The 72,089-nt window shown below is 41.1% G+C and overlaps 1 protein-coding gene across 1 annotated transcript; it reads left to right on the top strand.

The window, feature by feature from the left end:
- The first annotated feature begins 29,419 nt into the window (after nt 1-29,419).
- Nucleotides 29,420-63,685, top strand: UGCG (UDP-glucose ceramide glucosyltransferase). The gene is made up of 9 exons (XM_079789851.1): nt 29,420-29,915; nt 46,701-46,842; nt 52,567-52,669; nt 53,626-53,727; nt 55,079-55,191; nt 57,073-57,251; nt 58,541-58,627; nt 59,108-59,297; nt 61,001-63,685. Exons 1-9 carry the CDS (start codon nt 29,818-29,820, stop codon nt 61,169-61,171), a joined length of 1,185 nt encoding a protein of 394 aa, XP_079645977.1. The 5' UTR covers nt 29,420-29,817; the 3' UTR covers nt 61,172-63,685.
- Nucleotides 63,686-72,089: the final 8,404 nt, after the last annotated feature.

Genomic DNA, 72,089 nt, shown 5'->3' with positions numbered 1-72,089 from the left:
TCCTGAGGGGCAATCAGGGCAGCAGCTGCTGCTGGCACCGCTGACATCGCCAGCCCTGCTCACATCTTCCAGCCCTAATTACTCTGTGCCTTCAGCGGGTGCAAGCAGGGGCTGGCACCATCAGCATGTGGGAGCAGCAGCGGCAGGAGCGGGGCTGCTGGCAGATGGGACTGGGCTGCGGTGGGAGGGGCTGGGCGGGGGCACGGAGGATGGGCTGAGACCCACCCCTGTGCCCATCGCAGCCTGGTGGCCCACAGTTCCTTTCAAGGTGCACGAATTCGTGCACTGGGCCCCTAGTATTTTTATAATTGTGTTCACAGCAGCATTATTCACAATAGCCAAAAGGTGGAAACAACCTAACTGTCCATCCACAAATGAATACGTACTTTAAGTAAAACGTGGCATATTTATATGACAGACCCAGAAAAGCATTGAAATCAGGTGAAGCAACACCATGGCTGGCATCAGGACCAGATGCAATGATCAGCCACCCCCTACTCTACTGCTAACCAATCAGTAGAAAACATGACCCCAACTCCCTTAGTCACCATAATTAATGATTTTCCCCCTGAATAATTCATCCCCTGGAAGCCATCAGGAGCCAGGTCTTTGAGCACTAGCTCACCAGTGGCTCCGAGTGTGGACCACTTTTGTAATAAATTCTGACTCTGATGCAAGCTCCTGTTTGTGATGAATGCAGGCAAATGGGACCCCTTTTACCTGATAACAAGTTTGGGATGATAAAAACATTGTGGAAATGGATAGTGGTGATAGTCGTACACCAATGTGAATATGAACAAAAGTGCCACTGAATTATACACTTAAAAATGGTTTAAATGGACATTTTTATGTGATGATATTTACATAATTTTTAAAACCAAGGGGGGAAATGCCCATGTCCACGGTAAGAAGACATAAATGACTGAAAGACAGGCCAGCGGACCTGGAGAGGTGAAGATAAGGAGGCTGTAGAGTGACTTGTGAAGTTTGATGACTGGTGACCCAAGGACACACAGACATTTCAGCATGGTTATGGTGGAAATAGGCAACCAAAACAAGAGAAGTGAATTGTTCCTCTCAGCAGAAGCCACCTAGGTAAGCCACCTAATGGTATTTCCCACCTGGAAGGATCTGTGCAGCCCGAACAAATTATTGAGAGTATATGGCTTGAGAGGAGCCATAGCTCCATGGGATTTCTGAGACTTTTTTTTTTTTTTTTTTTTGGTATTAGCTTTGACACAGGAGTTTGGGTCCTACCATTGTTAATAACAACCACATATTCTCATATAAGCTAACATTGAGGTCAATGAATATTGGGTCCTTTGTGTTTTAAGTGGTATATATAAACTTGTTTCCCTGCCAAGGGGCAGCAGTCAACAAATCAGTAGGATTTTTAGCTGCATGTTCAGAAAACTTATTAATGGCACTGCAAAGATTTTGATCAGGGTTTTTATGTTCAGCCAGAATGCCTCTCTTCTCCACAGATAAACTTCCCATAAAGAATAAGTATCTCTTTGAGGGGAATTGGAAGACTAGATGACAGGTATGAGAAAAACTTACTTTTCTCTGTACCTCTCAAATTTGGGGCATGGATTTTCTTTTTTATTCAAAGAGTCTATGGAAACCCACCAGCTTTAATCTCTAATTCTTAAGTTCATAACATGACTAATGTTTAAGGCTCTCTTTATGGGCTTCCGGAACCTAAACCCAAAGATCCTGTTGACAGTGTTACAGAGAAGGCACCCAATAAATATTTGCCGACATTGGTGTTGTCAATGTTGATAATGATTATGATAGTGCCAATGATGAGATGAGCAAGAACTCTTTTTGTCAGTACACAAGCCAAAGCACTGCAGCTTTGTGAGGCGTCTGCACTGATTTGCATAGAATGGCATGTCAACAATGCAATTGCCCAATTTTCTCAGGGCTGGGCACTACCCTTGACATGACTTCTACTTGCTATAAAGAGTCTCTCTCCTGTACTTTCTCAGCATATTATCCTGCCCCCAAAGGGGGTTTTCCAGCTATCTCATCATCAGGTCTGGCAGCACTGACTAGGAATGCCCTCCACCCAGTGGTTGATGCTGTGGTTGAGAGTGACCCAGGCATTTCAGGAGGAACCTACCCTTCAGGAAGCCATAAGTGCTCACTATTTGAGCAAAGCATCATGCATAGAAAGCATATTATTAAGTGGTGTGTTCTTATCTTTTAGGTGCCAAACACATCCACTAAAGCATTGTCTGGCAATTACACACCTGCAGACTGGAGGTGGGAGGAGAGACATATAGAGATCATTGCCACCTAGACATGCAATTTAGCGCAATTAATCATACATCAGCTGTCTGAATACTTATGGCCCACGGCTGATCCTGGTAGTCTATCCTTCATCATCATACTGACATGATCTTTGTCCAGAGGATTCTCCATCCCTTCTCCTCCCTCCCTTCTTCTCTTCCTTCTTCCCTTTCTCTTCTTTATCTCACCAGACATCCTTTGAACTATATGTACCACACACTGCTTCAGTAAAAAAGGTGCTAAGAATCATATGCCACCTTTAAATTTAGGAAAGTCTGAAAGACCCCAACATCAGGAGCTGAAGTGGGTTTATGTCAGACTCTGACTCAGGGATAAGTGGAACAAACGCCAATTAAAATTGAGCCATTCCCACCAGGGTTGCATCTGCCTGAGTAACGCCCTCTCCTACACCCACACCTGATTTGGTTGGTATGATTCTGTGGGCAATTATAAGTACAATGGATGGAAGTATCAGGGCTCTTTGAAGGAGGAACAGAAGGGGTCACTGCACAGTATGGTTGTGCAAGTTGGTCTATGCAAAGAGTGCCTGCTGGAGGTGAGTCAGGGCAAAAATGTGGCCCATGCATCCGGCCGGCATGGCTCAGTGGTTGAGCACTGACTTATGAATCAGGAGGTCACAGTTCAATTCCAGTCAGGGCACATGCACTGGTTGTGGGCTTGCTCTCCAGTAGGGGGAGTACAGGAGACAGCTGATCGATGATTCTCATCATTCATGTTTCTTTCTGTCCCCCTTCCTTCCACTCTGAAATCTATATATATTTTAAAATCTGGCCCATGCTCTGCTCACTAGGCCAGAGGGGTTAGGAGTGCAGAGGACAGGCACCTTTTTCTCATTTCCACAAAGGTACTATATGTTTTAAGAAGTAGATCTGTGTTCTCTGATTGTAATTTCTGATGGGCAGGTCAGGGAGTTATAAATCAGAGTTGGAACACAGGTTGGTGTGGAGAGGCACAGTCTTCAGAATGGACATCACCATCCACATGAGGTCCCCTGCGTTGAAGCAACCCAGGGCCAGGGTTTCTCTGAAGATCCTAATACATTTCTGATTTAGGATTTAATTTTTTTTTTTAAATATACTTTATTGACTCCCCACAGAGAGGAAGGGAGAGAGAGTCAGAAACATCGATGAGAGAGAAACATCGACCAGCCGCCTCCCGCACACCCCCCACCGGGGATGCGCCCGCAACCAATGCACATGCCCTTGACCGGAATCAAACCTGGGACCCTTCAGTCCACAGGCCGACGCTCTATCCACTGAGCCAAACCGGCCTCGGCTGATTTAGGATTTAGACTTCATAATGGGTCTTCTGGTTTCTAGTCACTCCTCATATTAGTGTTTAACTTCCAAGTAAATACTTCTCCTGAACATAACGATATTATCTCCCTCACTGACATTTTTATATGGGAAACTTCTAGAGAATCCCCAGAAATATGCAATTGAACTTGAACACTGAGGAACGAAAGAGGTGCGGCTTAGAACTGCCAATTTCTCAGGGCCCTTATTGTCACCGAGAAAACCTGCCTGCAAGAAAGATCTAGGTTTCAGTTGTAGCTTTCATCCTAACTCTCTGCCTGTTCTTGAATAAGTCCTTACCTCTATTTGGTCGGTACAATGCAAGGATTGGGTCATTATTGTTCTGTCAGGCTGTGGTTATACTCACTTTGGCATAAAAGCGACTTGGCAGTAAGCCTTGGTTGGTAGCCTTGTAGAGCCTGCATCTGGGACAGGAGGGAAAAATACAGTTGGGAGGCTCAAACCCTGTGCCTCTCTCCCTATTCAGTTCATGCCAAGTGAATCAAGGATATAATTGTCCTTGGCATAATAAACATTGCTATACTTACTTCATCTCAGCTTCTCCTGTTGTTCATTAAGCCCTTCTGGAAGTTGCCAGCCCTCCCACCCGTACATGAGTATGCAGGATGCTACACTAAAAAAAAAAAAAAAACAGGAGCTTTGAAGTCAAGGTTCCACCCCTATTAGTTATGTGATTGATTTCCCGGTTTCCTAATCTGTAAAGTGGAGATAATGTGTATGTAATGGAGTTGCTATGAGGATTAAATGAGATTTTATCTAAAAAGCACGCAGCACAGGACCTGGCAGATCCAGTATAACTTTCTTTCCTCTTCTTCCCCTCTACCCTTCCTGCCCCCACCAGTGCACACATGTCAGTAAAGACTATTACAGTTGTGCACCTCGGAGGAGTGGACTGACTGACTAATGACACAAGTTCAAGCATGAAACAAGTACACACTTGACTATTTGTGGCTTGAAATTGCACCCCTGCTATTGTTTCATTATGAGTTTCATCTGAAGAGATGTCTCATTAGAATGATAAAAACATGTATTTTCCTCTCTGAAATGATGGATGCCTCCAGCTATGCGGGATGTGTTAATCCTCCGTGTGTGTATGAGAGAGGTTAGCATCCAATGGATCCAATTGAATGGCATTAGGAAATTTCCTTAAGCTTCAACCTCACAGCTCCCTAAGTTGACTGTCTTCCACTATCCATCCATGATTTGAAGACCCATCGTGTTGTCCCTGATACCCAGCCACTGCTTGAAGAATTTTACCCCCTCACTTAGGCAGCCCATACTACCTGTGGAGAGTTCTCTTTTAATGAAATACACCATCTGCAACAACCACATACTGTTCCTATCTGTGTAAAACAAGCGAGTTAGTATAAGGTACTGGTCAAGAGCAAGAGCTCCATATTTGATTTTGAAGACTGACTTTTCTACTTATTAGCTTTGTGACTTTGGGTATAGTTAAATTCCCAGTTTCCTTATATAAAAAACGGGGCTAATGGGGCCAACCTGATAAGTTTGTTAAGATGATTAAATGAGCCAATATATATAAAGTGTCTGATACATAAGTTCTCATAAATGTATATTATTAGTAGTAATGATAATGATATCTTCTCGACATGATAAATTGTCATATCCTAGAACAGTGGTCGGCAAACCACGGCTCGCGAGCCACATGCGGCTCTTTGGCCCCTTGAGTGTTCTAATGCCACTTCTTCAAAATAGACTCACCCAGGCCAAAAACCGACTTCTGCGCATGGGCCACGAAGTTTCAATCGCATTGTACATGTGCGCCCGCACGTGGTATTTTGTGGAAGAGCCACACTCAAGAGGCCAAAGAGCTGCATGTGGCTCACGAGCCGCGGTTTGCCAACCACTGTCCTAGAACAAAGCTGAAAATGGCTCAGTTAACTGCATGGTAGGTGGGGAGGAGCCAGTACCTAGAACTTGAACCTTTGTTTCAGAGATATACCCAGCTGCATGTCCCAGAAACCTTGAGCCAGACCATTGTAACAGGAAGGAAAGACCATAGACAGCAGATGGAAGGTATTCAATGTGATAGTGAAGATATTCTGCTTATTGGGGGCAATGGTAAGATATGTACACATATAATACCTTAATAAAAAAATTGAAGAAAAAAAAAAAGATATTCTCCTTATTGCTCTCCTGCCTGATCATATAAGAGCTCAAGTCCCTCTCTCTGCCAGGTGGGACACCTAAGCTCAGTAAGATCAGAATGGCTATGAATTCCTGATCAGCAGTCATCTTTGCATTGTTGGTTTGATGGTCAGGACCTGACCATCCCCTGGACCTTCTAGACCATGGCCTTTATTTCAGTCTGCTGCTGTGAACAGTATACGCAACTTGTGCCAGTGACCAAATACTTGGACTACCTGATTGACAGAACTTCTTGTGGGCAGAGGAGGAAGCAAAAGAGTTGCTCTTGGCTCTAACCTCATGCCTAAATCCTAACAGTGTGCTTGCTTTTGGTGCTGAAGGTCTGAGTACTTAGAAAGGACACAGTGGAGAATCTGTTGGTAAGGGTTTCTCTGGCTTTTGGTAACCCTGCCATGGAAAGAAAGGAAGGAAGGGAGGGAGGGAAGGAAAGGAAGAGAGGGAAGGAAAGAAAGGAAGGAAGGAAAGGGAAGGAGGGAGGGAGAGAGGGAAGAAGGAAGGAAGGGAGGGAGGGATGGAAGAGTCCTAGCTGGTTTGGCTCAGTAGATAGAGCATCAGCTTACAGACAGAAGGGTCTCAGATTGAGTCCAGTCAGGGGCACAGGCCTGGGTTTCAGGCTCGATCCCCAGTAGGAGGCATGCAGGAAGAAGTCAATCAATGATTCTCATCATTGATGTTTCTATCTCTTCTCTTCCTTCCTCTCTGAAATCAATAAAATTATATTTAAAAATTATATATTTAAAAGAAAGAAAAGGCAGGAACCAGGATGTATTAGGATTACTAAGGCATCTTGGCAGTCAGAGTGTGCAGTAACTACCCATTCAAGTTGATCATTCTCAACTTGCTGGACCAGCCAAGGAAATATGGGATATGAACTCAGAGAAATGAATAACTTCATCAGAATCTAAGAGGATGCCTGGAAGGCAGCATTGTACAATGACTCAGACTATCTGAATACTTCAGTTTCTGTACTTGAAGACATTAATATGTAAAAGTGCAGAGAATGAGAGACAAAAACTGGATTGGTGGGGAAAAGTTCCCTGGAGGAAGTGATCCACATATTCTACTACCACTTCCAAGACCAGGTTCCCACTTTCCCCTCACTCCCACCCCTAGACCATGATAACTAAAGTCCTCTACATCTATGACCTCTTCTGTCAACTGACATAGGTTCTCCCCTAAGGACACCACTTCCTCTACTGGCTTTCCATCCTCCATCCTCCACAAGGCCCAGCAGAGAGAGCAGCATTCTTACATCCCAATGTAATTTAGACTATTACTCCTGTACACACTAGTTAAAATTTTTTTCTCTGTTGAATTTTTGGCCACTAGTTATATTAGCTCCCTTCATTGACTCAAACTACTATCTCCTGGTCACATCCCCACATTTACCTCCAGTTCCAAAATCACCATGAATGACCACAATATCCATCTGGGTGATCTATTCAACAACTTCTTGACCATTCAGCCCCATGACCACTATGTCAGCCCCATTTATAGACAAGTCTTGGATCTTGTCAACTGCTCCAAACTACTCTACTCCCACAACCTTAAACTCTAGTATCCTACCTTCTGGCTTCAGTCTACCATTTCTCTCAATCTTGCTCCTTCTAGACCATTTTATTCCAGCCTATTTGTCTCTCCCAATCCAACCTAAATTCTTAGATCTTCAGATCAATTACTGTGTTGACAAAACTATCTGTTCTTTTGTCCTCTTAACCTTTTATCTAACCCTCCTGGAAAATTAGATGGGCCTTCCATGATACATCACTGATCTTCTCTCTCTTCTATTCCCCATAACAATTATTTCAAACTTCTCTGTTCTCTTCAAATTCTCTACCCTTTCTGTGACCCACCTTACCTCTTCACTCTTACAATATGACCTCATTTAATACCTTAGAAAGAAAATAAAAAGTATTAAAAAGTACCTTAAATTTCTGTTCCTCATCTCCATTATGTGAAATTACCTTCATCAGTCCATATCCTTCCTCTTTCCTCTGGTCTAAAGCAAATTCTCTGATCTAAAGCTGTGTTCTGAATTTTGTCCCTCTCTGCCTCCTCATGTGCCCTACTCCATCAGTTCACTCTCTGGTATTAATATCCCCCTTTCTGCCTGGATCTCAGAAGCTTCTGTACCAGATAGGTCCCTGTTCACTAGGCCTTTGCCTTACCTGGGAAATATCCTCTTTGAGCATTTCTTCAAGGTCACCACTGATAGAAGTAAGAAAGTCAGAAAAGGGGAAGTATTTTTAGGAATAAGATTAGAAATTGGAACTTCAGTTTTTAAAATATAGAGTTTGATGGTCCATTCCAGTAGAAATGTAAAGTAGGAGGTTTGGAGATGCAGACATATATCTTTAGGAAAGAGAGCAAGCTTAGACATCCAAGTTCTTCTTTAATCTGACACATCAAAGGCATATGACTATATGTTAACTTGGATGGGGCAGGGGTGACCTTGAGTATTTCTTCTCCTAGTGCTTTTAAGTTTGGGCATATTAACACCTTTAATTTAAATGTATTTCAGTGGTATTGAAAACCCAGATGCTATAACTCTGAATTTTATCTCAATCTCCAGAAAATTTCTCAGGTCTGTGACTGAGTAAAAAATGACCGTGTCACTCTGGGTCTTTACTAGGAATTCTTATATTTTGGTGTAACTAAAAAATCACTTAGGGACAGTGTGCAGCCATGTTTATCAAAAGAAAGGCTCCCATAGTCAAAGGGGATTATGCTGCAGATATTTCAACCTTCCCTTTTGAGTTCTACCTCTTAACAAAGCATATGCTACATTCAGAGTAGAAAGAAGCAGAGGCTGAGAAATGCTGATGAACACTTGGGTAGCATGCCTTTGGCCTCTGGTTGAAACTACTCCTCAGAAGTTTATCATATTCCAAATTCCCTCTGGTAAAGTTGAGCTTTATTTTTCTGATTGATCATTGCTTTGCCAGTCTCAATTACCTCATTACATTTTAAATTATTTTATGTTTCTTTGAACTACTACCATCACCCTTTTTTTTTTTCATGGTAACACACAGGTTTATAAATAACATCACAAAGTAAAGTTGAACATTCACCAGAAATCTGAAGATTTCCTTGAACTAACAGGATGATATTAATCAATGTGCTTGAATATCTACATTGTAGCTCTGCCAAATGGCCATCTATCTTCTCTTTGAATCATGGATCCTTTTTCAGAGTTCAGATAGAAGAAATATGTAAATTAAAAGATAAACTAGAATGATAAGATTAGAAGTGTCTTTTAAAGGTCACCTACTCTTTTCAGGCACTATACTATACAAGCCATCACATAGCATGGAATTTTATATTTAAATATAACTTATTCCTGTCTCCTTTCCTTTCTTCTATGCTTTCTTCTTCCTAGTCCTCCTCTTTACAAATTTACTGAGTACTCACAAGGTGCCAGGTCCTATGTTAAATATTGAGGATTTAGTGAGTTCCTGCCTTTAGACTGTCTCAGAGAGGAAAGAGAGACTATGTTACTACATCCAGGAACCCAGGTGGGGCATCTATATTCCTCAACTCAACTGAGTCAGGATATATTTCTAGGGAGGTAATGCTTGAACTCGTCCTTTAAGGATTAGTTGCAATTAGCCAAGGAGAAAGGGAGGCAGGGACATTTCAAACAGAAGAGTTGTCATGAAACACCATGGAAGAGTGAGAGACATAGTAATGGTCATTATAAATGGGTGACCCGACTGAGCAAAATGTGTAAATGTGGGTAAAGGAGAGTCCTGGGCATCTGTTTTGATCATGGCATTTCAGTAAAAATAAAATTAGCCCTTACTTTTAACCCTCTTAGTAGAATTCAGAAAAAGCTGACAAGAATAAAATCTGATTCTGTATCATTTAATCAGAAGTGCCTTAGTATCAAATACAGGAAAGGGAAACTAAAAGGAATTTTTTCATCTCTTCAACTTCCTTTTAATAGTTACTCTTTCTATATGCCCAAGGCAATGGTTGCTAATTGGAGAAATCAAGGAAATAATTTCTCAATTATTCTCAGCTGATTTTCCTGGCAGTATTTCATCAAAATAAGAAGGATGTTCATTCTGTTGGGTTTTTTTTAAGATAGAGGAGCATGACTGCTTGTATCAAAGAGAATCCAAACTTTAAAGAGTTCCAAGTCAATTTGGATTAGCCCCAGGAAATACTGATTTTTATCTGATGTGGCCCAGTAAGTCCAATGATTTTATCACAAGAGAGGTTCTTTAGCCTCATTATGCATTCAGAGGCAGGAAGTACTAAATCTTAAAGTAAGGTCACATGACTTTTAAAACTGCCGTCTCTTTCTATCTCTCTGTCTTGATTTCTCATCTATTCTTCCTTTTGATCCCATCCTTCCTCTTTGCCCATTTCTTTTTTTGTCTCCTTTTATTTTTCCTTTTTAATTTATGTCTTATGTCTACCAGTATCTCTTTGGGCATTTAAATTTTCTTCTAGTGATATTTGGGTTTCTAACCATTTTCCTAAAAAAAAAAAATACTTGAAATAATTCTTCAGACTGCTTACTTCTCAAGGAATGTCAAATTAGTTTCTCTTATGATTCCTCACATACTTACATGTGTGACAGAAGCACACCTAGAGTGGGATTATTGTCTGTGTCACTCAGGAGCAAGTGGAGGATCCTGTACCCTTGTCCCTGTCCTGTTTGCCGTTTTTAGCAGGGATGTGCGTGAAGACATAGATGGCAGAATGGCCAAATCTGCAAGTGAATCAAAGCCAGGAAGGATAGATAAAACCATGTATGACGGAATCAGTTTCCACAGTGACCTCAATTGGCTGGAATGCTTGTATGAAACCAACAAGCTGAAATTTAAATTGGGCAGCCACCAAGCCCAAAGTGTCCAATTGAAAGAGAACCTGTAGAAACTCAAGCCCTGACTTAGATTAGCTCATGTGGACTAGATTGAGGGGTTTTAATAGCATATTTGCTTAATATAAGTCCAAAGCATGAAGCAGCTATTGAGAAGGCTAACATATTATTAGACTGTGAATTAAGAGTAGGGTGCAGATCAAAGAAAGGAATCATCATACTGTTCTCTGTGTTGCCATATCTGAAGCATGATTTTCTATGGTGAGGCAGAACAGGTGAGGTAGATGGTGAGGGAAAGGACAATGAGGTCACAAAACTCAAAGAGACTCTAAAGCCATGTCAGATGAAAGTGGTGGGAAAACTTGGAAAGAAACAAGGAGGAGATCTGCTAGATGAATCCATCCGTTCCAAGGTCAGTCCTACCCGTGTTCCCTGTTTTCTGCCCAGTTCCTCTTATCCCTGTGAGTTCTAAAGAGTCCAGACTTCCTCCATCACCATCCCTAGCTCTTAGTATACGGATTTATCTCTCTATTATAACTAAGGGTCAGTTTCATGGGAATGTGATCTGTGCTATTGCATAGGACCCTGCACTTGGAAGACCCCCGTGCTCTGTTTAACATCTTGAAATCTGTAACAATTTGCAAACAAGGGGCCAGGCATTTTCATTTTACACTGAGCCCTACAAATGATGTAGCCAGTCCTGGGTATGGAACACATCCTTTCCTTCTTAGACCAGTTGGAGTTTTCTAAAACAAAGTTTTGCTATGAAAATGAGCTGGCAAACAAACCATATCAGATACACCGATCACTAGAAAAAGAATAAGATTTCAGATCACAGGTTAATCCCAAAGTGAACTAGAACTCAGCCAAAAATGCAATTAATCAGAATAGTTAAGAGAACCTGTACCTTCTGGCACCTTTTTTACCTGCCCAAAATGTTAAATTAAGATATGCACGTGATCTGAAATGGATTTTGGTTTGGCAACAAAACCAAACTGTAGGGTCTATAGCACAGGGTCTGTGCCAGGAATGGGCCCTCGGTCATCGGCTCTAACTTCATCTTCACTTGCCAGGTCCCTGGTCCTGACCTCCTCCATCGGCCTCTTTCTACCCAATGGAGAGCTCTGGGGCTCTGGCTTTTTCAATTTGACTCCATTTACGTCCTTCCTGTTTACTTGTCAATTGAAAAGGCCAGTTACACAAAATGGAGAACCCTGGCTTGCTCACCTCCCATTGGCATCATGGAAGGTTGCCAGCTTTAGCAAATCAAAGTGTAGGATTCCTGGTTAAATCTGAATTATAATAACTAATGGATAATTTGTAGTCTATGTCTCACTAGTGCATAACATATACTTATGCTAATTTTTTTTGTTTTCTGGCTGAAATTAGCATTTATTTGAATGTCATATATTTTATCTTGGAACCTTAGCATCACAGACACCCATGGATCCAGGGCTGCCCCAGACACCCAGGAGATGCCCATCAGTCTAGCCTTGTTGGAGTCCATTTGCATCTCATCAGTTTTCTCTGGGACCAAAACTATCTCCTGGCCTTATGTCAAATTGTGTGCTCCTGCAATTTTTGCTTCCTCTCTAACTCCCATTTCAACACGAGAGCAGAAATGACGAACAGATCCCGAATTATTGAACAATCATGTATCTTTCCTAATTCACATGACCAATTCTTCCGATTTACTCAAGTTCTCTTTCATAATTCCATCTCCATATCCCAAGAGAAGTCATTGTTAGTAGATTTTGCAACAGAGGTTGGGACAGGTGCTCTGACCATTATTTCCCCAATAGCTGCTATAGGGCACGGCATCCAGTGCAGTTCAAGAAATATTTATGGAAAAAGTTAATTAAAGAATGAATTCTGTGCAGAATGTTTGTTAGAACAGATGGAACAGAGGGTTTCATTTTATTGGGACATCTATACCTATTTATGAATAGGATATGTTTTTGAAAAAGTTGTTTGTATAGGGATAGGTTATATATATTTATGTCTGGATAAAATATAACAGTGTATGTGTGTGAGAGAGAGCGAGAGAGCGAGAGAGTGTGTGTGTTAGCTAGGACAGAATTTATGTGTACTGGATGGAGGAGCCTTAGTGTGTTGGTGAGTGGTAGGCCAATGCACCTGTTTCTGACAAGTGTGTATGTTTGGTTAATATGTCTGTAGTGTGGGCCCCGTGGTTACAGCAAGACCTTATGAGAAAGAAAGACAAGTCACCATTACACAGTATTTCTGTCCGACCTGATTATCCTGTTTACATTGTCCCCAGGTACCAGGAAGATACACTAAGTGCAGGCTCAGAGCAGGCTGATGGTGAATAAAAGACCTTTAGCCCCTCCCTTTGGGTTAGTCATGCCAAAAAGACAGGTGGGCATTGGGATTCCAACACAGTGCTTCCTCAGTTATGCCCGGGGCATGGCCTTCAGTGTGCTGTCCTAGAACGCAGGGTAAATGGGTGCACCAAATATGTGTCCACCCTGAGCGTTTTGCGCGGTCACCCTCTTCGCGTGCCTGAGTCTGAGCCACATCTGTGAGGTTGACATACCAGCCTCTTTGTTTATATACAGTATTAACATTTTATTCACCTGTGTCCTGGGAATTTGTGTACCCATAGATTGTAAGATCAGAGAGACTCTAGCCAGTGGTTCTCATTCAAGATAATGGGGGAGCCAGTGTGGCTCAGTTGGTTGAGCATTGTCCCGTGCATCAAAGGGTCACTGGTTTGATTAGCATCGGTGTTTCTCTCTCTCTCTCTCCCTCTCCCTTCCTCTCTAAAAATCAATTTTAAAAATATAATGGGGGAAAGGGTAGTAACTGTAATAGAATCTTAGACTTTGAATGAAAGCGAAGATGGGAGAATGATTCAGTGCTCCTTGCATAACTCAGATGCCACTCTTTTCTCCTCTAATGGAAACATACTACCTGGGCCCTAGCCAGTTTGGCTCAGTGGATAAAGCATCAGCCTGTGGACCGAAGGATCCCGGGTTCGATTCCGGCCAAGGGCACGTACCTTGGTTGCAGGCTCCTCCCTGGCCCAGGCCCTGGTTGGGGCGTGTGCAGGGGGCAACCAATCAATGTATTTCTCTCACATTGATATTTCTCTCTGTCTTTCCCTCTCTCTTTCACTCTCTCTAAAAATCAATTGGAAAAAAAAGAAACATATTTCCTGGGTCCAATCCCTTCTTATTTTAGAGAATATAAATCTAAAACCCTAAAAGGGTAAGAATCCTGTTCAAGGTGAAATGGCGTTATAATCAGCATGCATACTTAGGACATTAACCTTTTGTACATGGGTCTATATTTATTTCACTCCATCTGTACAAGCCAGAACATAGCATTTGAACTAAAGTATTCCTTGTTAAATTAATTAGAAAAGCACAAAGATCTATTACAATATAAAATGGGACATGAGAAAAATAATAAATATGTTATCTGAGTTTCCATAAAAACTGAAAGATGAGCAATCATGACCTTTTTGAGATTTTTGCAATACACATTCAAAATGGATAATGAACTAAAAATATCAGGTGGTGTAAAAAGAATTTTTATGCATTTAATATTTGTCCTCGGAAGAGACTCTGATATTCCAAAATTATGAAGCTGTGTGCCTAGGAAACCTGTTTCTTAAAAGAAATAGCAAATCTCCCATACTTTTTGCCTTCCCAATTTGCCTTCACCCCTTACACTGGCCTTCAGATTTAGCTACAGAACTTAAGAAAAAAAATTTTTTTGGAAGCCCTTAAATTTATCTGTCATTTACTTTCTGCTTTCTTTGATCTCAAGTTTATTATGCTTACTGCTCAAAAAGAAGAACAACAAGAAAGGACTCAGTGATTGAATGTTGACCTATAAACCAGGAGGTCATGCTTTGATTCCCGGTCAGTATATTATTCTCTCTTCTTCCTACCTGATTCTCTTCTTTCTATGTTAAAGGAGGTTTCCCATTGAAAATCATAGTTTAGTACAGACCCCATAGTTTCACAGCACTCAAGAAGTCTGTAGAATACTATTACTGTCTTTTGTATACTTGTTTCATGTCAATAAATCACTTTCTTTCCCAGAACTTTCTGACTGTAGCTCTATTCTCTTTTACGGTGGGCAAGCTTCAGAAAGACTGACTGTGGCTTAAATCAGAAACTCCAGAGCGATCTCTGGGTATCAGTGTTTTTTTAAAGCACTACAGATTATTCTAATGTTCTGCCTTAGTTGCAAATTGCAAGAACTGAATCTTTGGAGGCATGTGTGTTTTGAAAAATGCTCATCCCCTCTTACCAGTTGAATCATTTAATAAGATGAGATTTAAGATAATCTAATTCTATGGGACAAATTATTAATTATTTAGTACTTACTGTGATTTTTCCCCTCACTATCACTTATCAAAAACACAACCTAAGGAATGGAAATTTAGAAATCAACATATTAACCTGGAAGCATGCTGAGAATTATCTCTAATAATAATTTGAGTTATTCCATTGCTACTCAGTTATTTCCTTCATTAATTTGTTCATTAACTCAACAAATTATTATGTGTCCATACTTGTCAACAAGATACAGTTCCTGCCCTCAGAAAAATTGACAAGTCAACAGGCAATTACAATACAATGTGATGCATATCAAAGAAAAGAGTAAGCCCATGGAACTCTGGGTGAACACTGAAGGGCAATTTAACTGATTCTTGGAAATTGGGAAAGTTTAAAAAGTACTGGCTAAGCTGAGACTCAGTGGGTGAGAAGGACTTATCCAAATGAAATGAAGACAGAAGAGTAAGTGCAAAGGCAAGGAGAACAAAATCAACCAACCAAAGAACACTCAAGGAGCCACAAGTTGTTTAGTATGACTACAGCTTAAAAGTCAAGGTAGGTGGCCCTGGGCCCCTGGATCCGGGTGAGCCTGGGTCCCGGGTCCGGGCGAGGCCCTGGGCCCCTGGATCCGGGTGAGCCTGGGTCCCGGGTCCGGGCGAGGCCCTGGGCCCCTGGATCCGGGTGAGCCTGGGTCCCGGGTCCGGGCGAGGCCCTGGGCCCCTGGATCCGGGTGAGCCTGGGTCCCGGGTCCGGGCGAGGCCCTGGGCCCCTGGATCCGGGTGAGCCTGGGTCCCGGGTCCGGGCGAGGCCCTGGGCCCCTGGATCCGGGTGAGCCTGGGTCCCGGGTCCGGGCGAGGCCCTGGGCCCCTGGATCCGGGTGAGCCTGGGTCCCGGGTCCGGGCGAGGCCCTGGGCCCCTGGATCCGGGTGAGCCTGGCCCCGGGTCCGGGCGAGGCCCTGGGCCCCTGGATCCGGGTGAGCCTGGGCCCCGGGTCCGGGCGAGGCCGTGGGCCCCTGGATCCGGGTGAGCCTGGCCCCGGGTCCGGGTGAGGCCGTGGGCCCCTGGATCCGGGTGAGACTGGGTCCCGGGTCCGGGTGAGGCCGTGGGCCCCTGGATCCGGGTGAGGCCACGCGACCCTGGGTATGGGAGAGGCCACGCGCCCCTGGGTCCGGGTGAGGCCATGCGCCCCTGGGTCCGGATGAAGCTGAATCCTGGGTCTGGGCGAGGCTGTGTGCCCCTAGATCCGAGTGAGACTGGATCCCGGGTCCGGGTGAGGCCGTGGGCCCCTGGATCCGGGTGAAGCCGTGCCCCTGGATCCGGCCGAGACCAAACCAGAGGGAGTCGGACCTGCATTACCACCATTTGTCCACCATCCAGAGCTGAGGGGTCAGTGCCGACATGTACTCATAAGGAACTGGTGGACATTGATATTGGGTCTCAAAAGAACTGTTGGACCAGAAAGAAACTCACTACAGACTGATTCGTTTGCCTGTCAGCATAACTATTATTGCTCGTCGCACATTCAATTCTTATAAGTATATCTCTAGTGACACATGATTTCGCTCATCTAGGGGAAATGATGAACAACATAGACTGATGAACAAGAACAGAACCAGAAACAAGGAGGCATCGATCGGACTATCGGGCCTCAGAGGGAGGATAGGGGAGGGTGGGGGGAGGGGGGAGAGATCAACCAAAGGTCTTGTGTGCATGCATATGAGCCTAACCAATGCTTAAGGTCAACAGAGGGTTGGGGCATCCATGGGGAGGGGGGTGGGATGGGAATGGGGGAATGAGGACAAATATATGACACCTTAATCAATAAAGAAATTAAAAAAAAAAAAGAAAAAAAAAAAAAAGAAAAAAAAAAAAAGTCAAGGTAGGTAGTGATTAGAGATGAGGCTGAACAGATAAGCAAAAGTCAGATTATTAAGGACTCTGCCCATCATGTAATGGAATTTGGACTTTATCTAGGTGGGGTGCCATAGAAAGATTTTTAAAGTCACCAGAATGGTTAAAGTTAAAAAAGATTGACAATACCAAGAGTTGACGAGAATGTGGAGTAACTGTAATTCGTATATACAACTAGAGCCCTGGTGCACGGAAATTCATGCACTGGGGGGAGGGGTCCCTCAGCCAGGCCTGTGCCCTCTCGCAATCCGGGAGCCCTTGGGGGATGTCCAAGGAGCGGGCCTAAGCCACAGTTGGACATCCTTAGCGCTGCCAAGGAGGCGGGAGAAGCTCCCACCAATGCCGCTGTGCTCGCAGCCGTCAGCCCAGCTTGTGGCTAAGTGGAGCTCCCCCTGTGGAAGCGCACTGACCACCAGGAGGCAGCTCCTGCATTGAGCATCTGCCCCCTGATGGTCAGTGTGTGTCATAGCGACCAGTCGTTCCTGGTTGTTCCACCATTAGGGTCAATTTGAATATTACCCTTTTATTATATAGGATACCTATTAATGCTGTATGACCCAGAATTACACTCTCGGTTATTTACCAACAAAAATAAGTGCTTGTGCCTAGCCGGTGTGGCTCAATGGTTGAGTGTTGACCCAGTAACCAAGAGGTTGCTGGTTCAATTCCTGGTCAGGCACATGCCCAGGTTGTGGATTTGATCCCCAGTGGAGGACGTGCAGGAGGCAGCCAATTGATGATGCTCCTCTTGCTTGTGTCAACCAATAGATATGTACAAAAATGTTTATAATGGTTTTATTTATAATACCTAAAACCTACAAATAACCCAAATATCCATCAACAGTAAAAAGGGTAACTAAATTGAGATTTATTCATAGAACTGAATACTATATAGCAATAGAGAAAAATAAACTATTTATACATACCACATATGAATGAATACCACAGACATTGAATGTCACACGCACACACACACACACACACACACACACACACAACTTATTATATGATTCTAGTTATACGAATTTTTAAAGTGAGCAAAACTAATCTGTGGTGATAAAAGCCAGAGTTGTAGTTACCTTGAGTGTGGAGTATGACTCAAAAGGGCACGAGGAGCCTTCTGTAGTGCCAGAATGTTCTGTGTCTTGATCTGGAATGCATATTTAAAAAAATATTAAGTCATACATTTAAGATTTGGGTACTTTACTAAGTTAATATCTTTAATAAGATATACCTCAAGAAAAACAAGATTTGCATTTTGGAGTGACCACTCTGGAATGGGCTGGAGGCAAGGAGAAAAAATTAGCACTATCCATAAGAAAGGGGTGGCCTGAAATAGGACGTGGATTAATTTTACACATAAAACTTAAGGAAAGGGGGTTTGATATTTCCTGTATGTACTGATGAGGCAAAGGGAAGTATTAATAATGGTTCAGAGGACTCTAACTTAGGCAACAGGATGGATGGTGATGACAGGCACTGAGATAGGGAGCGTAGAAGGTGGAACAGACGTGGGGTAATATTTAGTAACTGAGAGCAACTCTGCGGGGAAGTGGGTGTGGGCAGGGCAGGCCATCCCGCTCTCTCCAGCTGGTCTGATGAGACGTTCCTAATCCTAGTTGAATCACCCACATTTTATTGGCACAGGAAGAACAGGCTCTAGCCATTCGGAGAGGTTGAGGGAGGTATTAAGGAGCCACTGTCACCTGGTGAATAGGAGTCTGTATTTTGAAAACTTAAGATGGATTTAAAGCAATGGGCCTCAAGTTTCTATCATGCCAGAAATGAACAAGTGAAGGCAGATTTTGCCTAAGGAAATAAATATGTTCACCATCTTTAGAATGTGATGAGGAACACAGACCTTGGGCTTTTGAGAATGAGTTTATGTGTTGGTTGTATGGAATAAAGGGTGAGGGGAGGGGCAAGGGCTCTGGGGCCACACCGACAGGTTCAAATCCCATTTCCACTACTTACGTTATGACTGAAGGCAAGCCAATTAAACATCTGTAGCTTCAGTTTATTTTATTTAATAATGTAGCAAACAATATGCACCATCCCAGTTGTGATGTTTAAATAAATTCATGTATGTGGTGGAAGTTAATTCATTTGAACTTCATGTCCTATGTTACTGTATAAAATATATAAATAAAAGTGATTAGAAATACAAAATAGACAATGCAGTATCATCTCACACCTGTCAGAATGGCTATCATCAACAAATCAACAAACGACAAGTGCTGGCGAGGATGTGGAGAAAAAGGAACCCTCCTGCACTGCTGGTGGGAATGCAGACTGGTGCAGCCACTGTGGAGAACAGTATGGAGTTTCCTCAAAAAACTAAAAATGGAACTCCCATTTGACCCAGTCATCCCACTTCTAGGAATATATCCCAAGAAACTAGAAACACCAATCAGAAAGGATCTATGCACCCCTATGTTCATAGCAGCACAGTTTACTATAGCTAAGATGTGGAAACAGCCTAATTGCCCATCAGCAGATGAGTGGATTAAAAAACTGTGGTACATACACACAATGGAATACTATGCTACGGTAAAAAAGAAGGAATTCTTACCATTTGCAACAGCATGGATGGAACTGGAGAGCATTATGCTAAGTGAAATAAGCTAGTTAGAGAAAGATAAATACCACATGATCTCACTCATTTATGGAATATAATGAACAGCATAAACTGATGAACAAAAACAGATCCAGAGACAGAGAAGCATCGATCAGACTGTCAAACCTCAGAGGGAAGGTAAGGGAGGGTGGGGGTAAGGAGGAGAGATCAACCAAAGGACTTGTATACATGAATATAAGCCTAACCAATGGACACAAACACCAGGGGGGTGAGGGCATGAGTGGAGGGGGGATTAGGGGGTTAATGGAGGGATGAGGACACATATGTAATACCTTAATCAATAAAGAAATTTAAAAAAATTCTCTGAAACCTAGGGGGGAAAAAAAGAAATACAAAATAAAGTGGAAACAAAAAATATAACTGGAATTGTAAGTCAACATTATCAACTAGTAACATTAAGTAGAAAGAAAATAAGGTCAGAAGATTTAGATAAATATGATTGAACTAATAAGTATGTGATTCGTACCCTGACATGTATTTAAATGTTTTTTTTCAATTACAGTTTATATTCAGTATTATTTTGTATTTGTTTCAGGTGTATAGCAAAATGGTTAGACAATCATATACTTTACAAAGTGCTCCCCCTGATATTTCCAGTACCCAACTAGCACCAACCATAGATGAACAATATTATTAGCTATAGTCCCCATCCTGTACTTTACATCCCATGACTATTTTGTAACTACCAATCTGTACTTCTTAATTCCTTCACCTTTTTCATCCAGTCCCTCTACCTCCCTCCCCTCTGGCAACCATTAGTTAGTTCTCTGTATCTGAGTCTTTCTGTTTTGTTTGTTCATTTATATTGCCTAACATGTATTTTAAACAAATAATTTAAAACTTCTCTGGCCCTTTCCCCAAGTTATACCTTTTATCTCTATTTTGCATCTTGCAACAATGACCAGAACTTTAGATCTGTGTTAAAATTTAGACTAAAATTTATGCTTGCCCTAAATGATCTGACCATTGTCTGTCACTCTGGTATTATGTTGTACCAATTTTCCTTTTTGCCACAGAACAGAGAATTATTATTTATGATAAATGAAGGTGATAAATGTTATTACCCTTGGCAATGTCAGTGTATCTGGCCAGAGTTTGGAAGTGGAAGGGAAATGGAGCTAATACAGAAAGTGGGACAGCCTGGCCTGTATAATTCTATTTTAGTGAAATGTCCAGGATAGCCCAGCTGGCGTGGCTCAATGGTTGAGCGTTGACCTATGAACCAGGAGGTCACGGTTTGATTCCCAGCCAGGGCACATGCCTGGGAATGTTTCAGGCTCAATCCCCAGTGTTGGGTATGCAGGAGGCAGCTGATCAGTGATTATCTGTCATCATTGGAGTTTCTCTCTCTCCCTCTCCCTTCCTCTCTGAAATCAATAAAAATATATTTTAAACAAGAAAGAAATGTCCAGGATAGCAAATTTATAGGGACAGAAATTAAATTACTGGTTGTCATGGGCTAGGGGAGGGGGAGATGAGGAATGACTGTTAATAGGCGTGGGGTTTTTTTTGCAGTGATGAAAAAGTTATGAAGTTAAGTTGTAATAGTTGTACAACTCTGTGATATAGTAAAAATCACCTAATTGTATACTTTAAGAGAGTGAATTCTATGGTTAAGTGACTATATTTCAATAAAGCTGATATTTAAAATAAATAACAAATGCTGAAAGAGGTTAACTGGGATTTTTCATATTTAAGACTAACTAGAAATTTCTATTGTTTTGGAAAAACTCAATATAGTATGTGGTTATTATCCCTTTAGTTCGATTTTCCCCATCCGTTATATCACTGCCATCAGTTTGGGTGTGATTATCTTTACTACCATCCTTACTACCGGTTAGCAAGTGGCATCAAGAGCGTTCCAGTTTGGGGCAGGGGGAGAGAGAAACTTTAAGATTTTTGTTAGGTGGTTGTGAATAACTAAGAATTTCTTCTCGTGCGTGTGAAGGGAAAACCATTAGGTACAGATAACTGTTAGTGGCTATCTACAACCATGAAGATAAAACTGACACAGAGAAGGAAAAAAACAAGACTATCTCAGAAAAATGGAGCAAGAGCCTCGATTGAGCCTTGCCTGACTCCTGTGTCAATAGTGTTTGATCAGCTAATTTGCCTAGGACTGTCTCCATTTACACCATTCTCCTAACCCAGTGGTCGGCAAACTCGTTACTCAACAGAGCCAAATATCAATGGTACAATGACTGAAATTTCTTTTGAGAGCCAAATTTTTTAAACTTAAACTTCTTCTAATGCCACTTCTTCAAAATAGACTCGCCCAGGCCGTGGTATTTTGTGGAAGAGCCACACTCAAGGGGCCAAAAAGCCGCATGTGGCTTGAGAGCTGCCGTGTGCCCACCACGGTCCTAGCCTGATTGTTAATCAGGCTTTATTTCTCAAGTGTCCTGATTTAGACAATCATTTAAATCCCTGTAACTGGATTTTCAATTACATACCTATCAATGAATGTATCAGTGAATAATACTATTTTGCAAACTGTATTCATCCAGACTGTTTTCTGATTGTCTCCCAGCCTCCTCCCCCGGATTGCTCAGTCGTTTCAAATACTTATATTCAAAAAGTAACCACGGAGGACACCCTGCTTTCTTCTCACTCTTTTCCTGATAACCTCCTACTGTTTCGTCTGGATCCAGCACTTCTCCATGAAATCTTTGTAGATTAGCCTAAAGAAAAGCAATTGTTCCCAAGTCCCAAACAATTCTCCTCATATCTCTTGAACATAACATTGCATTATAATATCTGTTTTGGAAAAAGGTTGTATCATTTGAACTTTGTATCCAAAACACGAGGACAGTGTGCTCTGGAACACACTGCTTTTCATCAAGTTGGTTGAGGAATAAAGGAAAAGGAGTGAGTGGATTTGTCACTTCATTTACTTTGTCATCTTGACAGACTGTTCAAATAATTCTGCTCAATATTTTCCACTGTACGGTGACTACCATTAATGATGGCACCCGAACCCAAATGATCTCAAAATAATTTAAACGGGCGATTGAATTTAGGGATGAACTTAGTATAGAAGAGGCCCCGATGGTTGTTTTTATTTCCTTGACTTGCACCATGTACTGTTTCATGCTTCTTCCCATTGGAATTAGCACTTCAAATTTATACCCACAATGAAGTAACGGCTTAAAATAATCTGATAGGATTTCTGAACATAAAATTATTAGGCTGGGTAGAGGACACAAATTCATTGTGAGTTTGGTACTCATTCAGGCAAATGTTACTTTTCTTTTTTAATCCATTCTGAGCTAAGAAGTAATATTGTCGTGTGTTGTGTAAACTAGACCCTGAAAATGTTGCCTTCTGTTAATCCTGATATCCTGATGCATTGTATTCTGAGTATATTTAATATACCAGAAATAGCATTAGCACTTATTCAGTATCACCATTTCTTACATGTTAGAGGCCCCTAGTGTATATAAATACCTTTTTAAGTCTTAGGCTTTGGTTGTGTAGAATATTTTATTTTAATGTCTAAAATTTATTTTTCTTGTGGAATAAAAGTATCTTTGATTGCTCTTTACTATTTAATTATAATTTTTCTATTCCATACAATTGTCATCTAACTGCATTTGTATCTAATTGACTAAACCAGTTATGTTATCAAGAAGATGGTTTATGTAATAAACAGAATTGTGAAGTGTTGTATGCTTCTGTCACAGAGAGACTGATTTGCTTTAAAAATAACTTATAAGTATAGTTAATTTTATTTTTTTATAGGTAGGAACAGTAAAGGGAGAAATGGAGAAAACAAAACTTAGTGATCTAGATGAAATTAAAATGAATGAACTGTATTAATGAATAATAATAAAACTTTCATAGAATTTACATTTGCCTGGACCTGTTCTAAATATTTTACATGTTAACTTTAGTCCTCACAACAGAGTTCATATAGTTAAGAAATGGTAGAACTGGGATTCAAACCCAGTCAGTTTGATATGCACAGTGTATGTGCTTAACCAGTAGTCTACACTGTATCTTAAAACAGAGCATTCTTAAGATAGAAGGTGCTTTGTAGAGATCCGAAACTCAGGAGATCCAGGTTATCTACAGCCTTTGTTCCTTAGTAAAAGTTAAATTCACACTTTTATTATAGTGTCATGAATACTACGGGATAATACACAAGAAAACAGATTTTTTTTTCATTTTCTTGTGTTTTTTTAAACTTTTCTACTTGTTTACTCTTTTAGGTGAATTGTTTTGAAATGACAGTATATTTCATGAAATTCCTCTTAACTGAAGCAAAACAAATGGTAAAGAAGAGCCAGGTGTTTAAATTGCCAGTGCATCTTAGCATAAACTATATGATCTATTCTTAATATATTTTCCTATGTCTCATGTGGCAAAATTGACTTCTATAGAATGGTTACCAAATTGAAGAACGCTAAGCTGAATGCCCTTTTGCAATCTGAACTTTGAGGACTGATCATCTATATATCATTTAAATTGACTTAATATTGTATTTGTTTATACAAAGAGCATTGGCTTTGGATTAGAATAGTCCTAAGTCCAAACTCCAGCTCCCTCACTTATCAGATATGTCACCTGAGTAGTTAATCTTTTTGGCTTCCAGTTATACATTTCATCACTTTTTTAAAAATCAAGTTAATATTTTAAAACTTTGCTTGGCATACAACTTATCTCCCTGTATTCAATAAATATTAGAGCTTCTCTCTCCAATAGAGTTACCAAGTTTGTTTACACACATTCATAGCTTAGGTAAATGTTTTAACATTATAAACTTTAATAAATAATTTGAATCGAGTCATAAACATTTAACTAAAAGTAAAGCAATGTAAAAACACTTTGAACAAAAAAATAGTTGATACTTACACATGACACAGTTGGAAATATTTTAAATACTTAAATTTAGCTTGCTTTACAATGAACACTAGTGCTTCAACCTGGCACACTTGGGATTCAAACAAAATCAAATTTGCCATTTGAAAAGACAAATGAGTATGAGGTAAAACATTTTAATTAGTCATTTGGATATGAGTTGGCAAAACAGCTGAGAATGAAATGAACTCTAGTGAACTCTAGGCACTCCCTGGACCACACCCATACATACTAACACACTATAACCGTGGTTTATCAGATGAGGCCCTGGGCTGACATTGCCTAGAACCTTTGTGCATTTGAAGGTGATTCACAGTAACATGGTATCTGGGGATCTGAAGGCTTTTTACGAAGTTACCATTTCATGGGTATCAAAACCAATGTTAAATTAATCAATCACCTTAGATACAACCCAAATAAGTAGGTAAGACATTTTTCTAATTTCAAAAATGCTTAGGGGACAAGGGACAAGAATTAAATAGCTTCTTTTGGCATTAGCACCACAAATTTCAGATAAATTCTAACTTTGTTTTTGAAATTTCAAATTCACCCAATTCCTTGAGGATCTCCTTTTAAAAAAAAAACACACACACTTGTTTTTTAAAAAGTTTTATAGGGCTGAAAATTTACAGTATGCCTGTCTTTTAAAAATAACAACACATTCACCACAGGAACTGAATTGTGATCTTTAAAATGTTTATATATGAAAGATTCTTTGTAATAATGACAAACATGGAAACTGTGTCCAATATTGACATAAAAATATGCTATTGACTCTGTCAAGTAGAGCATGGGATTTGCAGCAGGTCTTCAGGCTGTGAATTAAGTGAACTACCGTATTCTCCGGCGTATAAGACGACTGGGTGTATAGAAGATTTTCCTGGGTTAAAAAGTTGTCTTATACGCCAGAAAATATGGTAACATGTAGTTACTCTCACACTCACTCTGTGATCTAATTTTGTAACACAAAAGAGGGGGTGTTTTCAACAAGGGAATTTTAAAGTATTTGCAAACGAAGGAGAAAGGTGAGCAATTTTTCCAGTGACTTTCCTCAATATAGATAATTTATTCACTCGTTCAACAAACATTTGAGTGCCTAGAACAGCAATTTTGAACTGCTGTGCCTTGGCAGACACACTGGTGTGCCACAAGAATTTTTAAAACATGTAACACCTGACTATTTAGTCAGGGACACTGACCTCTTTTTCCCTTAGATTGTCAAATGAAAAAATGACAAGAGCCAATACAATATCTGTCCGATGTGAATGAATCAAAATTATACCCATTTTTTTTTTGTCAGATCAGCCAAAAGTATATTTTTTGCTGGGCTGCAGAATTTTGGTAATTAGTTTATGTGTGCCATGAGATAATAAAGGTTGAAAATCGCTGGCCTAGAAGGTGCAAAGCCGTAAGCTAATGACAAACTAGTTTATCTCACTAGTTTTCAGACACATAGCATTTCCAATAATTTTCTTTTAGCAGAGCACTCAGTAATTTTTTAATAACTTTATTTTTCAGAGCAGTTGTAGGTTCACAGTAAAATTGAGCAGAAAGTACAGATACTCCCTGGCCCACACATGCACAGCCTCCCCCACTATCAACATCAACATTCTGTACCAGAGTGGTACATTTGTTACAGATGATGAACCTACATTGACACATCAGCATCACCCAAAGTTCATAGTTTACATTAGGGTTCACTCCTGGTGCTGTATGTTCTGTGGGTTTTGATGTATGTTCCTTTATTTTATTTTTTTTAAATCATCACTGGAGGATATTTTCCCATTGGTTTTTAGAGAGAGAGGAAGAGAGAGGGAAAGACAGAAATATCGATGTGAGAGAAACACATTGATTGGGTGCCTCCTGCATGTGCCCTGATCAGGGCCTGCGCCGGGAAGGAACCTGCAACCTAGGTACTTGCCCTTGACTGGAATCGAGCCCCTTTAGGTCTGCAGGCTGACGCTTTATCCACTGAGCCAAACCGGCTAGGGCAATGTACACACCTTTTTTAAACAAATGTTTTTATTGATTTTAGAGAGAGGAAAGAAGAGGGAGAGGGGGTGGTGGGGGTGGGGAGAAACATCGATTGGTTGCCTCCTGAACCTTCAACCTGGTATTGACCAGGAATTGCACCCACGACCTTTTGGTGTAAGGGATGATGCTGTAAACCAACAGAGCCACACTGGCTAGGGCACCACTCATAATTTAAAAAAATAAAGTATACAAAATTTCTATATGGTTTTCATCATGTATTAACTTTTTTATAAAATAGAAAAATGGTCATTTTTCATCATAAAAGCAATAATGCTCATTATAGAAAGTCAACAATATAAATAGGCAAATTTTTTAAAAATCACCATTTTATTCCTCAAAGACAAATACTCATAGTTGTTTGGTGTAATTTCTTTCAGTCTTTTTTCTGTGCATAGCTTCTCAGTGTCACATTTAAACTTGATTTATTTAGAAATCTCACCAAAGGTGATGTTTTGTTTTTTTTTTTAGATACAACCCAAATCAAGAATCATGATTATTAAAAAATGTTATAACTTTTAAAAATGTAACAGGAACTTTTATAATACAGTTTAGGCATTCTGGATAAAATGTAACTAAGAATATCAATTTCCCAAAGTTTAATTGCTTTGTTTCTCTGAAGTAAATTATGGACCTGTCGTTCTCAGAGCCTTCTGCTGCTCTTTTCTGGGACATGGGACTAGAACCAATACAATTTCATTTCAGTTTCAGTTTGGAATCGGCTATAATTAAATCATTTGGGTTTGAGTTTGGTTCAAGTAAAAAAAAATGTGTTTCAATTACTTGATTTGAACCAGACATTTTGGGTTCTTTCCTTGTTTCGATTTTATAAACTAAAATATCTAGGGCCATTCAATGACAGTCAAATTTGGATTTTGTTTACCTCTAAAAACATTGCTCTCTAAGCTGTATGAATTCTAATATATACTTATTGGATTGCCATTGGAAAAAGTCAGAAGCCCTGAACTTGGTGGAATTCGTTTTCTAAAAGAGAGGCCCTTTAGACAAACAACCGAAACAATGTTAACTACCAAAGGTGAGAGGAGTGGACAGGGTCTTTGCTAGCTAGACTCCTGTGCTGCTGCAATTCAGGGAAGAAATTTACACTGTTACTGTATCTTTAGAAAATTAAGATTACTTTTTCTAAAGCTGCTGCTTTAAAATTAGCAACTAGTTTCAGATAGACCAAGTTTAACTAGGCTCAAGTACAACATAGCTGATCTTTAATCTACTGATGATGTTCAACTATAGCAAGTCCGTTAACCCTTAAGAATATCTGCTTCTTCACCATTCTTTGGCTTCATTTTCCATGTAATTGATCATACTGCATTAAATCCTTTGTTAGAAGGTTCCCAAAACACGTTTTGGAGAAATGAAGACTATAACAAAATGCTTAAATAGACCAATTGATGTAGTTCATCAAATCTATGAGGGTAGTAATTGTAAGATGCACTGTATGAAAGTTTACATATGATTAAGAAAACACACCCACCAACTGTAAGATGTCATTGATTGTGAGATGCATTTCCATTTTAGAAACGTTAAAGCGGGTTAAATGTTTTTTTTTAAAAAAATATGTCTTAGGAGTGGTTAGCTGCAACAGTGAGGTTTTAAAATTTCCATTTGTAATATTATTTCGATTCTAATACACTACCCTGCTATAACATTAACTTACCAACCAATAACAATCAACAATGGGAGTTGGAGTTGGGTTTCTAAGCTCTCTTCTTTCTCACTGATGTTAGAGCCGATAAAACAAACTTATCCAGGATTGGTTCTCAATAGGGTCCTTAATTTAAACTCTTTCCTGATTGTGGTTTATCATTTAACCGGAGACTGAGGTAGCTCATTTAATCAATATTAACTACTATAAACTGCACTGATAAAATAAACTTTTCAAAACTGAATTCAATTCTGAAATCTCTCAAGGGGGTAATGGATTATTTAAAAGGAAATCACTTGAAATAATAAACATTGTCTAAACGTGAAACAATCAAGAAACAATATAAATTCATCTGGGCTAAAGAAACAAACAGAAACATTTAGTACTAGATTAAAACATCTCCTTGGACTGATTTTAAGTGAAGATAAACACTGTTACCTTATTATCCAGAGTGCCCTTTCTTTGTTTTTATAGAGCCGTACCATCCCCCTGTGTAATTTAAAATTTTCTAGTAGCAAACCACATTTAAAAAGTAAAACAAGAACAGCGAAATTAATGTGATAACTTACTTGATTTAACCCAACATATCAAATATATTAGTTTCAACATGTAATCCATTTAAAATTTACTAACGAGGTGGTCTCAGACCTCCAGTGTATGGTTTACCCCCCACCACACGTCTCAGTTCGGTTCTAGCCACATATGGCTACCCAAACAGTAACTCTTAGGGAATTCAGTAAGAATGGATTCTTTACATTGTGTTAGTTTCCTTTCTATTACACGCAGTATCTAAGATGCTTAGAGATCTGCGAGGCACCAGCAGAGTACTTTCCTCAGGTCCGTTATGATCCCAGGCTCCGCAGCATTAGCAGCAGTGAGGGGGGAAGGCGATGGGAAACCCTGGCGCCCAGGACCGCGGCCTGGAGCAGGGCCTACGCCGCTCGGAGCGATGCCCGCGGAGAGGCTGCGGACAGACGCAGCGTTGGACACTGGACTGCAAGACAGTCGGCGGCTGCCTGGAGCCCAGTGTATTTTTCCGGAACACCACAGCCGGACAGAGGGAGAGCGGCCTCCAAGGGGGACACGGAGTCACGCTCCGCCGCCGCCGAGGGAGGGTGGCCTGGGGCTGCAACGCTGGCCGCCCCGTGCGCGCCTCGGCCCGACGCGGGGAGGTAGGCGGCGGCGGGGACAGAAGCCCAGGGACAGCCCGGCCGGCCTCCCCCAGAAGCTTCCCGGGGGTTTGCTCGCGACGGTGACGCAGCCGGCGCGGAGGCAGCAGGATGGGCGGGGAGGGGCGTTGCGCGCCGCCCTCGGAGGGCGGGGGCCGGGAGGGGCGGGGATCGCCGGGGAGTCGGGGTGCCAGCCGCCGGTTTCGATTAGAGTGCACGGAGCCGCGGCGGCGGAGCAGGGCAGGAGCAGCGCGGCGCGGAGCCCGGCGGCGGGACGGCGACGGGGGCCCAGGCGCGCGGGGCGGCCGCGAGGGTGTAGGGAGGCGAGCCGGAGCGCGGAGCCACGGCCGCGCGGACCGCCCGGCCCGGCCACAGCAGCGCCCGCCGTCGCGAGCGCGCCCAGGGCAGCGCGCGGGCGAGTGCGCGCGGGCGGGGGCGCGTAGGCCCTGCCCGCCCCTTCCGTCCCCACCCCACTCCGCCCCTTCCTCTCCCCACCTTCTTCTCCGCTCCTGCGCCCCCGCCTCGGGCGCCTACCCTGTCCTCCTCCGGCGGGAGCGCTGTCCGCGGCGACGGCCGGAGCAGGCCGGGCCGGGCCGGGGGATGGCGCTGCTGGACCTGGCCCTGGAGGGAACGGCCTTGTTCGGGTTCGCCCTCTTCTTGGTGCTGTGGCTGATGCATTTCATGTCCATCATCTACACGTGAGTGAGGGGCTGCTGGAGGAGCCTGTGGCGGGTTCGGGGCCTCGGGGACAGACGAGGGCGGGAGGGATTGCGCTTTGGAGGGGATTGGGCTTGGGTGGGGGGTACAGAGAGCTAATTCTCAATGTTTCCCCCATTCTCGCTCCCCTGGGACCAGCAGGGTGGGGGGTCCTTGGGAGGGAAAAGTGGCGAGGGAGGGGGTTGCTGGGCTGCAGGCGACTGCACAGCCAGGGGAAAGGAAACGACGCTCTTACGTGTGGCGGAAGGTTGCTTGCTTGGTTTGACTGTGTTGGAGATTCGTGTGATCTTTCATCTGGGCCAAGATGTATGGTGTCTATCTCCCCCCTCCCCCCCATCCCCCCTTGACCTGGGACACATTTCTATTATGGGGGCGATCGTTTGTATCTTCTGGGAGGTGCACACAGCCACCTGGAAATCTCCCTGTGGATTTTCTTCCTAGACGAGCCCCATGCCCTCAGATAGGTGTCCAGTGCCTGTCCACCTCCGAGGTGGCGTTATACCCTTGAATCATGTCAGCTTATACATTTCAGTATGGTTTTCTTTCCTTTCATTCTAATTTCTTATTTATTGTCTTCAGATTTGCGTCCCCTACACACACACACACACACACACCCCTTTTCATTATTAATTTAACATATACTTCTTGAGGCCTAGATGCTATTCGCTGAGGTCACAGGGATGATCAGGGCAGAATTCCTGTCCTCATAGAGCTTACATTCCAGAAGGGACAGAACAACATCTGAATAAGGTTATTTCCAATAGTGATCAAGTCTATGAGTAAAAAAAAAAACAGGGTTATGGGGTATGTGGCTAGTTTTGATATTTCAATTATTTACATGTTTTCAAACTGAGATCAACCTTCACAAAGAAATGAAAGAATCGCATAGGCCATATTCTGGATATGGATTCACTGTTTTTTTAGCTGGAAAAAAAGAAAAGATTGTACATGGTTATCTTTACCACCAACTAGAATAGGATATATAAAAAGATGGGAAGGACATTAAGAAATTAATTTTTGTTTCTTTTTCTTCACTTTTTACTACAGAAAAAGTATGTGTTTTTTTTAAATACTGCGTTTTATTAATATAGTGTGGCATTTCCTGGTATTGGAGAAAGATGCTTCATTGTACAAGACACATTGATATTTCTTTGAAGATGAAAGAAAACATGCATTTGGATGTTGTTGATCTTCGTGTATGGAGTTTGTTAGCTGTAGTCACTAAACACATTCTGGAGTTCATTATATATGAGTTCTTTAAGAACAATTTTTCCTTTTTCCAATCATAAAAATAAAAACGCTTTCTACAAAGGAATTTATTTTTTTAAATGTTTTTATTTATTTCAGAGAGGAAGGAAGAAGGAAAGAGAGATAGAAACATTAGTGATGAGAGAGAATCATTGATTGGCTGCCTCCTGCACGCACCCTACTGGGATTGAGCCTGCAACCAGGGCATGTGCCCTTGACCGGAATGGAACCCAGGACCCTACTGAGCCAAACCGGCTAGGGCCTATATAAGGAATTTAGACAATACAGAGAGGAATAAAGAAAAAAGTTAAACACACAATCAAAATTCCATTACTTTGTCAATCTTTTGTGATTATCCTTCCAATGATACTTCTGTTGGGGACAGGGAGGAAGAGAAGAGAGGGAGGGAAGGAGAGAGAAAGGGACTTTATTATGATTATTATTCTGTAACCTGCTTTTAAAATTAGACTATTTAACCCGACTGGCATGGCTCAGTGGTTGCATGCACCTATGAACCAGGAGGTTGAGGTTTGATTCCCAGTCAGGGCACATGCCCAGGTGCCCAGCTCCATCCTGGCCATGCCGGAGGCAGCCAATCAATGATACTCTCTCATCATTGATGTTTCCATCTCTCTCTCCCTTTCCCTCTCTGAAATCAATAAAAAAGTATGTACAAAATAATAATAAAATTCAACTATTTAATATATGCTTTGGGGTAAGCTCTTTTGTACAAGGCACTGTTCTAGGTGCTGGAAATAAGATTGAAGGACAAGACATCCAGCTGCTCACATAGAGCTTCCATGTAAAAATGTCATGAATATTTTTTTGCATATTAACAAATGTATGATCTCTGCATCATTTTAAATAGCTGCATGGGATTTTCATTATGATGGCTAATATGTATTTGTTGTTATTGATGGGCATTTAGGTTGTTTCATTTATCAAGATTACAAACAACATTGATGCATTCAGATGCATACATGTTTGAGAGATGACCTGCTTAGTTTACATTTCTGAAAGATGTATTGTTGGGTTGTAAGGGTGCATATTTGATACATATTGGATACATGTTGCCCTATAGCAGCCATACATATTACTCTACAGCAGCGATTTTCAACCAGTGTGTTGCAAGAATTTTTAAAACATGCAGTACCTGACTATTTCGTCAGGGGCACTGACCTCTATTTCCTTAGATTTGTCAAGTGAAAAAAATGACTACAGCCAACACAACAGTAGCCATCCAGTGTGAATAAATCAAAATTATACCTTTTCTTTTGGGTCTGATTGGCAAATATATATATATATATATCTCACAGAATTTTAGTAATAGGTTTATGTGTGCCATGAGATGAAAAAGATTGGCAATTGCTGCTGTACAGGAAAGTTGTATCTATTCATAGACCTAGTAACACTGACTGATGGTCCCCATTTCCCCTTACTAAATACCAGGCTTTTTACTGTTTTCTGTGTTGTTTTTTCCCCATTGCTTTAATTATTAATTCCATTGAACACTTTCCATATATTTATGTTAGTTACATGTAGTTGTAAATTATATGCTCATAATCCTTTGCCTGTGCTACAGTCTATTTCTGAGTTGATTTTTTTGATATGAATATTATTTCTTTCTGTTACAGTTTTTCCCCAGGGTTTTTTGGTGGTGTATTTTTTTACGGGATTTTTTTTTTCTTTCAGTTCTGTATACATATTTAACATGGAGGGAGAAAAGTGTGTGTGCCTGTGTGTTTTACATAGTCAGGTCTTCTAATGTTTTCTGACTCTGGTGTAATTTTTATATCTTCTCTATTCTCTCCCCTCCTCCCCCCACATTATTATAGTATTAGTGTCCTGGTGCATGGATTCATGCACATTGAAAGGAAATTAATTAGAAGAAATATTTTAATATTGCTATTCACTCTTTCTCTGTAATAGAAGTGTCCACCAAATTCACAATCGACAATGGCAGATGGAAACACATGTGTGTGATTGGTGCCAGTGAGAGCTTTATATATAGAGAGATAAACTTGCTTAATTAGACCTGCTTTCTGATTTAGTTGAATTTTTTCCAACCCAGTGAAGCACCCCAACTTCTCTTTCAGGTCATTATCAGCAACACAGCAGTAAATATCAATACGAAGCAGATTATTATTGTAGATCACGCAGGGAGAACAAAGGGTGAAATATTTAACTGCAGCAATGTTTGACTATATTCTGTGCAGTGAGAAAACCTGAAGTCATTTTCAAGTTCCACCATTCTTCTTTTCAGTCAGGTCAAGTTTCTAAACTTTCTAAATCTCCGTTTTCCAGCTAATGAAAAGAAAATAGGGTTCTACCAAGTCTCCTATCTACCTACTCCAGGACTTCTGTGAGGATCAAATGAGATGAGGCCCGTGAAAATGCTTCACAGACATTTGGTTAAAGTGTAAAATGTTTGCACCTGGCTATAAAGCAAATTGTGTTCCTGGGCTGAAGAAACTCCAAGAAGGCTAGTCGCTAGGGAGAGAGGAAGCCGGGCGTTGCTATGTGACGTCATTACCCAGCACCCACAGCAATGTTTCCAGGCTGGGCTGGGCTGGGCTGTGGGCTGCATTTTGTACCATGGGGTCTTGGCAGTGTCGGCTGTGATTTGGTGGGCTGTCGCTCTGGGGTGGTGGCGGGGCCTGTGTCCCCCTTGGGGGAAGCTGAGTGTTGGTTTGTGGGCACCAGATCCGTGGTGCTGTTTCTTTTTAAATCAATGTGCATCATGCAGCTCCTGCATTGAGCGTCTGCCCCCTGGTGGTCGGTGTGTGTCATAGTTACCGGTTGGAGGGACACAGGCTTTTATATATAGAGAATATATATATATTTTTTAGTATTTGAGTTTTCTCATTTTTTTTTAAATATTTTACCCTTTAATGTACTTAATATTTTATTTTGTTAAGAGATCTAGAGCCGTAATTTTAGGTTCACCTAAATATTTAGCCACTTTTCCCAGGATCATTTATTGAATGATTTATTTGATTATTCTACACTTTTGAAATGTTATATTTATTATAGACTAAATTTTTCTGTATACTTGGGTATGTTTCAATGCTCCCAATGCTGTTTCATTGATCCGTTCTTGTTCCAGTATCCACTGTTTTAATTAATGAAGGCAAGCTCTGTCTTACACTTTTGCAAACTCGTTTGGCTTTTTACACATTTTTACTTAAAAATGAACTTTAGAACCTTTCTATTCACACTAAGTAATCTTGTTTTTTAATTGGAATTGTTAAATTTACAGCTCAGTTTGGAGAAATTGATTTCTTTCAGCATAGCACCATGATATATATCCCTTCCCTCTATTTTATGGACACATAACGATACAGCCACATTTCTTTAATTAAAGATAACACTACTGATATAGCCGAATATCCCCAGTAACCATCTGGAATGTTTAGACTTGAGACAGCTCCAGAATTGTTTTAAGTTATTTATTTTATGCTTAATGATAACCAGTAAAATTTTCTTAAAATACTTGTAGCTTTTGAGAATAGTGCAAACATTTACCTTAGTTGAGATACTATAGAGAGACTTTGTATTTATTTTTCTAATACCCCACAAAGTTACTTGTTTTTTTTATTGACAGTAACAAGATCCTGAAAAATTATGTGAAATAGAATAAAGAAAATGCAATTCATTTTTAACAGATTATAATGACTAGCTAATTGAAGGAATTTTGTGCACATCTTTCTGAAATGGACAACTGAATATAAAGTAAATAATCAAGAGCTTAACTTATGTAGAGATTAAATCTTAACCTTTTTATTTTTGATAATTTTCTTCTGTTCCTACCTTCCAAATTATTTGTTTGATTTTATTCCTTTCTTACTGAAGTAAAGATACTGCTCAGCTTAATTTGAGTTGTGTTTCAGCGGAGAACTAAGGTTCTCCCCTCCTCCTTCTCTCTAGTGTATTAAGTAAAATTGCAAATTTGATATCTCAATATTTTGTCAAGCATAGTTAAAGAACAATCGCAGTTTTGCTTAAAATATGGTGCTAAACATTCTGCATTTTATTTTAGAATGTTTTCTACACACGTGTTCTACGTCCTCTCAAATTCTTTTGAAATAACTTAAAGTATAAATAAATTGAAATAAGCATTTATCAATACTCTCCTATAAAACCTTGTGTTTGCACCTGGTGGAAATTGAGCCTATTTTTAAAAATTTATATGTCTCCATATTGGGTTTTCAGATCAAGATGCATAATCTGTAGATTCCTGATTGTTAAAATGTGTTTAATACAAATACTGTAGTAAAGTTGCTGAGAAAAACCAAAATAACCAGTTGGTTATTTTTAAAGAGTGAATGCAGTGTGTAATGGTATCTGGTTAATTTAGATTTGATGTTCTATTGCAGTGTATCTTCTTAAAATGAGATAAAGAGCTAAGTATTGGTCTGTATTGAAAAATGAGGCTGAATGTGACTAATACAATGAACAGTTCTTACTCAATGAAATTATTTGTTCAGATTTCACATATGTCTTTAGAGTTTCTATACGCCTGCAATTAAAATAATGAGGTAGTTTAGAAACTAGAAAATGATTTTTAATATTTTGAAACTATATCTATTCACTGATATTTTTACCTACTGCTTTGCTCCTTCCCAATGTTAATATTAAACTGATGCTTAGTCATTTCATAACATTTTAGAAATCTCCTTTTGCGGGATTTCTTGCTAGAATGTTTAAGATAGTAATATTCAGATTAGAGCCTTTGAAATTCAAGGCTCTTATTCCCAAGATTTCTTATTTCCTGGCAATAACAATGATTGTAGCCCCAGTAGGCAGAGTTAGTTAAGTGACCTTTGTGAGTTTTTTCCCCTTATTGAGAGCTAATGTAGCTTGATAGCTTGGGGGCTGTGGTGACATAATATAAAAGCTTGGAAACAGTGGTTTTCTCCCTTTTTTAGCTCTTAAGGGGGCATATTGCTGGAGGACAAGAGGATCTAAATAAGACACCTTGCCTTTTTTCTCCTCCATCTCCTTTTTCTCCTCTCTCTCTTCCCCATCCCTCCCCTTCCTCAGATGATCATTCCCCCCCCCCCCCCCCCCCCCCCCCCGTACATAATGTCCTAATGTTAGGCGCTATCTTTTCTATTAGTTGACTGAAGGTGCCAGGCCTGTGTGGAAATACATCTTAGACCCGTAAATATTAACTACCCTCTAGTAAACCAGAGGTCCTTTTCCTGGAGATTTTTTTCAAATTAATTTTGCCTTTGCTAACTTGTCTAGTATTGCAGCTTTTACACTACCTGCTGCATAGCTTTTTAAATGCATACATATTTTTTAATTGATTTCAGAGAGGGAGAGATGAAACATCGATAAGAGAATCATTAATCGGCTGCCTCCTGCACACACACACACACACACCAACACACATACACCCCAGTGGGGATGGAGCCCGCAACCCTGGCATATGCCCTGACTGGTTGGTTCATAGGTCAGTGCTCAGCCACTGAGCCACACCGGTTGGGCTGTCATTTTTTTATTTGACAATCTAAGGGAAGAGGTCAGTGCCCCTGACTAAATAGTCAAGTATTGCTTATTTTAAAAATTCCTGGTAAATAAATCATTGCTACCAGGACCACTTTTTGGTGAATGAATGAGGAAATTGACCTCCTTTAACTTGAGCCTGGGAAGGTACCAAATTGGACTAGATTGTCACTGCTTTAAATAAGCAAAATGAAAATTGTAATTCAGTGTTAATATTCAATAATGGTACTGTGGATTCATCATCCCTCCCTTTTCCTACATTGGTTCAGTACACGTTATCTCTACCCTAGATTATTTAAAACCATCTCTGCTTACTGGTGTCTCTACCTACAGCCTTGTTTCCTTTTTACTTTATTTTTCTTATTTAGCTTTATCCTACCGGAGCACTAATCTTAGAGCATGTGCATAGAATCTTACCATGGCTCCCCATTGCCTTTAGGTTACAATTCAATCCCAATAAGACAGGTATAGTTCTTCAGGATCTGAGCCACCCCCTTGTACCTGCATCTTCAGCAACATTGAATCACTGGCATTCCCCTAACTATGCAATATATTTTCTCTAGAATTCTTTTTCCTTCCTTTCCTTTCCTTTCTGCGCCCCAAACCCCGGCCCCCTTCCTTTTTGCCTAACTCCTACTCATTCAAGCAGTTTTAGACTTTACTTCCTTACTGGATTAGGGCCCTCTCTTATGTCCTTCCATAGCATCTTGAATTGACCCATCTAAGTTGTAAATGTGTTCAGTTGTCCCTTTTCCCAACTGGGTTGTAAGTGTTTGAGGGCAAGGATAGTGTCTTATTTACTGTTGTATCTCCGGTGTCAACCAGGCACTCATTATTACTTATTGAATTTTTTCTAGTAGAAATGGTGGATATTTTGCTCATTCATAAATTCGCTGTCATTTGGCCACTGTGATTTGAGGTGGATGGTCAGAATTTGGGATGCTTTCAGTGGCCATGAACTTTATTGGACCAAAGGAAATCTTTATCTATTTCTAGTTAATTGCCAGGTAAATAAAAACAGGGCTCTATCAATAACTTGTTTACCTAAAAACCCGAATCTCCTCCCCACCCAAAGCTTTTCCAAAGGGAATGGCTGTCTTGCTATCAATAATCTTTACACTTAGATCTGTCCTTTGGGGAATGTGGAGCCCAGTGCTATCCTGAGTTGGTTGACATGCAGATCATAATGAGTGTCCCCCCACTTTTGCTCCACCCACAGAAATCTACTGTAGCCACAAAATAGTTTAATTTAGACATCACTTTCAGCTTTAAAAGCATAGCTTTGGGGATTGTATAGAAGAGGATCGGGCCAGTCCCATTAGTTTCCTCTTGATTTGAAAAGGGGGGGGGGTTTGAGTTTATGGTATGTTTGAGGGTCTTCTATGTTTTGGGGCACCACCTACTGGGAGGAGTGCCTTTCTTATTTAGTTGCTATTAGCCAAACATCATGCTCTATTTTCCATACACTAGGGCTACCTATTGTCACCAGAGGGTTAGTGAGTTGGGGGTGGATTTTTTTTTGGGGGGGGGCAAAATTATTAAAGAACCCCTACCTATTTGTTTTCCATGGTGAGGGAATCTCCTGTATTCTGCAGTATATATGTCTGTCATCTGGTAGAAATAGTTTGTGTTTTCCGGTAAATTTAAGTCACTCTTGGTTATTTTGTGTTCGCTGGGGAGTCTTGTGCAGAATTCAGGGACTGTTGTGTTGCTGACGAAGCCCCTGCGGCTGCAGTAGCATTTTTGAAAAGAAAAGTGCTGCATGGAAGTAACATCCGTCATGACACGTTACCGACGATCAACACACAGTCACAGCCTTCCAGGGCACAATCACGAGCAACCACAACAGAAGCCCTTCGCCGTGGGAAGTTGTTGGCACAGACAGTGTGAAGCCGGGGACCTGCTGATAGAGCAGTCAACCTAATTTTACATGAAATATTAACAAGCTTGGTTGCATGCAGCGGCGATAAATTCCCAGAGTCAGATAAATTGGCTCAAGTGAATCACACGGCAGAACTGTAAAAACAGCACAATCTGGGGCTGTTAAGCCAGGTGGACTCTGCCCTCAGGGAATCCATATTCTTAGAAGCCTGGAGCGAGCCTTGTGCCTCCTGGGGGAGGTGGAACACTGTGCGGAGGCTGCCGCAGAGGCTGCTGCCTCTGGCTGGGCGGGGAGAGGGCACAGCCCACCCTCTCTCTAAAGGGCTTCCCTTCCTACCAGGCTTCCCTCCCGCCCAAAACCCAATTAGAACACAAAACTGTAAAACAGAGCACTTAAAAGTGGTCCAAACTAGTTGTGTGAGTGAGTGGGGAGGTGTGTGAAAGGGGCAGAAGCATAAAGCAAGAAGCTAAAAGGATGAAACAGACTGTAACTATTTTGGAGACTGAGATGTTAGAAGATGAAAATCAGCTAGGATAAGTAAGACCATCCCGTCAGTTCCTACGTTGCAGAGAGGCGATTAGGATTCGTCAAGCTAAAGCATTTAAGTCCAGCGGAATCAACCCTGATACTTCTTTGAAGTGTTCCCTGAATAGATAATAACCTTCTAGGGCACAATACAAAGCAGTACCCCGAAGGCCTCTCTCTTTTGTCTGTGATTCATCCCTGATGACCTTTTGGATTTAAGTTACTTCCCAGAAGCACCCTGAGCAGAATGGTACCTGCACAGCTGTCCCTGCTGCTGGCAGGGGCACACAGCCCTGCAGCCAGGTGCTGTGAGCACCCTCCCCGCCCCTATCCTGGAGGTGAGGGGCCTTGATTACATGAATGGGATTTTTTTTTTTTTACAGTGATTCCAGCTCCTGATTTAAAATGCAATTTAGAAATAATTACTCTGGAAAAATTACACATACAGACATTTTGCTGTGCTTCCTGTCTCCCGAAAATTGCTCACTTACATTTCAGGATCACTTTATTCTTTAAAAAGGAAACAGATCAAAACAGTTGACTAGCCATATAGGAGATCCATTCCTTTTATACCCGATGTGTTCCTGAAAACGTCACAAAGCCAGAATTTCTGAAAATCAGAAGGGACGTACATGTGAGGCAGATTCTGTTTCAACAGAGCTAAGATTATTATTAAAATTCCAAAGTACGTTTCGCTGGTTCCGATGCCTGGCACCTGCTGCCACGGAGTAAGAGCCTTTTCCAGGTTGTGGGGTGGGGCCTTGCCTCGTAATCTTGGCTCTGGGGCCGGTGCGAGGTGGGTGTGGGGATTTCGTGGCAGGATAGAATCTCTCTGGAAGCCTTCAGAGCATCTCCATTCGAGGTGGTGGTGGTGTTTGGATTACAGAGTAACTCGTAATTACAGCACTTTGTACATTGTACCTGTGCCTGTACCTTATACCTTGTACCTGTCGAAGTGATCGTACCTTTGCCTCTCAGCTCTGGGGGTGACAGCCGCTCCCTCCCGCAGAGCCACGTGAATGGGGAATCTTGTGGCTGCAGAACCCAACATTTCCAGTCAGAGTCTGAAGACAGGAATTAAGCGGAGCCAGGACTAGGCAGAACCACTGTCCAACTAGTTTAAAAGGAGAGCTCAGCCAAGAGGAATTTATAAGTAGCAGGTTGTTTTCAGTGGGTAATAAGTTAGGATAGTTAATGTTTCTCACTCTCACTTACATTGTTTTTACATTTTGGGTGATGTCTGTAGAACTTTAAGTTGGTTCCTAAATATTAGGTGTAATTTGAACTTTGAATATAATTTTGTCCTAACTATGGCATGTAATTTGATCTCTGTTAAATGTGTTCTGTGTTATGTTTTGACTGTTGTTTGTTTTTTACCTTGATTTAGGGCTTTTGACGAATCCCCCTTCCCCTTTTCATCTTTCTTAGCACACAAGACCTGGTTTAATTGTTTTGTTTTGTTTTGGAAAACCAATATAATGGCCTAACATTATAATTTTTATGAATCTTTAAATATATAAATTTCTAGTTCTATTTTGGTATATAAGTTTCATCGACGGTCAACATCTCTAAATCTCTTACCAGAACCTCAGTAATTCAGAGAAGTGACATTTGGTGGAAAATGTCCTTAAAATTAGCAGAGTTTTAGAAAGTCACCAATAATAGCTATCATCGAATGTTTACTTTGTGGCTGAATCTCATTTCTCACAACCACCGTATGAGGTAGGTAGTGTTACCCACCTTTTTAAAAAACAGCTGCAAACAGCAAAAACTTGTGGCAAAGAAGTAACTTGCCCAAGGACAGCACAGCTGTGACGCCGGAGCAGAAGTCCAGGCAGTCTGCCTCCGGGCGGGCGCCTACGCCGGTGTGGGATACACTGCCGGTGCTGTGGTAGCCTGAAAATTACCCGGAAGTCATCCATGGGGGTGTGTGTATAGGAGTTTCTGCAGTGGCTTTGAATCTTAAGTCTCTGGTTATTGGCAACATTTAGATCACCATGGAGCGAGCCCGTACCCCTCCTCTTCTCTGCTCTTCCCCATTCTCACACCTCTGGTCTTGTTTCTTCACAGGCTTCTGATTTTCCATCCATCCCCTGACTGCTGATCTTTCTAAGAGTTTCCCCCTCAGTCCGCTCCAATCCTTCAGGACATCGAGTCTTCCTAGGTCACTGAGAGGTCACTGCTGCCCGGGTCTCCACCCTAGAGATTCTGACTTAATTGGTCTGGGCATCAGAATGTTTTGTTTTTTAGACTCCCCTAGTGATTTCCTTGGTGCAGTCAAGGTTGAGAGCAACAGCTCTAGGCTGTTTATCCTCGGGTGTGGTGGCCTCCACCCCGTGGCCTCATTGAATCCTCCATCTGGCCCAGAACACACAATTCATCCCTTCATTGTCCTGCCCCACCTCAGGTCAGCCTGCGCTCTGACCTTGAACCCACCTCACAATGGATAGCTCCTTAGCGTTCACAGTCGGGCTGAGGGTGAGCGCACAGCCCTGTGGATTAGTGCTCCTGCACATTCACGGGCTCGGATCTCCGTGAAGCCCACAGAGTTGTCTGGCAGGACTTCCTTTCTATACTTAGCTCTGTCCCCTCTGGCTGCCGGAACCTCTTCTCCACCTTCGCCTTCCTGCCCTCGTGCTCGTCGGATTACCGTCGCTCCTACTTCACACTGCGGATCCTAATGTGTCAGTCATTATTCTGTATTTTCTCTCTTTACCCTTTGGCTAGCTCTTTCCCCTTACCATATATACTCAAGTATGAAAAGTTAAAAATAATGAAAAATTAAACTGGAAACCCCTTCTCCATCTAGTTAGTCTTTGGCTCTTGTATTCACTGTCAGGTTTCAAGAGAAACTAATGTTTATTCACTGTTACCACATCTCACCTCCCATTCATGTACTTCTTAACGTATATTTACCTACCTACCCCTGCCAGAGTGCTCTGAGGTCACCAAGCATACAGTCCAGTAGACATTTTGTTTTACTTTTTTTTTTTTTTTATCCTCATCAAGGATATTTTTATTGATTTAAGAGCGAGTGAAGGGGGAAAAGAGAGAAACATCGATGTGAAAAACATCAATTGGTTGCCTCCTGTGTGCTCCTGGACTGGGGATCGAACCTGCCACCTAGATAGGCTCTGACCTGGAATAGAACCCAGAACCTTTTGGTATACGGGACAATGCTCCAACTAACTGAGCCACCCAGCAGCCAGGGCGACATTTCACTTCTTGTCTTGACATTCGATATTGTTCTTTCTTGAACCCTTCCAAATTTTCCACTTCTCCGGTCACTCACTCGCTCTTAGTCTCCTTCATGCATTACTGGTTCTATGATATTAGTGATGCTGATCTGTGGCCACCTGCTAATGGCATGTCATACTTGGGAGAGCTTATGTGTATTTACCAAAAGTAGATGGTCCCAGTATGTTTATCTCTAGGCCAACCATACCTTCTGAGCTCTAAATATCTATTTATTTAGTTACTCTTCATTTACTCAACATTGTTTTTAAAATTGAGAACATACTTATGTATCATTGTTTTGCTGGACCTGGAGAGTATAAGGTTAGACATGGGCATCCATGAGAAGTCCTGTGCAATGTGTGGGTGCAGTAAGCTCAAGTTCAGACCGTTCGGGTCATGCAGAACCGTGACCTGAGATACTTAATAAAAACTGGCCTGAAAAGCAGTAAGCTTTGTCTGGCCCCGTCAGAGCCACTCATAGAACTGGCCCATTCGGAGGACGGTGCCACCCAGGCCGCTTTGGAGCTACCAGGTTAGTGGTACTATCACCAGTTCTCTTCACCACACACCTGGAGAGGGCCTCACTGTTGTTGGCGAGTCAGAATGAGTCTTCGAGAAAATTCTGCATGCTTGATAGGAGAAGCTCTTCAAGGGACAGGAGGCATGTCTGTGTTAGCACGTAAAGTAAAACGTCTTAGTGAAGAAGGGGAAGGGAAGAGTGATGGGATCAGCACTGGACTGTTCAGCACTGTTGAAATTATCCTTGTTTTGCATCTGAAACCTTGCTAAGTGCAGTGGGTCGGTGGTGAGGTTTCTCTGTAGTTGGTCATCGCCACAGGCGAGTGTTTTGATACAGCTTAATAGCAGTTAGTGATCATCAGTGGGACCCAGAGATAAAATTCTCACTCTTCCATGATTTCAGTGTCTTTGTATTCATTCTCTCTGGACTGCATTCTGGCTGATTTCTTTTCAAGTCTGGATTCCTGTTCTCCCGTTCTCTTTTACAGGGGCAGTCTTCTGTTTTACCTGCTGAGTTTCTGATGGCAGTGATCATAATTTTTACTTCTAGACACCGGGTGGTCTCTGTCATATATTCATCGTCACAAATGATGGTCTCTCATTCTTTAGTTCAAGCAACACAGGTAGTGTGCATCCTGGGTTCCAAAGCCACATGGTTAGGTGTTCTCCAGAGAGACTTTTCCCTTACGTTCCTCTTCGCTCAATGAGTCCGAAATAGACACCTTCCCCATCTTTTCTCTGGGGGCCAGGGTTTTTCCACTTGGCCTTTCGCAGATTTCCCGTGAATCTTGTCTCAGATTTGTCACCATCCCTAGGTCATCAGGACCAACAAATGGCCCGGGGCATGCAGCGTCTGCAGCACTCACTGCCTTAGAGGTTTCTCCTTTCTGTCTGGGAAGCTCTCCTTGTTTTCCTAACAGGGCAGTCGTGTATTTAAAGACATGCTTTCAGTGCACTTGTATTTATTTATTTTATTTTATTATTTTTTTAAATTTCTTTATTGATTAAGGTATCACATATTTGTCCTCATCCCCCCCCCCATTCCCATCCCAAACCCCTCCCCATGCATGTCCCCACCCCCCTGTTGTCCTTGACCACTGGTTAGGTTCATATGGATGCACACAAGTCCTTTGGTTGATCTCTCCCCTTTATCCCCACCTTCCCCTACCCTCCTTCTGAGGTCCGACAGTCTGATCCATGCCTCCTTGTCTCTGGGTCTGTTCTTGTTCATCAGTCTAAGTTGTTCATCATTTCCCCTAGATGAGTGAGATCATGTACTACTAGAAATACACTTACAAGAACTGAAAATGGAAAAAAGGAAAAGAACCGAAAATGAGACAAGCAATAATGGTTATGCTGAAAGGCAAATGAATCAGTCTGTAGTGAGTTTCTTTCTGGGCCAACAGTTCTTTTGAGACCCAATTTCAATGTCAAACAGTTCTTTATGTGCACATGTCAGCAATGATATTTTAGTTCTGGATGGTGGACAAATGTTGGTAATGCAGGTCCGACCCTCTCTGGTTTGGTCCTGGGCAACCTGCAGTGACGCACAGCTGCTGACTGCTAGTATGGCAAGGCGACGTCAGCGTCTTCCATCTCTGGACTGCTGCTCTCCTGTCTTCATGGCTGGAGTAGTCCTGTCGATTCCTCTCTGTTGCCGGAATCCACATGGTCTCGGAGTTGTTTTCTGAAAATATACAAACATATTCTCGACCAAAAGTTAATAAAGGAATATTTTCTATAAATTTGACTTGGGATCCTTTTTCAATTTTTTGCCCAAATGATTTTCCTCTGCACTTGTATTTAAAAAGAGGAAGAACAGTATGAAGTTATATGAGGCTTTATATATATGTACATGCTTTGGCTTGCATATGTATAAAGAAAACCTCTAGAAAGATCAGCAAGACACTACTAGTGCTAGGGAGGTGGTGGTAGGAATAGGTAGATGGGAGACTTATATGAACTTCTTAATATTTTTTGTGATTTGAACCATGTGGTGGCTATCTTACCAGTTCATTCAATTAAGTATTACGAAACCCCCCACCCCCACCCCCGGTAATCTAGATGTTCTGTATTGGGTGGCTTTCTCTCTAGACATCTAGTCTACTATTTTGTTAGAAATGGAATACTGGTCGTTTTTGTGGCTATATACATTTTAGCTCATGGTTGAACCTCTATCCAGCACTCTTGATCAATTCTGTAGATCAGTATTTTCCAACCTATTGGTGGCAAAGGATCAGTCCTTTAAAATGTTTCCCATCTGTCATGGATTGATAACTTTGATAAACTACAATGAAAATAAATGATTGATCACGTGTTTGGACGGCCTGGCAATGTCAAACTGCTGTAAACGTTTCTAAGTGCTTTCTCTCTATTTCTTCTCATCGCAGACCAATAAAAAGCACCTCGTGCACTGGACCACACTGGGCAGCACTGCTGCGGGCCGTGCTCCACTCACTGTTTTTAGCATGTGGTGGCGTGGCGATGGCATCTAGGCACTGTCTTTTAAGTGTCTTTCATGTGTAAACTTTTCATTGTAGGTAACCTGTTTTATTTCTGTAAGGATGTTTGTCCGGCCTGACTGAAACATTCGGTGTTTAAGTACTATGGTACCCCTCTGCCTTAATTAGCTGGGAGCAAGCCTGTGGCCGACTGCTCTAGATGGTGGTACTGCGTGTACTTCCAGGAGTCACTCATAGATGAGTGGTGTATTTCATCCAACCTAAGATGCATTGGCGCTGCTGGTGTTTTCTTGGTCTTCTGGAGGTCTCATAGGTTGGTTTTCATGCTACAGAGTTAGGACTCCCATCTATCTGGCTGCCAGCATTGTAAGATCCCATGGATTTCAGAGAGACTAAAATGTGAAAGAATGTGTGTCTGAAGATAGCTTGCAGATGGCTCCATGAATGTTCTAGCCTCTGTGGAGAGTTTGGAGACTTGCTTTCGAGAAGGAGGGAGGCAGCCTTTGGTGACTTCCCTTAGGAGCTTCACCACTCTGCCGAATGGCATCTCGTTTCTTTATTGTGGTGGCCTGACGTTAACTGGGGCGCATTCTCTCTTTCCTGACGGCATGGCTTCCCTCATTAGGAGCCCTGTGCTGGGTGCTGCAATACCCCTGGGATGGGCCAGCCCTGAGAACCTCGACCAACTTCTCTGGGAGTTGATGACACTGGCATACTTTCCAGTGTCATTAATAGACATTTTTCTCATCACTGAGATTTTTTTTTTTTTCTTCTTACTTTCAACTTCCCCCTGATCCACCCCTACCATTTGCAGCTTGTAAATATGGGGAGTTGTGCTACTTACCCCGTTTTCTTGCTTGCCACATGGGTGGCTTGGTACTTCTTTCAATCATGTGTTGTCTGGACCGTTTGTTATACAGATTTTCCAAAGTTTTCTGGTTATCCTTCCATATTTTTCTGGTGCAGATAGGGATTCACACACACACACACTGTTTTGATAGTTTTTTGGCCAGTTTGGTGGCAGTGCGGGAGGAAGGGCAGTTAATGTGTGGACTAACACCGTTATTCACTTTTTCACCGTGCATTTATTGGATGTCTGCTGTATGCCCAGCATAGTTGTAGGTACTGAGAGTACAGCAGTCGGCAACGGTCTTCCGTTCCGGCCTTCGTTGGAGTATTGCTTCTGCTTAGTTCCGGTTTTCCTAAACTGGAAGCTTCCCTGGTTCTACTTGCCTTCATTTTCAGATATCCCTTTAGAAAAACATCCATTAAAAATGATTTAACTTGGAATTTAGTAATTCTTGATAACTTGGTGTATGTTATATATAGATTTGGCGCTAATATATTCTACAAAAATAATACTTACATTGTTTGCTTTGTAGCCGATTGCACCTCAACAAGAAGGCAACTGACAAGCAGCCATATAGCAAGCTCCCAGGCGTGTCTCTTCTGAAACCACTGAAAGGAGTGGATCCCAATCTCATCAACAACTTGGAAACATTTTTTGAATTGGATTATCCCAAAGTAAGTGTAGTGTTGTCCTCATTAGAAATGGGCTAGGCCATCTTCTCTCTCTATTCTCTCTCTCTCTCTCTCTCTCTCTCTCTCTCTCTCTCTCTCTCTCTCTCTCACGGTAAATACATAAAGAGGCATTTTGACACTGTTTAAGGTAAAGGTATGAAGAATTCATGATGATGTCAACCTCAAATTTTATGCTATAGGAACAGTAGTCACAAGACAGAAATGGCTCACCACCTAAAGTTTGGTCTCCTTCCATCACCATACAGTTGACCCTGTTCATCCTCTCCCCCACTCTCTTCCCCTCTGGTAACCACCATACTTTTGACTGTATCGATAAGTTTTGTTTGTTCATTTGTTGCTTTGAGTAAAATCCTATGGTTCTTGTCCTTTCCCATCTGACTTGTTTCACTTAACATAATACTCTCAAGACCCATCCATGTTGTTACAAATGGCAATATCTTTTCTTATGGCTGAGTTGTACTTGATCTTTTCTCAAATTGAAAATGCAATTGGCCTTTTATAATTCAGAAAGAATTATATAAATACAACTAATTATAAAATAAGCTTTACAGTAAAAAAAAATGGAAGTTTTTCAAAACCTACAATATATAAGTAGGAAATTTATTTTTATGAATGAAAGAATATTTTCATTTGTTACGAATAAATCTCAGAGCATAGCTAAGAAGAATTGTATAATTTATTCTTGTGAAACAGTCTCACATTTCAATTTTTAACCATCAGCCTACCCTTCCCCCTTTTCCCACTAAACCACTTTTAAAACCTAATTATAGAATTTCTATATCGTAGCTCATGTGAGATGATAGTCATGGAATTTAAATGGTTGCGGAAGTTAGTGTGGGTTTTAATTGTAGAAAGTTTTTAAAAATAACTCCAGGAACATATGTAGCCATTAATTATGAACATTTGGGATGAATCAATAATTGACTTCTTATCCTGAATTTTTTTTTTTAATTGCAATTCAGGATTATCTCAAAAGCTGTCGTTTTCAGTTAGTTCTTTTTCCACTTAAATCATGTCATCAGGCATTTAAATTGCTTGAGGAGAAAGCTATTTTGATACTTTGATCACAGTTTTATTTTCTGATTACAAAAGTATTGTTAGCTGTGTAAATAGAAAATTGGGAAAGCACAGAATACCTGCCATCTAAAGTAAAATTTGGATCTCGTGGCATTTTATTTGCTTTTTAAAAAAACAAACACAATGACAATGTTCCACAGAGACTGAAGTTAAACCACTGAAACATCACACAGACCTGAGTGTGAATAGATGAGCCCTTTGTGTTGCCAACGAGGCAGGTAGTCATGAAATGAACATTCGTGTGACAGCCAGGCCCAGAGCACTGTAATAATTTCATTTTGTCAGGTGTGAACATTGTTTTAAAAAGTATGGAAACATTTTCATTCTGGGACATAACTTTTTCCTCTGGTTTTTGATGTGCAACATTATAGGCCATTTGGGAGAAAAATAGAACATATGTTGAAATTCTGAAATTTTATTTAATTTTGGACATGTGCAAGATATACTACTGGAACTTGTTCTGAATTTCTAGGTTTAAATTTCGGTGAGATTATTACTATACTAATTGCCTTGAAAGATTTCAGTGATTATTTGTTTTCCTTGATTAAAAATTATTCCTTGGAAAATATATATAAGAATGGAAAAGTGATACAGTTCATTTTTCATGAAATTGAGTACTCATTTGGCATCAGCATAGAAGGTATTGGGGAGAGAGTCGGCCAGTAGCAGGAAAACTCGGTAATCTGCATCTAACATGACTGATGGCTTTACTTCAGTGAATTCTGGCCATATGAAGAATTTGTAATTAATGATTAGAGTTATTAACAGAATGAGGCTATGGCATTTATGACTTTTTTTCTTTTCTGCAAATACAGAATTGGTTTAAAACATTACAAGTACAGTGCATGTTTGAATTCTTATTGCCCGTGGTGTAGCTATCCTTGAGAGGAAATGTTTTTTAGCCAGTCTTCCAACAAAGAATTGAAGATCGAAAATAGGATCACTTATCAAAAGATGAAGCACAACCATAACCAGTTTGGCTCAGTGGATAGAGCGTCGGCCTGCGGACTGAAGGGTCCCAGGTTCAATTCCAGTCAAGGGCATGTACCTTGGTTGCGGGCACATCCCCAGTGGGGAGTGTGCAGGAGGCAGCTGATCGATGTTTCTCTCTCATCGATGTTTCTAACTCTCTATCCCTCTCCCTTCCTCTCTGTAAAAAATCAATAATAAAAGATGAAGCACAATATATGTAATAAAACTACTAAGTCAGAAAGATTAGGGGTCTTTTAAATAAATTTCAAAAACTGTATAAATTACCTACTTCTTAAAAAATAGGTAGGTATTTGGTATTGTCAAAACTTTGAATTCAGAGTGGTTTTCTTGTAAAACATTTCCTGACTGGCATTTGTCTTTTACTCAAAAGCTGCCCTGAGGGGTGAGTTCTGGGAGGGGGGTGGTCAGTGGGGGAAAAGCAACAACAAAGCGGACATCTGTAATACTTTCAACAATAAAGATAAATTTCAAAGAACTAAAAAATAAATAAATAATTTTTTTTTTTCAAAAGGCTGCCCAAGGGTAAGTGCCTTAGCTTAACAAATACATTCATCGCCTACTCTGCACCAGAGAATGTTCTAGGCATTTGGGGTCTAAGTATATTCTTTCCCCGAATGATCTACTATAATCCAGATGTCATCAGAAGATTTTTCTGTAAACATGATGCTTAGTTATTTATAAATAATTCAAGATATTCCTATTCATTATGCAATATAATGGATTAATATATATTAAAATATTTTTATATTTAAGAGGATATTTTTATATTCAATTTTATGTTGTTTACTATAGTTAAAACTTTGCATTCCTAATGTTGATAGGGCTAGATCAATGAGGAAATTTTTTCTAATGTTATTTACACATCTAAATCTAATATTTTATTAACATTACTTTTTAATCATAAAGCAGAAAAGTAGCATTCATGATTATTGCAGTTTCAGATATTTATTTCTTAAATATCAAAGGGATGAGCCCAATTTGTGGGTTTTTTTATACCTCTCATTCTTTAGTTCTCTCACTGTTTGAAAAAAGCGGGATGGGGGGTGGGGATTAGTCAGTTTAGCTATTTGTAAAGCAGCCTTAGTAAAGATTTGATGGAGGCTAACCTCATTTACAGTATTCTGGAGGTTATTTCTAGATCTCATGTCTTCATGCTGTATCCATTTAGAGTGGAATTTACTTATATCACTTTCAGATGTGTGAAGTAAATGTTTTCTTGAGATATTCATAAAATAGAATGTTTTTAATAAACACTGTATTTTGTGTTAGCTAAGAAAGTCTGTGACCAATAAATGTTTGGTCAAACTGTGAAGACACAGAGGTGTAATTGTCATAGCTGAAAACCAAAGGTTCCTGGTTAAATCTGATACTTTAGATAACTTGGAATGGTACCTCCAATTGGATATGATTTTTCAATATCAGGAACAATTAAGCAAATGTTGTGTTTTATAGTAAAAGTCTGAACATTTTCTTGATAATATGAATTGAGTTTTATTTGCACCAAGGCTAATTAAAAAGGTAAACCTTGAATTTGAACAAAGGTAAACTATATGTACTCCCTTACTTACATTAATACCATATAATTCTCAAAAATGTTTGCTGTAACCTAGCCTAGCTTTTTTTCTTCTTCCCATTGAGTACATTTCTTGTATTATATTTTACAAAGTTTTCTCCTGCTGGGGAAAAAGGCTAAAGTTAGCTTTTTAATTCTATTTTATGGAATCGCATTGCTTATAAATATTTCCTTTCACTATATTCACTCACACCTGCCGAAAAGCACAAATCATAAAAATGTTAAAGAAACTATGCTATGTTTGCAAAAACAAGGAACTCTTTAGAGCAAGCCTAGCTGAGCAGCTCACTGTAGTAGGAAAGCTAATTGTCACTGTTACCCTTTAGAAAGTCACTTAACCTTTCTAATCTTCATTGTTAAGGTCAATACCTTTTGGCAGCTCAGCCAGACATTGTTTTGAAAGTCAGGTTAGGATGATGGCTGACACTTTATAGAACTCAGAGTCAACCCTTTGGGAAGTCTTAGGGGTGTGGCAAGAGGGGTCCTTCCCCTTCTCAGATTTTTATCTGATCTCTGGAAACTAGGTAGCTGTACAGTTGATTTCAATACCTCTTGAGTAGCAATTTGGTCAGTGTTAAAGGTAGATATTGGGTAGAATGTATGAAAAAACATTTACTTCGCTTGAAAAATAAATCTTAACCTATTACTTTCTGCATAGACCTTAGTCCTGTCTCTTTTGTGCTCAAACCACTAATTTCTATACTGCCAATTTTTGCTGAGATACTATATATTGAGCAAACTGTAATTATTGTGCTCAAGGGCATTGTAAACATTTTATTTCCACTTTTTACTTGTGTTTGCTTATCAATGGAAGTAAATAAGATAGTCCTTCCCTTTACATGAGTTAGCCCCTGTATTTTAGACGCTTAAAAAGTTGTGTTCCTTAGCTCTTTATTTTTTACAACACATAGCTTTGTTATTTTTTCATGGAAATCATTAACCTCCCTTTTTTTGCTTCAAAATGTCCAACCTATTTCAGAAAGAGGATTAGTAGGAAATTTGTCATTGAGTCAGCATGAATTTATCACCACTTTTGAAAAAATCTCCCACAAAAATACTAAAGTAACATCTTTGTATGTGGAAGCAAACTTTTTAAAAAAAAATTTAGTAGTTTACTAAATGGTAACTTAGAGCTCAAGATTTTATAAACATGTCACCCCAGAGATTCTGATTCAAAAAAATCTAAGAATAGGGCCTGGTATTCCCTTTTTAAAATACACGTACCAGAGTAACTTTGACACAGTTAAGTGCTAAGAAATTACTTCCTTACTTGACTATCAAAGAGTAAACATAGCACTGAGAGAGAAAAAAAAAATCCTGAGTATTTTCATGAGTAAAAGGCTAAGCATTCACCCTGGCTGGTGTGGCTCAGTTGACTGAGCTTCGTCCCATGCACCAGGAGGTCACTGGTTTGATTCCGGATCAGGGCACATGCCCAAGTTACAGGCTGGATCCCAGTGAGGGGGGCGTTCAGGAGGTAGCCAGTCAATGGTTCTCTCTTATCGATGTCTCTCTCTCTCTCTCTCAAACCAATAAAAACTTTTTTTTTTTTAGAAAGGCTAAGCATTTTTTTTCAAGATGATACATTTTGAATCAAATTGTTTTATTTTTAAAATTTATTATATATTAAGTTCAGAGACAGAGTTCTAGAGAATGGAGGCTGTGTTTATTGGGTTTGCTTTCCACGTTGCTTTTTACACTGCTGGGCACTGTGTGAACCTGGAGTAGATCTCCGTGATGGAGGGCATGGAGAAGCTTGAGATCTGACCTGATTACTAGGCCAGGCCTCTCTGGGAATGGCAAGAGTTCAGCTGTGGGCGCCGCCAATCTCTCCATTCTCCCTTCTGCTCGCTCACAGGCCCTGTTCTGGGGAAGCTGCTCTGATTCACAGCCAGCACTTCGTACCCTAAGTGCTTGCATCCATTATGAATACTCTCTTAACTTTTAAACTTTGTGTGTACAATTGCTTGACTTTCTTAATGCGTTTTGATCAGTCAGTGAATACTACTGAGTGCTTCTTTTTGTAAAGAGGTTAATTTACATAAAGTGTGTTCTTTGGCTAGTATGAAGTACTCCTTTGTGTCCAAGATCATGACGATCCAGCCATTGATGTATGTAAGAAGCTTCTTGGAAAATATCCAAATGTCGATGCCAGATTGTTTATAGGTAAGCTACGAATTCTCCAAAAACCATTTTGCTATAATAGTATTAGATGGCAGTAATCTTGGCTTTAAACTATTGATTAAGATGTCAGCCATCCATTGAAGTTATTGGCATGCTTGCTTTTTATGCATGTTTATTGGAGTGGCAAAAGGTGTTTATATTCTTATGAGAAAACTTCAGTTATAAAAACAAAGGGTTTTTTTTTCATATCTGGAATTAACAAAATAACAAAAAATAATCCCAAATTATGATTAACTCATCAATCAGATATAAGAATCTGCTAATTTGCTTCTTTAATATTTTCACCATGTGGCCTTTATGTATCTCCTTCTTTGTAATTGGGAGTTAGCATTGAATTCACTTTTATTTTATTGCAAAAGGAATATTTTTCCAAAAGCTTGTGTGTAGGCTTATTCTAAAGACTTTTGTAGAGGTATATTTTCTGATATATATTGATTCATGCTTACTATTTTAAAAATATATATCTCTCTATTGACTTCAGAGAGGAAGGGCAAGGGAGAGAGAGATAGAAACATCAATGATGAGAGAGAATCATTGATCATCGGCCTCCTGCACGCCACCCCATTGGGGATTTAGCGTGCAACCGGGCATGTGCCCCAACCGGGAATCAAACCATGACCTTCTGGTTCATAGGTCAATGCTCAACCACTGAGCCACACCGGCCAGGCCATGCTTATTGTTAATATAAGAACTTACGAACTAGAAAGCTGAAACTAATAAAACTTTAAAGATAAATTATATAATTCTCTCTTGAGAATGAACAGGTTTTTTTCTAACTATATCATTGTGAATAAGAAATGTAAAACAATGTTAAAGTATGTTCATTTAAATTATTAAACATGCAAATACTTTTTATTTCTCTCTACCATGTGTCTGTATAATAGAAAACATTTTCAGTCTTGAATGAATTTTTCATTGCTGTGCCTTTACATTTTTAGGTGGCAAAAAGGTTGGCATTAATCCTAAAATTAATAATCTAATGCCAGGATATGAAGTTGCAAAGTATGATCTTATCTGGATTTGTGATAGTGGAATAAGAGGTGAGGCTTTTCTTATTTATTTTATAAAACTATTTATTTGATGATAAAATGCCAAAGGCAGTCTGAAAATAAATTTATCAACCCTTTTTATTAGCCTAATAAAATAATTCATTTTATCATTATTTTATGGTAATGTGTCAAGTTATACTAAGATTTTGATTTTTTTTTATGCTAACCTGGAATGTTACACGTATAAAAATGTTTTCATCTTGAAGAGAAAATTTCAGCTGTTTAAAAAAATACAGTTGTGGTCCATTATACATTCTATAAGTTTTCTCACAGCTGTAAATTTGCCCTTGTTCATGTGACACTTTTACTTTGATCTGTTCGTGGCACACATAACCACACTATCTCACACAAAGGGACAGAGATTATAGATGTTTTACTTGAATAGATTTAGGGCTTTTCACTTAGATGATTTTAACAGGAAGCCTTTTATATACTGAAATTTTAATTTGCAGCTTTAAATGTTTATACTTACTGTGATTTCAGAGTTCTGTCATATTCTATTGCATTCTAATTACCTCGGGTTTCTCAACCTCAACACTATTGACGTCTGGGCTGGATGATTCCTTGTTGCTGAGGCTGTTCAGCAGCATCCCTGGCCTCCACCCACGGGATGCCAGTGGCACCCCTGGCAGGGTGACACCCAGAAATGTTTCCAGAGAATGCCAGGTGTCCCCTGGGTGGCAGCAGGCCAGAACCGCTGCCTTAGATTTTTTTTTTTGTATGTAAGTCCAGTGTGGCACTCCTAATAAGTCGGGATCATTACCTATCTATCAGAGACTATGTTCATCACATTTACTACCTAAAGTTACATACTATCATGAATTTGTTATGTTTCCAGTGCACAAATCTCTGTCAGGTATGACCTTACTTGACTCCTGGCAGCAGTTTTATGAAATAGGACATCTCAGATCCTCCAAGAGAGTGTAGGCTCATTTCCTGTGGTTGGAGAATGGAGGAGGCGGACTAAGAACCGGGGTCCTTTGACCTCTACCCCTGTAGCTTTTGACTGGGACACATTGTCCATTACTCCAGTTTGGAGGATCTGAAACGGGAGTGGTTAAGGTTTTCAAGGTGTATCCGTATTAGGTATATAATGGCCTAACGATGAATAGAGTAAATTAGCTTATCGTAAATTATGCCTTTTTGAAATTTTGTATTCTACTCAGAAAAGGGATTGAGATTCCTTTAATAGATCCAAATGTAAAAAAGAATTTAATTAATTAATTTATTTTTTTAGTAATTTAGTAACAACTCACAGAATATATTTTACATTAGTGGGCATTTTACTAAAAGGAGTGTTTTTCTCTCTCCCCCTCGCCACCTTTGTGTCTTTTTTACGTAGTGCTTCCGGACACGCTCACTGACATGGTGAACCAGATGACAGAGAAAGTGGGCCTGGTTCACGGGCTGCCTTACGTAGCAGACAGGCAGGGCTTTGCCGCCACGCTGGAGCAGGTGAGTGTGATGCTCGTAAATAACATCCTTGTTGTCGGATTCCTACTCGCCCAGCATCTGACACTATTCAGAGAGTTGGGTTGACATTTTGGGCAGGGCTAATGGTCTGCTAATCAACTTTTTGTTTAGTAAAGGAAACTCTCAATCCCTTCGAAATAAAATACGTTTTATTCTTATATGCCACATTGTGTTTCTGTTTTAGAAGTGTCCAAGTTGATTTATGTCAGTGATAAGCACCTCCATTTTGCACCAACCCCCGTAGTTTAGTTTTAATCTACCAGACTTAGAATGAATGGAAATAGGCCAGAGGATTTACTCCATTCTATAAAGAAATCTGTAGAGCCTCCAACTAGTCCATAGTTCCATAGTTCCACCTCATTCCTCAGACCTCACTTAATAACTGCCTATGGAATTAAGATGTATATTTCTGGTCTTTGAAGTTTGGTCCTATTCAGAACCACAAAGGGCTTCATTATAGTCTGGTTATAGGCTAGGTAGCAAGAATCATATTCTTAGTTGCCCTGATAATTCCCTGCTCCATGCTGTGTGTGTAACTCTTGCCATTGAGAAAGATCACTGCTCTCTATTTCAAGCGAATTAGAAGAGGTAGCGTATCTCAGATGCAAATAATCAGTAGGGTTTTATGTATAATAAGTAGGGCGATGACCATCTTATTCTGCCATTAATTTAATAGCTTGCATATCTCGTGACTTCACACCTATCTAGGGAAAGGGCAGTAAAATGGGAGACAGAATTTTAGTGTCTGCCCTGATTATGAAAAGTAAGTTGAAAAATAAAATTGGGGAAATTGAGAAGCTCAGTGACTCGGGGGCAGGAAGCAGCCAGCTATGAAAGGATACAAGAAAAGGAGTTACGAAATCATCCTGTAGGTAGATAGAACTACAGGTGGTGTTTGTATATGTATTCATGCATGTATACATATACATATATACATATATACATATATATATGTATGTATGTGTGTGTGTGTGTGTGTGTGTGTGTGTGTGTGTGTGTGTGTGTATAATTATATGAACATTCTGAAAGCAGGGTGATAAATATTTGTTCATTTTTGTATATAACAATGAGTGATATTTTTACCTGTTTTATACATAAATTAAGTTTTATTTTGGTAAATCTTTGAATCTTGCAGTTTTAGGAAAGATAACTTTTGAGAATAGAATATACTTTTCCCTGATGAACAAAATAGGTCCAGAGACATGGAAGCATGGAACAGACTAACACCGTGGTCGGCAAACTGCAGCTCGCCAGCCACATGTGGCTCTTTGGCCCCTTGAGTGTGGCTCTTGCACAAAATACCACGGCCTGGGCAAGTCTATTTTGAAGAAGTGGCGTTAGAAGAAGTTTAAGTTTAAAAAATTTGGCTCTCAAAAGAAATTTCAGTCGTTGTACTGTTGATATTTGGCTCTGTTGACTAAAGAGTTTGCCGACCACTGGACTAACAGATCTCAGAGGGAAGGGAGTGGTGGGGGAGGAGATTAACCAAAGAACTTAGATGGATAATATGCATAGCCCGTGGACACAGACAGTAGTGTGGTGAAGGCCTGGGGTGGGGTGGGAGTCAGGTGGAGGGGTTAGAGGGGAAAATGGGGGACATCTGTAATACTTTCAACAGTAAAAATAAATTTAAAAAAATAGAAGTAATAAGATAATAGCAAGAGTAGTCAACCAATAAAATTACTGACTGCCTGATATATTGGTAAACATTATTTTATACCAATTTTTATTCAGGTAATTTATATAAGAATATGATATTCACTCAGTCATACTTAAAGGAAACTCATTAGAAATAAGAGTTTATAAACACCATACATAAAATTCTAATTGTAACCATGTGTTTCTGGGTTGTTTTTTCGGCAGGTATATTTTGGAACTTCGCATCCGAGGTCCTATATCTCTGCCCATGTAACTGGTTTCAAATGTGTAACAGGAATGTCTTGTTTAATGAGAAAGGATGTGTTAGACCAAGCAGGAGGGCTTATAGCTTTTGCTCAATACATTGCTGAAGATTACTTTATGGCCAAAGCAATAGCTGACCGGTAAGAAAACTAAATTACATTAGGCTACAGTGTGCTTAGTATCTAACTTCTGTTGGTTTATTCTATTTGTTAAAACCAGGGATTAAGGACTCTTTATTTTTGCTAGTGAATGCAGAATAGGTTGATATTTTTAGAAAGTAATTTCTATGAATTCATAGATAATGTTATTCTAAAGACATAAATATTCTCATTCATCTACATTCTTCAGGTTAATGGGGTTTGAAGTGATTAAAAGGAAGTTTCTTTGTAATTGTGAATGTTCATTATTATGGGTGTAAATTTCTGTGTGTTTTAGAAGAATTAAAAATATCAGTGTAGTCATAAGCCAGTGGGTGAAAATTCAAAGGATATTATTTCAGATTTTGAAATTTTCAGATTATTTGGGATTTTGCTAAGGTGCCAACTAATGGTTCACCTGATTGACTTAACATTTCCCTATCACAAAATAATACTGTTTGCTATTAAAGGGGATCCATGTCTTGTGTGATAATTTACTAAAGAAGTGGTTTTAAAAATTGAAGTATGGTTTTAAAATTTTCTCACGAATGGTGTTCATGTTGTTTTGTGGTTTCATAGTGTTTCGCAAGAGATATAGAATGTCACTTTTTACATTTCTTGTTGAATACACACACACACATCGCCCTTCCCCACCCCTTTTTGTTTAGTAGTAACAGAGACTAAACTTTCTTCTTCTTCTTTTTTTTTTTTAAATTTAAATTATTTATTGTTTAATGTATTACATATGTCTCCTTTTTCCCCCATGGACCTCTCCCCGGCCGTATCCCACCTAAACTTTCTTTTTCTTAAAATATATTTTATTGATTTCAGAGAGGAAGGGAGAGAGGGAGCAAGAGCTAGAAACATCAATGATGAGAGAGAATCATTGATGGGCTGACTCCTGCAAGTCCCACACTGGGGATCGAGTCCTCAACCTGGGCATGTACCCTGACCGGAAATCGAACCGGACCTCCTGGTTCATAGGTCGACGCTCAACCACTGGGCCAGAGACTAAACTATTAAATACAGAACCCATTCCATTTAGAACTTGGAGAATGCCTGTCGTTTAAGTTTCTTAAATTGCAAACTGAGGGGTTGTAGCTTCTTCCAGCCCTTGGATGGTGCTATCAGGAGCCCACGTAACTGCTAACACATCCGTATGATGTACCCTGAGTGGGGTGCTAATCCTGAGGACCAGGCTCTCTCTGGTGACTCTCTGCAGGGATGATTAAAGCACCACCAGTCACACTTGCATGTGTCCATCATCACAGCTCAACTGTCTTAATTTGCAGAGGTTGGAGGTTTGCGATGTCCACTCAAGTTGCCATGCAAAACTCTGGCTCATATTCAATTTCTCAGTTTCAATCCAGAATGATCAGGTGAGTCAGCCGCTTTCTTCTTTTTATACTTTGTTTAAAAAGGGGGGGGCGGGAGGAGGGGTGATTTTTAGGTGGTACAACTTGGTTTAAAAATAAATCTAAAAAGTCAGATTTTTTCAGCTCCAGAAAAGAAAGTTTAGCTTCTTTTTAAAATTAATTTAATGTCTACATGTATTTTCTTCACTGTGTTACACTGAAAGCATTCAAAAAAGAGACTGGATTTTTTTATGTGCTCATCTTTATTTTCTCATTTTATACACTTTGAATTTTATAATCTTTATTCATTAGAGTACTAGTATAGACCATACGAATGAATTTCTAGCCTTTTTATATGCTAAATAAAAATAGAAGAGATTCATTAAATACTCTTTGAAGAGGTGGGCCTTGGTATAACCTGGTAAAGAACTGATTATTTTGGGAGGAAATGGATTAGTCTTGTAACCAAGCTATTGTTTAAAGAAAATCCTTTTATTTTTTTAGGTGGACCAAATTACGAATTAACATGCTTCCTGCTACAATAATTTGTGAGCCGATTTCAGAATGCTTTGTTGCCAGTTTAATTATTGGATGGGCAGCCCACCATGTATTCAGATGGGATATTATGGTATTTTTCATGTGTCATTGCCTGGCATGGTTTATATTTGACTACATTCAACTCAGGGGTGTCCAGGTATGTGGATGGGTATGAAAAGATTGGCAGTCATTTCATGGAACTAAAACTTTTTAATTTAGCCCTGACCGCTGGCTCTGTTGATGGGAGCATCATCCTGTGTACACCAAAAGGTGGCAGGTTCGATTCCCAGTCAGGGCACATACTTGGGTTTCAGGTTCAATCCCTGGTCAGGGCATGTTCAGGAGGCAGCCAACCCATGTTTCTCTCTCACATCAATGTTTTTTTCTCTCTCTCTCAAACTAAGTCAATAAAAACGTGTCTTTGCATGAGAATTTTAAAAAAGCAAACCACTTTTTAATTTATTAAAGGTAGAAAAGATCAGATAGCTTCCCATTGAAGGTTAATATCAAGTTTAAACATTTCTTTTTGTTGTTGGAATGTGGACCCAAAACTCAACTTGATTTTCAGCTTTCAGTTGTTATGCAGGTACTGTTATTAGGGCTCAAAGAAAAATAACAATGATGTTAAATTAAAAAGTATTCACTCAGAATATATTAGGATAGCAGTTTTTAAATGCTTCTTATTTACTCACTAGAGGCCTGGTGCACGGATTCGTGCACCAGTGAGGTCCCTCGGCCTGGCCTGTGCCCGCTCACAATCTGGGACCCCTCGGGGGATGTTGGACTGCCAGTTCCGGCCCGGTCCCCACAGGTCCCCGCAGGCCAGGCTGAGGGACCCCACTTGTGCACGAATCTGTGCACCAGGCCTCTAGTATGCATATAAGATCTTTGATTAATCTCTTCCCGCCCTCCCCCCTCCTCCCTTCCCATATATGTATATGTATAAATATATATATATATGTGTGTGTATATATATATATATTTTAGAGGCCCGGTGCATGAATTCATGCATGGGTGAGGTTCGGCCAGCCTGGCCAGGGGGAGGGGACATGGGTGGTTGGCTGGCCTGCCTGCTGGTCGAACTCCTGGTTGAGGGGACAATTTGCATATTAGCCTTTTATTATATAGGATATACACTGAGTGGCCAGATTATTATACATTCAGAGATCATAATAATCTGGCCACTCAGTGTATATAGATGATTAAAATTTTTATTATATGTTTTAATCCTCACCCCAGGTATGAGGATATTTTTTAAAATATATTTTTATTGATTTCAGAGAGGAAGGGAGAGGGAGAAAGAGATAGAAACATCAGTGATGAGAGAGAATCATTGATCAGCTGCCTCCTGAACACCCCCCACTGGTGATGGAGCCCACAACCCGGGCATGTGCCCTGACTGGGAATTGAACCATGACCTCCTGGTTCATAGGTCAACACTCAACCACTAAGCCATGCTGGTTGGATATTTTTCCATTGATTTTTAGAGAGAGTGGAAAGGAGGAGAAGAGCTACAGAGAGAGAAACATCTATGTGAGAGAGATACATCATCGCTTGGTGATTGGTTGACTCCGTCTCACGCCCCCACCGGCCAGCATTGAACCTGCAACTGACTTACATGCCCTTGAGCCCACAACCCTTCGGTCCTTGTCTCTAACCACTGAGCTACCAGCCAGGGCAACATTTTCTTTACCATTATAATATTGCATGACAGTTAAGTTATCTTAAGAAACAGATTTTTTTTAAAAACAGACTTGATTTTTGTGTAGTATACTTAAAAATGTGAATTCAAAAATGTTTATTTTTTAACTGTGTCTTTAGTCTGATAGTAAATCAATTCTTTCTTTTTTTAATTCATAGGGTGGCACACTGTGTTTTTCAAAACTTGATTATGCCGTAGCTTGGTTCATCCGTGAATCCATGACAATATACATTTTTTTGTCAGCATTATGGGACCCTACGATAAGCTGGAGAACTGGCCGCTACAGATTGCGCTGTGGGGGCACCGCAGAGGAAATCCTAGATGTATAACTACAGCTTTGTGACTACATACAGGAGAAAGAAGAAGTATTATAAATTATGTTTATATAAATGCTTTTAAAGACCTACCTTCAGTAGTTTTATCACATGTATGTTTTGGTATCTGTTCTTTAATTTATTTTTTGCATGGCACTTGCATCTGTGAAAAAAAAAAAAAAAGAAACACATCCGGAGTCTTGGCCAAATGGTATACATTATTATTTTGTGGAAGTAGAGAATCAAGAGAATTGGTTCTAGGAACCTGGGTTTGGTTTTTGTTTTTGTTTTAATATATATATGTGTGTATATGTGTATGTATATATATATGTGTGTGTGTGTGTATACATATATATACATGTATACACATATATATATATATACATATATATATATATACATATACACACACATATATATATATTATATATATAAATGCTCTGCAGCAAACACTGACAGTATCCTTCAGTAGAGAAAGTTTCTTATTTGGGAGTACACTCAGAATATTTATGGAATGGCAGCAGCTTTGTTTTGGGGTTCAGAACAGACTAAAGTGAATGGTATTACGCAGTGCACAATCCACAGTGAGGTACCAACGGGAAACTTTCATGCTTTATGCCTACCTCTCGTAGTTGTTGCAGAGCAGCTAAAAAGTGGAACAAGGTAGCCAGGCCTTGCAAAAACAAATGGAAAAACTTTACAAAATAATAATAACGAACGAGCTGGAGTCTAGTATTTCTACAAATCTGTGAGGAAGATTTTTTTTTTTTTTTTTTTTTTTTTTTTTTTTTTTTTTTGGTGTCACTGCAATGAACCCAAAGTGGTTGAGTTTGGTTTTTAATCATAGCCATGTATTGAAGGCATCTTTTTGACCAACTCTTGTTGGTTCTGTCTTGAACCATTGTTAATCACTGTGCTGGTAACCCTTTCCTTCCCTGTCCCTCACCTGACCCACCCCATCTTTCCTTAACCATTTTGGGGGGCGGGGGGGATGTTGGGGGGGGTTGTTTTAAGTGTGAGTGGATGTTTTGATAGTTGTGAGGAAAAATGCATTTCAGACACATTTCACACATGAGCTATTTTCTTAAACAGTATGTCTTATTGTTGAAAAGAATGTAATTACAGGTATTTAATATCTTTTTTAAGTAAATATTCTAGCCATCAATAAATAAATTGCAGTGGGGTATAAGAGGGGACAGGATGACTTTTACTCTTAAATAATCAGCATCAACCAAGTCTGTGCGTGTGGTTGGTTTTCTGTTTTATTTGTTTTTTGGGGTTTTTTTTTACTATTACAGTTAGTCTAGTCTTATTTAAATTGGATTTTTGTATTCCAGTTTGTATGACAAAATAGACTAGCACAGTGCTCCTTGTAAACGCATGCCGGATTTCCCTCTCCCCTCCCTCCAGGCCGCTAAACTTGCTTGTCAGGTTGTGCTTAGCTTGTGGTGAACTGGACTTGTTTTTTGCTTTTTTAAAAACAGGCAAATATGTAAGGGACAGTGCATAAGCCTTTTTCTTTTTCCTTCTTTTTTTTTTTCTTCTTTTTTTGGTAGCGGAATGTTTGCTTTTCCTTGAGGCAGGGATGGCATGTTGTCCGTATGAACGCCTGCTGCGGGGCTGACGCTGGCAATATGGCAGCTTTCATTCTGAGTTACTCAGTTTCCATGTCAGACTATCATGTGTAGCATATTAGCAATAACTACAATTTGTAGAAAAATGAACACTTTTTCACTGCACTGAGCCAATTCATTTAATTGTCGAATGACTATATACATAGTTTAAATTGTAATATATCTATAATGTGTGTATATATATATATACTGTGTATACACATTGTATACAAGCCTCTCTCTGGGCCAAACTACTTCATTCTTTTTCTTTTTCCTTTTGCCTTATGACGAGTTTGTTTTGAAGGGCATCTTCTTCATGAACAAAGGCTTCGATGCGTCCTCCTTTCTATGTGAAATGGGTGGTATTGTTCCCTGAGGAAAGTTGCACAGTGAAAGCCAGTCTGGTTGTGACCCACTCCGTGTGTATGCTTTTCAATCACTGTTGTACAAGGTGACTCTTGCTGACCATGTTTGTAACTTGTTGGTTGTTTCATGAAGTTTGGGTGATGCCACCCTGGGCCTGCTGAAGCGAAATCATGCTTATTACTTAGCTTTCTGCTGAGCTCAGCATGGGCAAGGGAACAACAAAACCAAAATGGCTGGACAGACTTCCTGTGTTCTGTAAATAAAACATGACTGTTCTGTGTGTGTTTGATGTGGGAGTGGAGGGTTTCTTTAAAGTGAAGCTTCGTGGGAGCAGACAGAGTGATTTTTTTGTTTAGCGAGTTTAGAGTGGTAATAAAATGATTTAAAAAACAATAATATAAATGTCGAAGAAAGCATCACCACAGAACTGTAGGAGTCCAAATTTAATAAACTGTCTTTTTAAAAGTATCTAGACTATACCATGTTTTATTATTTAAAATCATTGTCCTTATGTTTTTTTGTTCAAAAAAATAAAAATTTGAATACAATCAAAACATGAGCAATACTGCATTTTTGTTTCCTGTCTTTTGTATTTTTATAAATAATGTTAACGTGTTCCACCATTTGCATCGGAATTATTAGAACAATTCTGTGAGGTGTGGGTTTTGAAATCTTCATTTTCCCAGTGCTACAGGCAGACTGATGACTCAGACAGAGTCCGGCTTTTGGGCATCATTCTAACATGGTTGCATGTTAGAATTGCCCACAGAGATTCTGGCTTAATTACTCTGCTCATTGTTTACTGTGCAGACAGCCCTGAGAAGCAGTAGCCCATAGAACATTTAGAAAAGACGCATTGGTACCTCTGCTCCCCACCTCCCACCCCCTCACCCGGGCTCACATAGGTAGGAACGCAGATCCAGGGAAAGGAATGGAATGGCAGTGCAGCTGAAGACCTAAATGCCAGGTAGACTAAGCGGCACCCACACACTGACCAAGGCCAGGCTCCCAGTCCGAGACGCTCCCAGGCCTATTGGACCACCCGTCGGAGGAAGGAGAAGATGCTTAGCTGGAGAGCCAGCCCCAGGGGAGGGGTGTGGGGAGGCCGAGAGGGGTCTGGCCATGGCCCCACTTCTACACCTTGGCCCAGTCATCAAGCTCATTCTTTATAGTTTGTTAAACCCTAACGTTTAAGAAATGATTAACACAAAGTTGAGTGTTAAGTCTTAGAATTTTACAGCTAGGCGCATTTCAGCGAGCCCTCGCCCTTAAAAGTAAAGAAGGTGAGATGGCCACTGTGGAAGTGGTGATCACAAGGGTGAGGCGACAGTGGCCCGCAGAGCTGGGAGCGGCCCCGGATGTATCAGCCCCCAGTGCCGAACCTTACACCACTGGACCGCATTTCAAGTTCTGCCTACAACAGCTTTACCACTTGTTACAGGAACCCTAAAATTAAAAAAGAAACCCAGGTTTTTGAATTGCCATCCATATTCTAACTCAAACATTGTTCTAGAAAGCCAGATGTAGACCTACAGAACAAGAATCTAAGCTACTATAAGGCTAGTTTAAGGTAAAACGCTTTACGTATATCATTTATTTGATAGAGAAGATTAGTACCTACCACAAGACTATTTACATGGATGAAAACAGTTCGTTTCCTTCTGACGCTTAGTGGGATATATTGTTTGAATTCACTCATTGGATGTGAATCTACTGTTTCCTTTACTTGCTGCAAGTAAATAAAACTACCTGGTGACAACCACGTCTGGTTTTTGAATAGAGCGCATCAAATGGGAACGCCTTGAGTTTGTAAGACCTTCCCTCCCGTGGCCACCAGTATCTTCTTGCTATAAAGAAAACCTCTACTCAAGATACTTCAATGGCCTGATAGTACTTCCAGGGTAAAGCCTAAGCTTTTCTCACAACACAGAGGCCATTTAGGTTAGGTCCCTGCCAACCCCTTTAGCCTCATCTCTCGCCATCTCCCTAAACCCACTCACATAAACTCTCTTCATAGTAAACGCCCCTCCCTTTCCTGCTCTGGGCCTTGGTGCATGTTGCTTCCTCAACCAGATCCCCTAATTCCTCTAACTGACCCTCACCCCACCCTAGGGACTCGATTCAGATGCCAACTCCGTGACTTAGCTTCCCGTGGCTGTGTACCACCCCGGCTCCCTCCCCGCCCCGTCCCCCCGCCTCCCGCCGTCTGTGCCTCCACAGCCTCACCCCTCACTTCCGCCCTAGCACTTAACACTAACTATTTTAACTGCCCCTTTAATTGTTCATTATTAGACTGGGAATATCAAGGGCAGGGAAGTCAGTAACACTCACCTTTGTGCCCCAAGCACGTAGCTTAGGACGTGACACGAAGTCCATTCTCCTGAATCAATTAATGAGCAAATAAAGATAAGCATGCCTTTATCGCTAATCTTATGCCCATAGCTAATCACTGAGGAGTGCAGGCCATGGAGCCAGACTGCTGGGGTGCGCTTTCCAGCATCAACATCTGCTCCCCGGACCTCTCTGTGCCCCCAGTGTTACCTATGCGTCAGGGTCGATGTGAGAATTAGAGGAGTTAATGCAGATGAAAAGCCACATTCTCAATAACAGCTTTGTGTTCCTAAAATAAGGATCTTGAGTGCAAGGCTGTGGTCACGGAGTGAAAATGAATGCTTGGTTACCCCCTGAACAAAGTCTCTCTTCTTACTTCAAGGCCTGAAGAAAAGAATTGTTCACAGTCTGGTGGAGAGGGTTTGCGTGATGTTTTTTAGAGCAACTGATCCCCATCCCTGGTACTTCAGGGTAAGTAGTGTTTGAGGAGAAAACTCAATCGGATTATGAGTAGTGCCTTTGTAGCCCATATAATGCTGTCCAGAGTGCGGGAGCCAATGGACTGAGTTGCAAGGCCTAGCAAGCAGTTGCAAGACTTCATTGTACAGGCCTGCACTCCTGCAAGAATGGTCCACAGAAGCTGGAGGCTGAGAGAACCTGGTGTTCACAGCAGGGCATTGCACACCTATGTGGAGTGGGATGCACCTGTGGCATGGGCAACATTCGAAGAATTTTACCTGGCTGGACTGTGTCCGACTATTCTTTTTTTTAAAAATATATTTTTATTAATTTCAGAGAGGAAGGGAGAGGAAGAGAGAGATAGAAACACCAATGATGAAAGAGAATCATTGATCCGCTGCCTCCTGCATGCCCCCTACTGGGGATTGAGACCACAACCCGGGCATGTGCCCTTGACCGGAATAGAACTTGGGACCATTCAGTCCACAGACCGACGCTCTATCCACTGAGCCAAACCAGCCAGGGCCAACTATTCTTTTAATGGACAGCTGGTTTGGGGTAATTCAAAGGTAGTTTCTGAGGTTCTCTGACTCTGGGCAGTGAGAGTAGTGAGTGTGGGGGTTGAGGTCTTTCTAGAACTGGTCACCTGGAAGGGAATTTTCTTCTTTGTGGCTTTGTAGCTTCCATGGCTCCCAAACTGTTGTATGAATAATTACTTTAGTTCTTCGTTATTTTTTAAAAAATATGTTTTTATTCATTTTAGAGAGAGAGGAAGGGGGAGAGAGAAACATTGATGAGAGAGAAACATTGATGGGCTGCCTCCTGCATGTCCCCTACTGGGGATGGAGCCGGAAGCCCAGGCATGTGCCCTGACTAGGAAGCAAACTGGTGACCTTTTGGTACATGGGACAATGCTCAACCCACTGAGCCACACCAGCCAGGGCTGAATGAGAACTGTTTTAAATGCCAACGACAGTGCTCCACTACCATGTGGTAAAACCAAGAATTCTAGCCCTGTGTAAGTTTCCCTAAGATCCTGATGCAAGCACTTTCTAGCACACCTTGAAGAACATTGCAGTGAAGGTTAGCACACGAGGGAATGCATTTTGCACAAGTGAAGGGCAGTGGAGTGCAGGTGGTGACCTTGGAAGTGGGATAGTTGAGGCTCAGCTTTTAGGACTACCTTTTGATTTCTAGGTGACGTGGCTGTGACCGTGTGATTTATGATTAAAAAACATATAATTAGTATCCGTCCCCCTTTCGGCACAGAGCTCCAAAAGCCCTTAGAATGTCCTAAATGATGAGAGCAGTCAAGATGCCTTTTGTGATGCTAATGAGGTGGCTTTTGGACTGCACCCGTGATGGAGGCTAAGTGCCAGGAGAACCTACCATGTGACCAGGGTGTTGGAAGTCCCCTGACCTCTGGGGATAGGAGAAGGGCGAGAGATGGAAGCATCCCCAATGGACAATGATTTAATCAATGGCGCCTATGTAATAAGGCCTCCACACAAACCCAAACGGGTGGGATTCAGACAGCTTCCGGCTGGCGAACACGGGGAGGTTTGGGGAGAGAAGCGCATCTGGAGAAGACATGGAAGCTCCGAGATATTCTCCCCATGCCTTACCCTACGAGATTCTTCCATCCGGCTGTTCCCGAGTCACATCCTGTTGTCATCGACCAACCATCTAGTGAGCAAGATGTTTCTCTGAGTTCTACAAGCCGATTTAGGGTGCAGTACAAACCCCCATCCAGAGCAGATCAGTCAAAAGCACAGGTGACAACCTGGACTTGCCATCAGCATCCGAGTGGGGGGAGGAGGGGGGCAGTCTTGGAGGCCTGAGCCCTGAGCCAGCCTGTGGGATCTGACGCTCTCTCCAGTAGAGAGGGTCGGAAATGAGTTGAATTCTTGGCCACCCAGCTGGTCCTGAGCCTTGCTTGGTGGCATGAGGGGAATCCTCCTCCTCTGCACGTTGGAATTTGGGAACCCCAGAGCGGCCCAAGGACATGTAATCACCAGAGGTTGCGACAACATAAAGGAATCTGCAGAGCAGGCCAGATGGGATGACAGATGTTGGTTGGCAAACATCACTTCTGGTAAAAGGGGAAATGGAGACAGAGGAAAACTTGTTGAAGAGTTAACAGTTTTCTTTTTAAAAAAAAAAATTTTTTTTTTTTAGAAACTGCAATTTGGAACTTTGTCACCAGGGTAACTGAAACTGAAATTTTTTACTCTGTTTTCATGGGTTAGCCCAAGGGGGAGGGTGTGTGTGTGTGTGTGTGTGTGTGAAGAGGAGTACCATCATGGCTGTGTGTAATGAGATTGAGTCAAAACTGCAGAGAGCATGTGGGAAACAGTCCCTGTCCTCAGGGGCCCCACTGATTGGGGCCAGCAGACCCGCGCTGCCCATCCTTAGGGAATTCTGGGGAAACGACAACCTGTATAGACACTTCAGACCTCAGTCCTCCCAGCTAGGACAGCTCAGCCACGAAAGGAAGTGTCGAGACACAGGGCGAGAATCCAAATCTGGTGCTTTGCCTGTGTGCTGGGACCACCTCTGGGGAAACGGACATCATCCCACTGATGCCAGCAGGGCTAGAAAGGTTTCACTTTCTTGTATCTGAGAACAGAGACCTCGCCCCCCAAAGCGTCCACAGGAAAGTCCCTGCTTCCTGTCCCTGTTGTCGCTGTCCCATCTGACAGCCGCAGTCGGCCCACCACGGCTTGAGAGGTTCCAACCGCGGGCTTGCCACCAGATTATCAGGCAAGAGAGATGACAAACAAAGGGAACAGGTCATTTTCAGGAAAGAGACCAAACACAATGGCCAGAAGATGTGAGTAAGTTGAGGCAGAACTAAGGGGAGACACAGGAGAGAAATTCAATGAAAATATAATGAGGGGGAAGAACATAATGAGAACGTTGGAGAAGACAAAGTTAGAGCATAAAAAATGAAATTATGGAACTAAAGAGCATGACTTCTAAGTTTAGAAATTCAATGTAGAAATTAAAGAGGATGATTACTTCTGAAAACCAAATTAGTGTTTCGGGGCGGGGGGGGGGGGGGGGTTGCGGGGGGCACGTCCCAACAACTCGGAGCAAAACAAAAGTAAATATGAAGAAAAATGCTCAGATACAAGATACAGTGGGTCCATCAGGTGGAGACTTCATGGCCTAATTATAAAAGTTCCAGGAAGAGAAAGGAGGAGGTAGAAGAAAACTAGTTGATGATTTTGATATAAAGGACTCCCTAGTCCTAGGGGCGTGTAATGAAGAGACACACTCACACAGAGCATCCTGGTGAAATTTCTGAGCTTCCAGGATAAATTTAATGCTCATCAGCCAGAAGGAACAAGTATTGACGAAGGAAAGAAAACCAGGCCATTGCAGGACTGACAGCAAGACTGGAGCCTCTTGTCTGTCTTTATGAGGGTCTGACCTCTCCAAGTCCCAGGAGGCCGAGACCCAGGGAAAGTCCATGTCAGGATCACAGCGGACTTCCCCTGACTTCCTACCTCGCCCTGACCTCTCCAGGCCGTCCCTCCAATTCCTTCCTGAGCATGACTGGCTCTCAGCGCTGTTGATGTTATCTCCCTGTTCCCGCCACCTAGTCACTCTTAGATTTGATGACCAGCTTGGCTTTCCCTGCTGCTACCTAATATTCAACGTTTGATTCTACAAGATGTCAAATTAAAACTTTACTTGAATTTATAGCTTCATCAGGACTATTGCAAAAGTTATGGCATTGACCACAAAGAAGTAGGTCCCCAAGAATTAAATTTGGGAGGGATTCATGTGATTCAAAGTACCCCAAATCCCACTGAGACGGGTACTCTTCGTCCTTTGTGGGGGAGCCCACAATGATATTATAGGAGTTCAGAATGAGTCACCCCAAGATATGCCTCTGAGTTATGTGGATTGTTTTGAGCTAAAGGTAACCAAGACCCTGCAGGCTCAAGAGAAACTTCTGCCCCACCCCCACCCACACTCAACTACATAGAAAAATTCTAATTAGGGGCCTTGCCCAATTAAAAGAGATTATCAGAGAGAAATCTTTTTGACCTATCTATAGGGCATGGCAAGCTTCTCATGACTGAACATCTGCTCTTCTTACTGTCCTGCAATGACCTTCCTTTCCTCTGAGGCCCCAGCGTGATCCTTAGCCCAGAATGTCATAAATGGACATGTAGTTGGCCCATTGATGATATCAAATTAATAGGACTTAGAGGCCAGGATGTAGCAGGTGCTTTTTTTTTTTTTTGAAATATTTTTATAGATTTGAGAGAAAAATGGAGAGGGAGAAATGCCTCCTAGTTTATAGGTCAATGATCAACCACTGAGTCACACCGGCCAGGCAGCAGGTGTTTTACATACCCTCTTGGGTAAGATGCATATGTGCCTAACGTAAGAGGTGTATCCCAAGAAAATATAGGAGCTACCACTTCATTAAGGTATCAATCCCACATAAAGTCTAGGACAGTGGTCGGCAAACTCATTAGTCCACAGAGCCAAATATCAACAGTACAACGACTGAAATTTCTTTTGAGAGCCAGATTTTTTAAAAATTAAACTTCTTCTAACGCCACTTCTTCAAAATAGACTCGCCCAGGCCGTGGTATTTTGTGGAAGAGCCACACTCAAGGGGCCAAAGGGCCACATGTGGCTCGCAAACCGCAGTTTGCCGACCACGGGTCTAGGGAGTTGAGTGTCTCCTTCAAAGGAGGAGGCAGATGCAACTCCTACAATTAAGAAAGAGGCACCCTGCTTGGCATACCTCTTTGGATTGGGGAGGCACCGTCTACCACATTAAGGCATGCTGATGTGACCCTTTTACTGCATGACCCACAATGCTGCCAGGACTGAGCAGGACCGAAAGCAAGAAAAAAATGAACTGGTGGGTGAGGCATCTTTGACTATTGCATCTGATGACCCACTTAGGAAAATGCTGCTGCTCGTTTCCACAGCTCTGAGCTCTGCTGGTTCAGAGGAATGTTTCCACCAGCGACACGAAAGTGATGACACCGAAGTAGGAGCTGAAACCGTCACCTGGCCATTTGGGGCTCCTCATATCACCTGAAGAACAGGCCAAAGTGGGTTATGGTGTCCACTAGCATGGTTTATCCTGATTATCAAGGAGAACTGGGGTTGCTGTTACACAATGGAGGCAGGGAGGAGGTTTGTCTGAAACCCGGGACATAACTTCTACCTCTGTAAGCGACAAGAACCAGTTCTTCCTCCCGTGTCTTCCTGTGAAGGTTTCCTGGCATCGAGCAGTTCTCTGAGACACCAGCTGGGAGGCCTGCAGTTGAATTCAACTCAATCCCACAGGTTAAGGGTTCAGGCCTACAGGGCTGATCCCTCCCCACTTCAGACAGATGCCAGCTGCAAGCCCAGGTTGTCACCTGTGAGTCACTAAAAGTCTGAGGTTTCCACAACCCCCTCCTCGGGTTCCATTAACTTGCTAGAGGGGCTCATAGAACTCGGAGAAACACTTCACTTACGTTCACCAGTTCATTAAAGGCTGTGAAGAAGGATGTGGATGAAAAGATATATAGGGCAAGGTGTGGCAGGGTCCCGAGCGTAGGAGCTCCTGTCCTTGTAGCATTGGGGTGAGTCACCTTCCTGGTAGGTGGATGTGCTCAACCATCTGGAAGCCCTCGAAACCCCATACTTTTGGGATTTTATGGAGGCTTCCTCACATAGGCATGGTCAATTACCAACTGCATTTCCAACCCCTCTCCCTTCTCCCTTCTCTGGAGAATGGGGGGAGGGAGGGATGAAAAGGCCAAGCTTCTAATTATGCCTTGGTCTTTCTGATGACCACTCTCTATCCAGGAGCCCACCCAGAGTCCCCTCATTAGAATAAAAAGTGCTCCCACTGTTTTTTGTTTTTGTTTTTAATCCTCACTTGGGGATCCCCCACATTGATTTTTAGAGAGAGTGCAAAGGTGGGAGAGAGACAGAGGCATCTATGTAAGACACATCGATCAGTTGCCTGCCAAGCCTTGGAGCCTGCAACTAAGGTATGTGCCCTTGACTGGAATCGAATCCGGGACTCTTCAGTGTGCAGGCCGACACTACCCACTGAGCTAAACTGGCTAGGGCAATCCCACTGTGCTTAGGAATTAACAAAGGTTTTAAGATCTCTATGTCGGAAGTGGGGGCAG

The sequence above is a fragment of the Cnephaeus nilssonii genome, assembly GCF_951640355.1.
Source record: "Cnephaeus nilssonii genome assembly, chromosome: 14".
Taxonomy (NCBI): Eukaryota; Metazoa; Chordata; class Mammalia; order Chiroptera; family Vespertilionidae; genus Cnephaeus; species Cnephaeus nilssonii.
The sequence above is the reverse complement of the archived record's forward strand: the minus strand, read 5'-3'. Positions and strand labels throughout refer to the sequence as shown.

What these genes read in the sequence shown, in the direction of transcription:
- UGCG (XM_079789851.1), top strand. Translation starts at nt 29,818, where the DNA reads ATGGCGCTGCTGGACCTGGCCCTGGAGGGAACGGCCTTGTTCGGGTTC. An exon ending in TTGAATTGGATTATCCCAAA is followed by an intron (nt 46,843 to 52,566) that starts GTAAGTGTAGTG and finishes TTCTTTGGCTAG; the next exon opens with TATGAAGTACTCCTTTGTGT. An exon ending in CGATGCCAGATTGTTTATAG is followed by an intron (nt 52,670 to 53,625) that starts GTAAGCTACGAA and finishes TTACATTTTTAG; the next exon opens with GTGGCAAAAAGGTTGGCATT.